The sequence below is a fragment of the Callithrix jacchus genome, chromosome X, assembly GCF_049354715.1.
Source record: "Callithrix jacchus isolate 240 chromosome X, calJac240_pri, whole genome shotgun sequence".
In the NCBI taxonomy this organism is placed as follows: Eukaryota; Metazoa; Chordata; class Mammalia; order Primates; family Cebidae; genus Callithrix; species Callithrix jacchus.
In genome coordinates this window covers 52,199,487-52,271,575 of record NC_133524.1, presented here as the reverse complement: position 1 = coordinate 52,271,575, position 72,089 = coordinate 52,199,487, and the positions used below count along the sequence as shown (strand labels likewise).

General features: G+C 39.2%; 1 pseudogene; it reads left to right on the top strand.

Annotated features, from left to right (window-relative positions):
- The first annotated feature begins 61,443 nt into the window (after positions 1-61,443).
- LOC144581050 (importin-7 pseudogene) lies at positions 61,444-68,597 on the top strand (annotated as a pseudogene).
- The last annotated feature ends 3,492 nt before the right edge of the window (positions 68,598-72,089 follow it).

The window sequence follows — 72,089 nt, the reverse complement described above, 5'->3', positions numbered from 1 at the left end:
ATAAATACTTTTTAAAAAAAAGTAGCAGTAGGATACCTGGCAAGTATCTAGTGATCAATAAATTTTAGCTACCATGAATGTCACTGTTCATGTTACTTGTGACCATTATTTCTCAGGTTATTGCTCCTCCCTTCATCATAGTAACCCAGATGCCAAGAATGCTTCCAATGAGGGCTTATTATTGCAAAGGGGAAAGATGTAGGTGTGTTACAGACTGGTGAAGTTCATCTAGTGATTCTTATGGTTCCCCCACCATGTTTCCCTTCCATTTCCTTTAAGAAGAGTTCAGGATGTGGTTAGCCTTGGTTTGCATTAGATTCTTCAAAGAGATCACCCAAAAGGACATTAATTGCAGGGAATATTGCATTTTGACATTTTTAAAAGCCTCTTGATTTTTCAAGTCTCATAACCACGTGACATTTTAGGTACTGCTGAGTCATAGTCTGATGCTTGGAATAGCAGAATTTTGCTGGGAATGAAGGTGATGTCTTGCAAGATGGATGAACCTGGTGTAAACTCTGTTTCTCACACAATAGTTGGCCAGCTGGTAAGGCTTCATCTTGCCAACTCTATGTTAGGGAGCTTTTTCCATATAACATGTAAAACAGACCTTCTAAGTACACACATGGGATAATGTGTGGACCACAGTACCAAGCTATTCCATATCATGCCAACCATTTGAAGCCAATATTCTTCACACCAGAAAGCTGAAGAATCCCCTTATTTACCAGACAAGAGTTTAAATTCAGCATCTCCATTCCAGGCCCAAGTGAAGGCCCTATGAGAAGTAGAGGCACAGGGGTAACACTGGGAGTAATGGGCGGCGGGGGCTAAGACACATGTCCATTCTTTTTCTGTCTCTTCTTCCTTTGCTCTCTTCTCTAGGATCATATTAAATATTAACATGGGCTGGGTGTGGTGGCTCACGTTTGTAATCCTTGCACTTTGGGAGGCCGAGGTGGGCGGATCACTTGAGGTCAGGAGTTTGAGACCAGCCTGGCCAACATAGTGAAACCCCGTCTCAACTAAAAATACGAAAATTAGCCTGGCATGGTGGCAGGTGCCTGTAATCCCAGCTACTCATGAGGCTGAGGCAGGAGAATTGCTTGAACCTTGGAGTTAGAGATTGCAGTGAGCCAGGATCATGCCACTGCACTCCAACCTGGGCAAGAGTGAAACTCTGACTCAAAAAAATAATAATAATAATTAACATGTAAAATACCTCATTTAATATAATTGTTGTCTATTATCATTTTATTTTATACCATGCAAAAAAGAGGAACCTATTTTCAAAACTACTAAGTATGGAAGATGTTTGTGCATCAAAAATAATCACTAAGAGAAATATGGTGGAAAAAATGCTCTGGGTTCAAATCCTGTCTCCACCATGGGATGTGTGACTTTGAAGAGGTTATTAAACAAGCCTTTTAATTCACAGGGGTCAATGGTGGTAGCTGTGTTGGTCAGGGCATAAGAGGAGAACTTTGAACATTTTTTTAAAACTTTTCTTCTTATTCCAACCATTCAGATATCTTGAAGTCATTTCTATTGCTGTTTTTGTTGATTCTGTTTCACACTTCTTTGTATGTCTGGAAATGTTTTTGTGTGCAGTACGTTGTGAATGATGCATTGTTTGAAATTTGGACTTTAACATCTTCCATAAAGGTTGCTAGGTTTTGTTGTGGCAGGTAGTTGAACTACTGTTGGGCCTCTTGGTCCTGCCAAGATTGCTTCTATTCTTTATTAGGATGGTTAAACATCAGTTTTGAACTTAGTGCAAAATATTTACTCTCAAATATGGTCCTTACTCCTAATGCCTGGAATAGCTGTGGTCTGAATTGAATTCCCATGGTGTTCAGCAAGGTCTCTGTACTTAGCCCCACATCACTTGCTCTGTCATAGGTTTCTTGGACTCTTGCCCTAAACCCTTGACCAGAGCTTCCCTCTCCTCTCCAGATATGATAAGCAATTTCAAGTGCTTCAGTATCCACAAGCTGTTTCTTTAGCTCAGCAAAATCCTCACACTTTGTTTGGACTCCATCTCCTTATGCCACAGTCTGGAACATACCACCTGGCACATTGTGTCCTGTAGAAAACATTGGTTTATCTCATGAGATTTTATTCTCTCAAAGATCACAATTCTGCACTGCCTGTTTTACAATGCCCCAAAACAGTCTCCTAATACATTTTGTACAGTTTCATAGTTGCTTACACTGTAAGCACCTCATGAGCCAGTTACTACGTCATAGTCCAGCTAGTATAACTAGCTTTCCAAATTTCAATCACCATTCTATTGAGAGGAGGAATTTAATGTCAAACTGGATTTAACATACTTTTCATTGCTTTTTACAGAACACAGATTAATTTAGAAACAATACAAGATCTAAAAAATTCTGTCTCAGTCTCTCCCAGGAAAGGGATATCTAACCTCTACTGTCATAGAAACAGTCTTTGAGTACATAGACTGGGATTGTGGGAAGAGAAGGACCATATTCAGTCTTCATTGGCACATAGATAATTTCCTCATGTGAGGGAAAATGAAGGAACCTATCTTTCTGCTTTCCCTGAATCAGTGACTGATTCAGGGAAACCCTTGAATAATAAGCTGGAATAATAATCCATAAGCTGGAACCAGACATTTACCTCTCTGTCTGACCAGAGTTTGCTTAGTAAGTAGTAACTATAAAATTTAAGCATTGCAAAAGGCCTACTGGACATTGACAAGAACCCAGTTTCACTAAAAGCTGCTAACCTTGGTAATGGCAAAGAAGGGTTTATCCTCCAAAATGCCATGGGCTGGTGGTTGAAGAGGCTATGCAGAAGTTTCAGTCAGGAGCTGATCCCCAACCTGGATCAGGTTGCCCACATGCACCCCGCACAAACATTATGGAATTGTAGTAGCCTTACTTGGTTTATATGAGGTGTCAGATTGTTCATGCTTACCTTAGAAATTGAATTAAATACAAATCAATCCTCTCTACTTTGAAAACAGCAAAAAAGGAACCTAAGGCAGCAATACTGTTTGGGGAGTGCTCTTTAAAAATCCATTCTAGCTATCACTTGCTAAGCCCAAACCCTCCTTGCTCTTCCTTCATGCTCTACTGCTCTAATTCTGGGATTAAAACCCCAAGTGTTAGGGGTTTCCAAATGCGGAACAGTAGGCCACCGAAAACAAGGACCTCTAGTATCTCTGGGGCAGCCCTTGTCCCTTTCCTATAATTGGCTTAGGAGAAGAGATAGACGCTTACAATATTCAGGAGGTTGGGCTAAAAGAGGGGAAAGGGTAGGGAAGCAGATTCACTCCTCACTGCTCTCACCTTCTTGGTACCTTGACTTAAACTTTGCCCTAACACCTTCAAAGAGGATTGAAAAGCACAAAAGGAAACATAAAAAATTAGAAACGCAGCATCAACCCGATGGAACCAGGGAAAATTCAATTAGAACAGAAGGGTAAGATTGGGAGGCTTTCGCCTTGGGGAGTTGTTACTAAACTCCTTTGTGAATGGAATGCATCCAGTTTCCCCAATGTGGAATATTTAGAGGCCAGAGATATAATGCTTCTGAAAGGAGTGCAACACCTGGAAATCATGAAAGGTCAATAGACCCAATCCTGCCCAGAGCAGCACCACTGAGTCAATGCGCTGCCTTCTCTTCCTTATGCAATGACACCATTCTTCCCCATAGGTTCCAGGGTGAACAAGCAAGAATCACTGTCAATTTAGGACAAGCAAACACTGAACAGCAGTGCCTATAAGGAGGACAGAGCAGTCATGGAAAAATAAGTTATGATCCCAGGCCCTTATGGAAGAATACATCAATGACTTAGAAAAGAACAGAGTTCTGTGCTGATGTGGGTGTCAGATAAAGGGGGATGGAATAAATCTCAGGTGAATAGAGTGCGAGATAAGCCTGCTAAGGCATTTTGGTGCAAATATAGAAAGTTTTTAAAAGGCACAAGCCAAAGAGTTTTAACTTTATTTTGTAGGTGTTGGTTTAAAGAAGTTTTATCAAGGGTGTGTTTTTGTAAGATTCATATTTGAAAGCACTGTAGGGAACACAAAAAAATGATGAAGGTCTCCTCTCTTACGTAGTGAATAGCATTAACTGTTGCATTTGTCATCACTAAAAAGTTTCTCCTAGGAATTCGTCGAACATTTCACGATGAAGTATCCATGCCCCCATCGGAGACACTGGGATGTTATCTAATCCCCTCTCCTAGAAAAATACTCATACTAGTATTTTAAGGTCATTAGATAAAAATAAATCTACTAAATAGGGAACTTACATTCAGGAGACATGAAAATGTTATTCTCCTGGCACAAGAACATATTATAAACTATGACCACTAAGCACTAAGCTAAGTATTTTTTAAGAGTTATATCTCAAGTTATGCTGTGTTATAATGCACCATGAACAAATATTTTGAATGCCGGCTGATACAGAATCTTTTAGCCAAGATTGTGGGTATTTAGATGAACTCCAATGGAAAGGTGCCTCCCATCCTGACATCATTTTACTCTACTAATGTTAGTTTTTTCATAAGGTGAGAACCAGTCCCCTTTCCTGAATATGTATTAGGAAGTACTTACTTTATGACCATTCCACCAGGGCTCAATTTGAATGATGGCACCATGTGATATGAGTGTGATCTCAGTAGTAGACTTATTTTGGGATGGCAGAGGAATGCAGGCTTGACCACAACCTATGAGAACAGAGAACTGATTCTCCAGTCATGGAGAAAAAGTTGTGGAGCCAGCACCATAGAACAAATTGTAGAGAGTATAGGGAAGATGCAAACTGTTCATGTGGAGGCATATTTGGAAACTGATCACCTAAGAGAAACTTATTTCATGTGAGTTTTGATTCTGAAAAATTAACAATTCACATGGGCCTGAGTGTGAGAATTTTTGTGCAAGGATAATGATATATGTTTATAAGTGGTAGGGATTCTGCAGGACATTTGGGCAGCATCTGAGAAAAAAGGAAAGTTAAAATATACAACTTAGTGATAGCTGAAAGACATTTCTAAAAGGATAGTAATGATATGTGTTATCTCTTTCAAAGCAATTTTATAATGTGAGATAAATAATTAATATTTGGGTGAAGAAAAACTCATAATTAGTTAAATCTGTAGACACAGTTACTGAAGATGGCAGGAAATTTCTCATTTTAAATGAGAAATAGCAGAAGCCAGTGAGTCAGCCATGAGGTATTCGCCAACTTGGACAGTGTAAATTTGAAGGTTAAATTTCTGAGATAAAATGAGGCCTAAATGAAGACAACCTGCCTTCTGTGAGACTTGTTCTAGAACCAGAACACTGGCTTTCTGGTATTTGAGATTGGTGCATGGACCCCAGAGGGAAAAAACAGGTATTGGGAAACCAGTGGGATTCAGGAGGCTTTGACCATCCTCCCATACAAACATTCACCTTATCTTTTTACACATGAAATCTGTCAACCATGCCTGAAAATACCAAGTGCAGAGCTCTGGATGAGGGCATGGCAACACCTGAGGGCATGACTATCTGAATAGGTACATGTGACATTTCAATGTCACGAAGAGACATTGAGTATGTGTGGTCACTGATGAGAACTGGACAGTTTGGGGCTAGTATTTGTCTAGAGGACAGAACATGCTACACATACGACATTTTCTTTCTTCAATGGACTGTCAGTGGACTTAGGTTGTTTCCATTTATTAGCTATTATAAAAACATGGGGTGCAGATATCTCTTTGATTTTATTTCCTTTGGGTATAGACACAGGAGCGGCATTACTGTATCGTATGGTTGGTTGTTCTGTTTTTAATTTTTTGAGAAATCTTCATAATGTTTTCCATAATGACTTTAATAGTTTATATTCCCACTAACAGTGTACCAGGGCTCCAATTTCTCCACATCCTCACCAACAGTTTTTATCTTTTGACTTTTTGACAATAGGCATCCTAACAGGTGTGAAGTGGTATCTTATTTTGGTTTTGATTTGCATTTCCTGATTATTAGTAATGTTAAACATTGTTTCACATACTTTTAGCCATGTGTATATCTTTGGAAAAGTATCTATACAGTTCTTTTACCCATCTTTTTAAATCAGGTTTTCTTTTACTGTTGATTTATAGGAGTTCCTTATATATTTTGGTTATTAACTAACTCCTTATAGGACATACGGCTACAAATATTTCCTCTCAATCCATAGACTGTCTTTTCATTGATTTTTTTTCTTATGCCAGAAAGGAACATTTTAGTTAGATGTAGTTCCACTTGTCTATTTTTGCTTTTGTTACCTGTACTTTTGGAATATTCTTTGTGCATGAAAATGTGATTTATTTTTGTATATTCATTTTGTATCAGGTACTTTATTGAATTTATTAGTTCTAACAGTTTATTTTTGTTAAGTCTTTTGGGTTTAAGTTTAGGGCTTTCTATGTATATGATCATGTCTTCTGGAAATGGAGATAATTTTTCTTCTTCCTTTCTGATTTCAATGATTTTTATTTCTTGTCCTTACCTAGTTGCTCTGGCTAGCACATCCAGTGTCATGTTACAAATAAGTGGCAAGAGTAGGCATCCTTGCTTTGTATGGGATCTTAGCGTGAAAGCTTTTAATTTTTCCTCATTTATTATGATGTTAGCTATGAGATTTTCATATATATCCATTATTGTATTGAGTTGAATTGCTTGTGTACCTATTTTGTTGAGAGTTTTAATTATGAATGGATGTTGAACTTTGTCAAATGAATTTCATGCATCTATTCAGATAATCATGTGGACTTTTCCTCTCATTTTCTTAATGCATTGTATCACAATGAATCACTTGTGTATGTTGAACCATAATCACATCTGAGGAATAAATTCTACTTGGAATTTTTTCAAGTAGGGTATGTTCCTTTTAAAATGTCATTGCATTCAGTTTTCTTGTATTTTATTGAGGAATTTTGCATATACCTCATCAGGTATATTAGACTGTAGTTTTCTTGTAGTGTCTTTATCTGTTTTGGGTATCAGGCTGATGCTGGCCTTTTAGAATGAGTTTGGAAATGTTCCCTCTTCTATCTTGGGGAAGAGTTTTAGAACGATAAGTATTAATTCTTTGACAATTTGATAGAATTCAGCTGTGAATTATTTGGTCCTTGGTTTTGTTTACTGGGAGATTTTGGATTACTGATTAAATTTTCTTATTTGTTATTGTCTTGGGCTTTCTATTTCTTTATAATGTTTCTGGGAATTTACCCATTTCTTTTAGATTATCCCATTTGTTGGCATATAATTGTTCATAATAGTCCCTTATGATCCATTTGGTTTCTGAAGTGTCTTAATCTATTTGTGCTGCTGTAACAAAATATCTGAGACTAGATAATTTACAAAAAACTGAAATTTATTTCTCATAGTTCTGGAAGCTGAGAAATCTGACATCAAGGGACTGGCAGGTTCAGTGTCTGGTAAGGGCTGCTCTCTGCTTCCAAGATGGTGCCTTGTTGCTGCATCCTCCCAGGAGATAAATAATATAGTCTCACATGGCAGAAAAAATAGAAGGGTAAAAAGTCTCAAAAGCTGTGTGAAGCTTTCTATACAGCAGCTTTAATCCCATTCGTGAGAGAGGAGCCTTCATGATATGATAACTTCCTAAAGGCCCCTTCTTAATACTATTCAATTAAAGATTAATTTTCAACATGAACTTTGGAAGGGTATGATGGTTAATGTTAGGTGTCAACTTGATCAATTAGATTGAGAGATGCCTAGATGGCTAGTGAAGCATTACTGATGGGTGTATCTATGAGAATGTTTCCAGAGGAAACTGACATGTGTGTCAGTGGACTGAGAGAGAAATACTCATCCTCAATGTAGGCAGGCATCATCTGACTGACTGGGGGCCCATCTAGGACAAAGCAGGCAGAAATGAAGATATTCAGCTTGCTCTGGATTCTCTCTCTCCTTTCCAGAGTAGAAGGCCTTTTTTCTTCTCCTGTCCTTGGACATCAGACTTCTGGTTCCCCTGTTTTTAGACTCAGAGTTGCACTAGTGACCTTACATGGGCTCGTAGGTCTTTGGCCTCAGACTGCTGATTGCACGGATGGCTTCCCTAATTTTGAGGCTTTCAGACTTGTACTGAGCCAGGCTACTGGCTTCTATGGGAGCCACAAGACCAGCTTCTCTGATCGTCCAGCTTGCAGATGGCTTATTACGGGACTTCACCTCTTCTGATTGTGTGATCCAGTTCCCCTTAATAAATTCTCATTCATGTATATACTATTGTTTCTTCCCCTCTGGAGAAACCTATTACAAGGAGACACAAACATTCAAGCCATAGCATAAGGCATCAGCTGTAATGTCTCCTCTTTCAGTTAGGATTTTTAAAAATTTTAGTCTTTGCTCTCATATTAACTAGTATAGCGAAGGGTTTGTTGAGTTTGTTCATCTTTTCAAAAACAAACTCTTTTCATTGAGTTTTTAATTTTTTAAAATCCCCCACTTGATTTAGTTCAGTTCTATTTCATCTTTCTGCTAACTTTAGACTAGTTTGTTGTTCATTTTCTAGTTCTCTGAGTTGGAAAGTTAGTTTGTATTTTGGGACACTTTCTTCATGTAGGAATTTATTGGTATAAACTGCCCTTTCAGTACTGCTTTAGCTGCATCTCAAAGGTTTTGTTATGTTCTGATTTCATTTTAGTTTGTCTTGAGATACCTTTTGATTTCCTCTTTGGCTCAATTATTGTTTAAGAGCATGTTGTTTAGGCTCCACATATGTAAATTTTCTGGCTTTCTTGCTGTTATTGATTTCTAGATTCGATTGTGACCAAAAAAGATACTTGAAATTATTTTTATTTTCTTCATTTGTTAAGACTTGTTTTGTAACCTAATGTGATCTATTCTGGAGAATGTTCCATGTGCACTTGAAAAAAAATGTGTATTCTTCTGCTGTTGAATGGAAAGTTTGGCTTGTGTCTGTTAGGTACATTTGGTCTATAGTGTTGCTCAAGTTGGTTCTTTCCTTACTGATTTTTCTGACTGGTTATCCATTCAGAAATGGGATATTGAAGTCTCTTACTATTATTTTATTCCTGTGAATTTCTGTCTTCAGATCTGTATATATTTCCTTTATATATTTAGGTGTTCTCATATTGGATGTTTATATATTTACATATGACCTTTTTATCATTCTACAATGATCTTTTGTCTCTGCAAAAAGTTTTAGACTTAAAATCTATTTTGTCTGATACAACTATAGCCACTCCTGCCTATTTCAATTACTGCTTCCATGAAATGTCTTTTTCTATCCTATCACTTTCAGCTCATGAATGTATTTAAATGTAAACTAAAAGTGACTGACACAGATCTCAACCAATTTAAAGGCTTCTTTTGCCAAAGTTGAGGATGTGTCCAGGAAAAAGAAATACAATTATAGCAAGATCTGTGCTTTCTCCAAAGAGGGTTTTGAGCACTTCAATATTTAAAGGGGGAAAGAGTGGGCAGGAGTAAAAGGAAGGGAAACAAAGAAAGAAAAATTGGGGTAGGTGGTGAAGCATGTGTTGCATTCTTGTGAGGCTTTGATTGGTGCTCACTGAATTCACACTTTACATGTGAAAAGAGAGGAGTGAGGGGAGTCAATTATGCATTTGTCTTATGCTGCATAGATCGACAATTTATGTAAAATAAAGTAAGCATTTGAAATTTACAATTGCCTTGGAACAAAAAAGGAAGGCAGTTTTTTGCATGACTCAGTTCCCAAGTTTAACTTTCTCTTTGGCGTAGTGAGTTTTGGTCCTGAGATTTTATTTTCCTTTCACATTTTCCTCATGTTCTTCAAGATCTTTTGGAGAAAGCATTGTAGAAGAAAATGAGTCTCTGGTAATGGGTTTGGTCCGATCCTTCATTGCTAGTATGGTTTATTCCTAGAATGTTAGGTCCCATGTTGTTAGGAAGCCTCATTCTAGAAGGTTGTAGAGAGAAATAGCAGGATGAAGAAAGGAGGAGAAATAAAAGGACCAAAAGAGAGAAATAGCAGGAGGAAAAAAGGAGGAGAGAAAAAAGGGCCAAATCCAGATTATAGCAATAAAAGGAAAAGCAATCCTGGAAAACTGATTTAGGCTATATTACAAAGTTATCATTAGGCAGGCAAAAATTAGTTTATGTATATAAATAATTTGCTCTTACTTCTCCCAAATTTTAAGTTGTCTAGCTTTAGTTTATAGGGCTTTAAGAAAAGCATAGTTTCAATTTATAGTAATTCCAAGTCAGAAAAAAATGGAAGAGGAAAAAAACTGAAAACAGTTTGGAGACTTGTAGCCTGTAAGGAATTCAGAATTCAATCTAGTTAAACCATAGACAAATAATAAAACTGGAAAACAATGGACAAGTCTAGAATCTAATAAGAAGAGTTGTACTGTAGTTTCTTTTGAAACACAATTTTTTCTCTTCAATTCCTCGTTTTTATTAAAGACAAATCATAGTATAATCAATTTGTTTGCAAAATAAGTTGCAGTCTTATTATACTTGGCTTTATTGTTTGCATAAAGTACAGCAAGAATAAGTATTTGCCATTTAGGCTTTCTTTAAATTGGCTTTGCTGGAACTTTTTCAAAAATGAGGAATCTCAGATTTGACTTTTCACAAGCCTCTTGAACCCAACCAAGGATTCATCTGTGTCTGTAGATACCTGAATTAATTGGGTGAATACCTCTCTTCTTATAGTACCAAGATAACTTGGGGGTTCCTGGGTCTGTTGTAAAGTGACATATTTTACTTTCCAAAGGTCAGGAACCCTGTAAAGGAACCACATAGACAAGGTACAAGGCCAGTTTTTCCAAGGTGCTTTTATCAGCTCTATAAGTCAACTTCAATTTTCCAAAGCAGTCTTTTCCATATCTGAAAATACATCAATCCAGTTAAGGCCTTGGTAAAATAACCATTATCTCCAATGATTCCTGTTATAAAAGGAAATAGATTCTTGTTGAATTTATGCAAATAACTGTATTGCCAGGAATTAAGAAGATTCACAAACGGTTTTCAAACTCTGGAGAAACCAAATAGAGAGAAAGAAATATGCTTCAAATGTTGCTCACAAGAGTATACTTTACTCAATTGTCAAAAGCTGTAAGTAGCTCAAAAGAAAGCTAGTCTTTTTGACTCTGAAAAACAACAGAAATAATTAGCAATGTTTCAAAAAAAAAGGTCATAACAATTATTTCAATCTTCTATTCATTCAGTCCCATCTAATTAATTCATGCTACTTGAGACTGGGTTAGCAATATTCATTGACATATCAGACTTTTTTATTTTTTATTGGATTTTAGGTTTTGGGGTACATGAGCAGAGCATGCAAGACAGTTGCGTAGGTACACACATGGCAGTGTGCTTTGCTTCCCTTCTCCCCTTCACCCACATTTGGCATTTCTCCCCTGGTTATCCCTCCCCACCTCCCCCTCCCACTGGCCCTCCCCTTTTCCCCCCAATAGACCCCAGTGTTTAGTACTCCCCTTTCTGTGTCCATGTGTTCTCATTTTTCATCACCCGCCTATGAATGAGAATATGCAGTGTTTCATTTCCTGTTCTTGTGTCAGTTTGCTGAGGATGACGTTCTCCAGATTCATCCATGTCCCTACAAACGACACAAACTCATCATTTCTGATTGCTGCATAATATTCCATGGTGTATATGTGCCACATTTTTCCAATCCAGTCTATTATCAATGGGTATTTGGGTTGATTCCAGGTCTTTGCTATTGTAAACAGTGCTGCAATGAACATTCGTGTACATGTGTCCTTATAGTAGAACATATCAGACTTTTAATTGGAGTCCTGGAAGTTTTTGTTTCTGTTTTATTTGCTAGTAATATGGCACAGTCTTCAAAGTTATCAGAAACCTGCATTCAAGAACACCTGTCCAAGTCTTTTTCATGAGTTCCTCTTAAAAAGCACATTTTGGACTGCAGCTTTTTTTGTAAACAGCTTTTTTTTGAGAAGAATAAAAGTAAAATAATAATTGTGATAACCAAAGTCTTAGGACAGTCATGGTTAAAGACACAATTTACAATGGAAGTTTATTTTTGTTTCTGTGGCATATAACAATTTAACATAATAATTATATCGCTAGTAACATATACTATGACATGTTACTATTGGTAGTAACATATACTAAGACATACCAGAATTACAGGAATCTGATACAGTTTTGGAACATATATTAATTACAAGTTAATATAAATGGAACCCAATGAAAGCTCAACATTGCATATTTGACCATGCTTCCTGTATGATCTTCACCTATCAAATAAGCCAAGTATATATTTTTTGGAATTCAGATGATCTAATATCTAAAAGATAAATACATCAAAAAGACTGATTTACGACTTGATTTTGGAATGTTTATTAAATACCAAACTTATGAAACATTTGATATCACAAAATAGGATCACAGGTCACTGCAAAATATTCCTTTAGCCAAAGTGATAATTTAAATATTTCAAAAAAGGAAAAGCTTTTATTCTTTGATAGAGAGGATACTCAATTTCTCAAATAATGACACCTAAGAAAGACAGTAAAAGGCCAACTAAATCTGTCCCTCTCTCCCTTCTTTTCTGCAGTTTACTCAAAAGGCAAACAAAAACCTTTGCTAGCTCTTAATATTACATGAAAATCTTGTTCAAAAAAGAAAACCAAATTTCATCTTTGCATAGTGTATTAACAGTAAAACTAATTTTAATAAAATTACATAAACAAATTCATCCTTAAAACCTCTAGACAAAATTACTTTCTTTCCCTTTAGCAAAGAACGTATTTCCATGACTTCTTATAACCCCTTTTCCCAAACACATCCTAATTTCCTTATGTACTTTTTATATAGAAATGTTTCTCTTACATTAGTCATTTTAATTATATATAATAATTACTGTGTTACTCTTAGTAACTCCTTTTTGAAAAATCTAGGAGATAAGCAATTTTAATTATGTATCAGATGCAGAACCTCAGACAAAAGACAGAGTTGCAGATAATGTCTAACCTTTTCGAACACAGTGAGGTAGCATAGTTGGGCCAGGGAGAATTTCACATTTCCCCAGGGCTTACTATAAGATAGACAAGTCAAACAATTATTTAAAATGTCACAGAAGCACTTTATGACCTTAAAATGTCTAACAAAGACAGTATCTGACCTGTCTGACCAGTTCAGACCAAATTACTAAATTACATTTTGAAGACATTTTCTTTTTATTTTAGCAATAATTTTAAATCAGCTTCATTTACTAAAGACTATTAAAATCACAAGCGCGAAAAGGTGTTCGAATTAAAGGTTTTGCTTTTCTGATGAATATTTGAGCACTTACTTTCGTCTTTAAGCCTATTAATTAGAGCTTTTTAAATGTATTTTGATAATAAAACATCACAAATACATGACATGTATAAACATATAGACATGCAGATATGTAGACAGAAACAGATTTTATAGATTTATAAGAGTTTTCATTGGGTAGTTTTTAAAGTTCCCCTCCCCGACTTTAGATGCTCAATCTCTTAGTTACCTGTTTCATCCTTCTAGGCAATTGTTGGCCAGAACAGCTTAAATCTGCATTCTAAGCGGACAACTCTTAGGTGAAATATAGAAAATTTACAACTTAAAGTTCAGAAGTAAGAAGCTGGGGCTAAATATTGTATCATTATTTCCTCAAACCAAGGGCAAAAAACAGGGCAAGTACATTTCAGGTATGATAGGAAAATGCTTCAAAGCAATGGTAAAAGGATTTAATGTACACAGGCAGACACCCATACAAACAAAAATTCTTCTTAAAATACAAATTTATTTTACAAAAGGTTTTAAAAAGACTTCAGGCAGCTGAAAAAAAAATTCCCAAATCAGGATCCATTAAAAAAAAAGGCCTAACGGCCTTTAAATATTTAATATATAGCTTCGAAATCAGCTTTTAATTAAACTGACTTTTAACCACAGAGTTCTTTTTATCTTTTCATTTATTTATTTATTTTTATTCTTTTTTATTGAATTTTAGGTTTTGGGGTACATGTAAAGAACATGCAAGATAGTTGCCTAGGTACACACATGGCAGTGTGTTTAGCTGCATTCCTCCCCTTCACCCACATTTGGCATTTCTCCCCAGGCTATCCCTCCACAGCTACCCCCAACACTGTCCCTCCGCTATTCCCCCCAATATACCCCAGTGTGTAGTACTCCCTTCCCTGTGTCCATGTGTTCTCATTTTTGGTCACCCGCCTATGAGTGAGAATATGCGGTATTTCATTTTCTGTTCTTGTGTCAGTTTGCTGAGAATGATGTTCTCCAGATTGATACATGTCCCTACAAGGGACATGAACTCATCATTTTTGATTGCTGCATAATATTCCATGGTGTATATGTGCCACATTTTCCCTGTCCAGTCTATCATCGATGGGCATTTTGGTTGGTTCCAGGTCTTTGCTATTGTAAACAGTGCTGCAATGAACATTCGTGTGCATGTGTCCTTATAGTAGAATGATTTATAGTCCTTTGGATATATACCCAGTCCTTTGGATATATGACCCAATACCATTGCTGGGTCAAATAGTATTTCTATTTCTAGGTCTTTGAGGAATCGCCACACTGTCTTCCACAATGGTTGAACTAATTTACACTCCCACCAGCAGTGTAAAAGTGTTCCTTTTTCTCCACATCCTCTCCAGCATCTGTTGTCTCCAGATTTTTTATGATCGCCATTCTAACAGGCGTGAAATGGTATCTCAATGTAGTTTTGATTTGCATCTCTCTAATGACCAGTGATCATGAGCATTTTTTATATGATTGTTGGCCTCATATATGTCTTCTTTTGTAAAGTCTCTGTTCATATCCTTTGCCCACTTTTGAATGGGCTTGTTTGTGTTTTTCTTGTAAATCTGTTTGAATTCTTTGTACATTCTGGATATCAGCCCTTTGTCAGATGGGTAAACTGCAAAAATTTTTTTTCATTCTGTTGGTTGCTGATTCACTCTAGTGACTGTTTCTTTTCCCGTGCAGAAGCTGTGGATTTTGATTAGGTCCCATTTGTCTATTTTGGCTTTTGTTGCCAATGCTTTTGGTGTTTTGTTCATGAAGTCGTTGCCTACTCCTATGTCCTGGATGGTTTTGCCTAGATTTTCTTCTAGGGTTTTTATGGTGCCAGGTCTTATGTTTAAGTCTTTAATCCATCTGGAGTTAATTTTAGTGTAAGGTGTCAGGAAGGGGTCCAGTTTCTGCTTTCTGCACATGGTTAGCCAGTTTTCCCAGCACCATCTATTAAACAGGAAATCCTTTTCCCATTGCTTGTCTTTGTTAGGCTTATCAAAGATTGTATGGTAGATATGTTGTGTTGCCTCTGATGCCTCTGTTCTGTTCCATTGGTCTATAACTCTGTTTTGGTACCAGTACCATGCTGTTTTGATTACTGTAGCCTTGTAGTATAGTTTGAGGTCTGGTAGTGTGATGCCTCCCACTGTGTTCTTTTTGCTTAGAACTGACTTGGCTATGCGGGCTCTCTTTTGGTTCCATATGAAGTTCCTGCTAGTTTTTTCCAGTTCTGTGAAGAAAGTCAATGCTAGCTTGATGGGGATCACATTGATTCTGTAAATTACTTTGGGCAGTATAGCCATTTTCACGATGTTGATTCTTCGTAACCATGAACATGGAATGTTTCTCCATCTGTTTGTGTCCTCTCTTACTTCGTTGAGCAGTGGTTTGTAGTTTTCCTTGAAGAGGTCCCTTACGTTCCTTGTGAGTTGTATTCCAAGGTATTTTATTCCTTTTGTAGCAATTGTGAATGGCAGTTTGTTCTTGATTTGGCCTTCTTTAAGTCTGTTATTGGTGTATAGGAATGCTTGTGATTTTTGCACATTGATTTTATATCCTGAGACTTTGCTGAAGTTGCTTGTCACTTTCAGGAGTTTTTGGGCTGAGGTGATGGGGTCTTCTAGGTATACTATCATGTCATCTGCAAATAGAGACAGTTTGGCTTCCCCCTTTCCTATTTAAATGCCCTTTATTTCTTTTTCTTGCCTGATTGCTGTGGCTAGAACTTCCAGTACTATATTGAATAGGAGTGGTGAGAGAGGGCATCCTTGTATAGTGCCGAATTTCAAAGGGAATCCTTCAGTTTTTACCCATTCAGTATGATATTGGCTGTTGGTTTGTCATAAATAGCTTTTATTACTTTGAGATACATTCCGTCAATACCGAGTTTATTGATGGTTTTTAGCATAAAGGACTGTTGGATTTTGTCAAAGGCCTTCTCTGCATCAATTGAGATAATCATGTGGTTTTTTTTTTTTGTTCTGTTTATCTGGTGAATTACGTTTATAGACTTCCATATGTTGAACCAGCCTTGCATCCCCGGGATGAATCCTACGTGATCATGATGGATAAATTTTTTGATGTCCTGTTGCAGTCGGCTTGCCAGTATTTTATTGAAGATTTTTGCATCTATGTTTATCATGGATATCGGCCTGAAGATTTCTCTTCTTGTTGAGTCTCTGCCGGGTTTTGGTATCAGGATGATGTTGGTCTCATAAAATGATTTGGGAAGGATTCCCTCTTTTTGGATTATTTGGAATAGTTTCAGAAGGAATGGTACCAGCTCCTCTTTGTGTGTCTGGAAGAATTCGGCTGTGAACCCATCTGAACCTGGGCTTTTTTTGTGTGGTAGGCGCTTAATTGCTGCCTCGACTTCAGACCTTGTTATTGGTCTATTCATAGTTTCGGCTTCCTCCTGGTTTAGAGTTGGGAGGACACAGGTGTCCAGGAATTTATCCATTTCTTCCAGGTTTACTAGTTTATGTGCATAAAGTTGTTTGTAATATTCTCTGATGATGGTTTGAATTTCTGTGGAATCTGTGGTGATTTCCCCTTTATCGATTATTATTGCATCTATTTGGTGGTTCTCTATTTTCTTTTATATCAATCTGGCTAGTGGTCTTTCTATTTTGTTGATCTTTTCAAAAAACCAGTTCTTGGATTTATTTATTTTTTGAAGGGTGTTTTTGTGTCTCTATCTCTTTCAGTTCTGCTCTGATTTTAGTTATTTCTTGTCTTCTGCTAGGTTTTGAGTTTTTTTTATCTTGCTCCTCTAGCTCTTTCAATTTTGACGATAAGGTGTCCATTTTGGATCTCTCCACTCTTCTCATGTGGGCCCTTATTGCTATATATTTTCGTCTGAAGACTGCTTTAAATGTGTCCCAGATATTCTGGTATGTTGTGTCTTCGTTCTCATTGGTTTCGAAGAACTTCTTCATTTCTGCCTTCATTTCATTGTTTATCCAGTCAACATTCAAGAGCCAGTTTTTTAGTTTCCATGAAGCTGTGTGGTTTGGAGTTAGTTTCTGAATTCTGAGTTGTAACTTGATTGCACTATGGTCTGAGAGACTGTTTGTTATGATTTCAGTTGTTTTGCATTTGCTGAGGAGTGCTTTACCTCCAATTATGTGGTCAGAGTTCTTTTTAAAACAACCCATTTAAATCTCTTATTATCAGATTTTACCCAGAATGAACAGCCAATATTTTTGGCTTTTGATCTTCTTTACCAAAGTTATCTTCCCTTACCGAAGATTATGACTTAACCAGAGATGTGTGAGGTGTCTCCAAAGGGGAGCAATATTTTTTTCAAGATCCAGAATCACCCAAAAGATACCTTAGAGAAAGTAAAATTCAAGAAAGGAAATCATAAGTTGTTCATCAAAGGGAAAAGGATCAATAAATGGCAAAAGTCATGCAAATATCAAATGATAAAGGACTCATCCCCTGGCTGAGAATCGAACACAGGCTGCTGTGGTGAAAGGGCAGAACCTTAGCTACTAGACTACAGCTTGGGGCAGCTTTTGATGTTATTCCAAGAAGAAATCTTGAGCAAGCAGTGTTGAGGTTGCAAAGGACTTCAACTTTCTTTTATGTCAAAAATTGATTTTTAAAGGAGATCCAAGATGGCCCTTTTAGGAGCAGCTCAGGATTGCAGCTCCCAGTGAAAATGCAGAGGGTGAGTGGACACCGCCTTTCCAGATGGATCTTTATTGCCCACAGACCAGGAGATTCCTTGGCGAAGGAGTCCTATGGGTCACCAGCACTGCTGTTTTGGCTAACACAGCTGTTTTGCCAGTGCTGTGGCATGGTGGCTCTCTGTATAAAATACACTGGTCTGGAATTGGGATGATGGCGCTGTAGGAGCAATTCAGGATTGCAGCTCTCAGTCAAGGTGCAGAGGGTGAGTGCACACCGCATTTTTAGGTGGACTGTTGTTACCCACAGACTGGGAAATTCCCAAATGTAAGAGCAGCATGGGATGCCAGCGCAGCTGTTTCAGCTGGCACGGCCATTTCAGCCAGCATGGCAGTGCAGTGGCACCCCGCACAAAATGCACTGGTTTGGGTACCCTGTTAAACTGGCAATTTGAGATTTGGGAAAGCAGATTAGCATATTCATCTGATTAAATGGGACTTGGACAGTGAGCCAGGCCAGGAAATTCCCGGGAAGGGATGTTTGAGCCGGGGCAGTGGGACGCTGCACAGGAAATCACACAGATCCTGGTGCCCTTTCAGCAGGTGACTGAAACGCCTGGGAGAGAGTCAACAGTTCAACTTTAAAAAAAAAGGGGCTCTGAGGCAGGGAGCCAGGTGATCAGGCTCGGTGGGTCCCACCCCCAAAGGGACAAACAAAACAACGATTGAAAACGCTCGGGGTTGAGAGTTTTACGGCGGGCACAGCTGAACCCAGGATGGTGCAGCTCAGTGGGGGAGGGGCATCCACAATTACCGAGGCATTACGCCGCTACTGAGGTAATCTCTTATCACTGATGCAACCTGCCATTGCCGAGGCAACCCACCATAACAGAGAGAGTCCGCCAATACAGAGGTGGGCCATCATTACCATGGCAGTCCTAACCACACCCATATAAACAGGACTACAGAGAATTACACGCGGCAGCAGGGCAGAGCCCATGGCAACAGGCTGGAGCCCACAAAAGCAGGGTGGAGCACACGGCAACAGGGCGAAGCCCACGGCCAAAGGGCAGAGCCCACGGCAACAGAGTGGATCCCGCAGCAGCAGGGTGGAGCTTTGGCAGGCAGATAGTGACTAGACTGTCTCCTAACTGGGCAGGACAGTGCAACGGATACTAATATATAAAGCCCCGAGACAGAGCATCTGAGGAAGAAAAGGGGATTTATGAGTTCTGCTGCAGCAGACTTAAACGTACCTGCCTAGCAGCCCTGAATGAACAACGGAGCTCACAGCTCAGCACTTGAGCTCCTATATAGTACAGACTGACTCCTCAAGCAGCTCCATGACCCCCATATATCCAAAGAGTCACATCACAAAAGAATGATCAGACTGACATTGGCAGGCATCATTCTGGGACAAACATAGCAGAAGAAGAAACAAGTAGCATCCCTCACTATTCCGCAGCTGCTACAGGTGTACCCCAGACAAGCAGGGCCTGGAGTAAACCTCAGCACTCTTAGAGCAGAGGGGCTAGAGTGTTAGAAGGATAACTAAGAAACAGAAATACTTCATCATCAACAATCTGGGCATCCACTCAGAGACCCAATCAAAAAGTCAACAACTACTGAGATGAAAGGTAAATAAAACCACAAAGATGGGAAGAAACCAGCGCAAAAAGGAGGAAAACACAAGTACACCTCACCTCCAACAAAAGACCAAAACTCCTCACCAGCAATGAAACAAAGCTGGATGGAGAATGAGTGTGATGAAATGACAGAATCAGATTTCAGAAGGTGGGTAATGACAAATTTCCGTGAGCTAAAAGAACATGGTCTAAATCAATGCAAAGAAACTAAAAACCTTGAAAAAAGATTTGAAGAAATGATAACAAGAATGGACAATGTAGAGAGGAATGTGAATGAATTGAAGGAGATGAAAAACACAACACGAAAACTTCATGAAGCATGCACAAGTTTCAACAGCCAAATTGACCAAGCAGAAGACAGGATAGCAGAAGTCAAAGATCAACTCCATGAAATAAAACGAGAAGCCAAGATTAGAGAAAAAAGCACAAAAAGAAATAAACAGGAGAAAGAGAGATGGCGCTGTGAGAACAACCCAGGATTGGAGCTCTCGTTGAATCCGCGGAGAGGTGAGTCGGAGCTGCATTTCCAGACTGACCTTTGTTGCCCACAGAACGGGGAAATTCCCAAGAATAAAGGAGACACGGGATGCCAGGCAGTACCTCTGCCTGGCGAAGCAGGCAGCCGGGGTGGCGGCGGCCAGCCCTACCCAGCGCTCCCCACAGGGCGCGCTTGTCCGGGTGCCCTGTTGAACCGGCAACCTGAGACTTGAGAGGGCTGGACTTGAGACTGAACGAGACTTGGACAGTGGGCCAGCCCAGGGGATTGCAGGGACAGAGCGTTTGGGGTAGCCCAGTGGGACAAACAAAACCGTGATTTCAAACGCTCCCCGTGCAGACGGTCCGAGACGCTCTGCAGGGGAGGGGCGTCCACCATTACCGAAGCAACCCACCCCAACTGAGATACACGCCCACTGCTGATGCAGCCAGCCGTTGCCGAGGCAACCTGTCCCTACTGAGATACACGCCCACTGCTGATGCAGCCTGCCGTTGCCGAGGCAACCCGCTACAACAGAGAGACTCTGTTGCAGGTCGTGGCAGAGACCACAGCAGGACAGCAGAGCCTGCAGGAACAGGGCAAACCACAAAACAGCAGGGCGGAGCCTCGGCAGGCAAACAGTGGCTAGTCTGCCTCCTAGCTGGGCAGGACACCTCAACAGACATCCAAAAATAAAGCCCGAACCCCCCAACACAGAGCATTGGAGAAAAAAAGGGCTTTTTTAATGAGCTCTGTTGCAGCAGAATCAAACATAGCACCCTAACAGCCCTGAATGAACAACAGAGCTCACATCTCAGCAATTGAGCTCCTATAAAGTACAGACTGTCTCCTCAAGCAGCTCCCTGACCCCTCTATATCCAAAAGACTGACATTTGGCAGGCATCATCCTGGGACAAAGGTAGCAGAAAAAGAAACTGGTAGCATCCCTCACTGTGCCACAGCTGCTATAGGTGCACCCCAGACAAGCAGGGCCTGGAGTGGACCTCAGCAGTCGTACAGCAAAGGGGCTAGACTGGTAGAAGGAAAACCAAGTAACAGAAATACTTCATCATCAACAATCTGGGTGTCCACTCAGAGACCCAATCGAAAAGTCAGCAACTACGCAGACGACAAGCGGATAAATCCACAAAGATGGGAAGAAACCAGCCCCAAAAGGAGGAAAACACCCAAAACCAGAACACCTCACTTCCTAGAAAGGACCAAAACTCCTCACCAGCAAGGGAACAAAGCTGGATGGAGAATGACTGTGACAAAATGATGGAATTAGACTTCAGAAGGTGGATAATGAGAAACTTTTGTGAGGTAAAAGAACATGTTTTAAATCAACGCAAAGAAACTAAGAACCTTAAAAAAAAGATTTGAGGAAATGATAACAAGAATGGATAACTTAGAGAGGAATATGAATGAATTAAAGGAGCTGAAAAACACAATACGAGAACGTCGCGAAACATGCACAAGTTTCAATAGCCGAATGGACCAAGCAGAAGAAAGAATATCAGAAGTCGAGGATCAACTCAATGAAATAAAACGAGAAATCAAGATCAGAGAAAAAAGCGCAAAAAGGAATGAACAAAGTCTACAAGAAATGTGGGACTATGTGAAGAGACCTAACCTACGTTTGATAGGCGTACCAGAAGGGGACGAAGAGAATGAATCCAAGCTGGAAAATAGTCTTCAGGACATTATCCAGGAAAATTTCCCCCACCTAGCAAGACAGGCCAACACTCTATTGCAGGAAATACAGAGAACACCAAAAAGATATTCTGCAAGAAGAGCGACCCCAAGGCACATAATCGTCAGATTCAACAAGGCTGAAATAAAGGAGAAAATACTAAGGGCAGCCAGAGAGAAAGGTCGGGTCACCCACAAAGGGAAGCCCATTAGACTCACAGCAGATCTCTCGGCAGAAACACTACAAGCCAGAAGAGAATGGGGGCCAATATTCAACATCCTGAAAGAAAAGAACTTTCAACCCAGAATTTCATATCCAGCCAAACTGAGCTTCAGAAGCGAAGAAAAAATAAAATCCTTTGCGAACAAGCAAGTACTCAGAGAGTTTGTCACCACCAGGCCTGCTTTACAAGAGCTCCTGAAAGAGGCACTGCACGTAGAAAGGAACAACCAGTACCAGCCATTCAAAAATCACACTAAATGCTAAAGAGCGTCAACATAATGAAGAACCTACAACAACTAACGGGCAATACAGCCAGCTAGCATCAAAAGGGCAGTATCAAATTCACACATAACAATATTAACCCTAAATGTAAATGGACTAAATGCACCAATCAAAAGACACAGACTGGCAAATTGGATAAAAAGCCAAAACCCAGCAGTGTGCTGTATCCAGGAAACCCATCTCACATGCAAGGATACACAAAGGCTCAAAATAAAGGGATGGAGGAAGATTTACCAAGCAAATGGAGAGCAAAAGAAAGCATAAGTTGCAATCCTCATCTCTGATAAAACAGACTTTAAAGCAACAAAGATCAAAAGAGACAAAGAAGGCCATTACCTAATGGTAAAAGGATCAATACAACAAGAAGAGCTAACGATCCTAAACATATATGGACCCAATACAGGAACACCCAGATACATAAGGCAAGTTCTTAACGACTTACAAAGAGACATAGACTCCCACACAATAGTAGTGGGAGACATTAACACTCCACTGTCAATATTAGACAGATCAACTGGACAGAAAATCAACAAAAATATCCAGGGCTTGTACTCAGACCTGGAGCAAGCAAACCTGATAGACATATACAGTACTCTCCACCCCAAATCCATAGAATATACATACGTTTCAGCACCACATCATACCTACTCTAAAATTGACCACATAATTGGAAGTAAAGCACGGCTCAGCAAATGCAAAACAACTGAAATCATAACAAAGAGCCTCTCAGACCATAGTGCAATCAAGTTAGAACTCAGAATTCAGAAACCAACCCAGAACCGCAGAGCTTCATGGAAACTGAACAACTGGCTCCTGAATGTTGACTGGATAAACAACAAAATGACAGCAGAAATAAAGAAGTTCTTCGAAACCAATGAGAATGAAGACACAACATGCCAGAATCTCTGGGACACATTTAAAGCAGTCTCTAGAGGAAAGTATATAGCAATAAGTGCCCATATGAGAAGAATGGAGAGATCCAAAATTGACATCCTATCATCAAAATTGAAAACGCTAAAGGAGCAAGATCAAAAAAACTCAAAACCTAGCAGAAGACAAGAAATAACTAAGATCAGAGCTGAACTGAAGAAGATTGAGACACGAAAAACCCTCCAAAAAAATCAATAAATCCAAGACCTGGTTTTTTGAAAAGATCAACAAAATAGACAGACCACTAGCCAGATTAATTTAAAAGAAAAGAGAGAACAACCAAATAGATGCAATAAAAAGTGAAAAAGGGGAAATCACCACAGATTCAACAGAAATTCAAACCATCATCAGAGAATATCACAAACAACTCTATGCACATAAACTAGTAAACCTGGAAGAAATAGATAAATTCCTGAACTCCTGTGTTGTCCCAAGCCTAAACCAGGAGGAAGCTGAAACTGAATAAACCAATAACAAGGTCAGAAGTCAAGGCAGCAATTAAGAGCCTACCACACAAAAAAAGCCCAGGTCCAGACGGGTTCACAGCCGAATTCTACCAGACACACAAAGAGGAGCTGGTACCATTTCTTCTGAAACTATTCCAAATAATCCAAAAAGAAGGAATCCTACCCAAATCATTCTACGAGACCAATATCATCCTGATACCAAAACCCAGCAGAGACCCAACAAGAAAAGAAAACTTGAGGCCAATATCCATGATGAACACAGATGCAAAAATCTTCAATAAAATATTGGCAAGCCAATTGCAACAGCAAATCAAAAAACTTATTCATCATGATCAAGTAGGATTCATCCCGGGGATGCAAGGCTGGTTCAACATACGCAAGTCTATCAACGTAATTCACCACATAAACAGAACCAAAAACAAAAACCACATGATTATCTCAATTGATGCAGACAAGGCATTTGACAAAATTCAACAGCCCTTTATGCTAAAAACCCTCAATAAACTCGGTATCGATGGAACGTATCTCAAAGTAATAAAAGCTATTTTTGACAAACCAACAGCCAATATCATACTGAATGGGCAAAAACTGGAAGCATTGCCTTTGAAATCCGGCACTAGAAAAGGATGCCCTCTGTCACCACTACTATTCAGTATAGTACTGGAAGTTCTAGCCAGAGCAATCAGGCAAGAAAAAGAAATTAAGGGTATTCAAATAGGAAAAGTGGAAGCCAAATCGTCTCTATTTGCAGACGACATGATAGTATACCTAGAAGACCCCATCGCCTCAGCCCAAAAACTCCTGAAACTGATAAGCAACTTCAGCAAAGTCTCAGGATATAAAATCAATGTGCAAAAATCACAAGCCTTCCTCTACACCAATAACAGACTTAAAGAGAGCCAAATCAAGAACGAACTGCCATTCGCAATTGCTACAAATAGAATAAAATACCTTGGAATACAACTCACAAGGAACGTAAGGAACCTCTTCAAGGAGAATTACAAACCACTGCTCAACGAAATCAGAGAGGACACGAACAGATGGAGAAACATTCCATGTTCATGGTTAGGAAGAATTAATATCGTGAAAATGGCTATACTGCCCAAAGTAATTTACAGAATCAACGCTATCCCCATCAAGCTACCATTGACTTTCTTCACAGAACTGGAAAAAACCACCATGAACTTCATATGGAACCAAAAGAGAGCCCGCATAGCCAAGTCAATTCTAAGCAAAAAGAACACAGCGGGGGACATCACACTACCGGATTTCAAACTATACTACAAGGCTACAGTAATCAAAACAGCATGGTACTGGTACCAAAACAGAGATATAGACCAATGGAACAAAACAGAGGCACCGGAGGCAACACAACATACATACAACTATACAATCTTTGATAAACCTGACAAAAACAAGCAATGGGGCAAGGATTCCATGTTTAACAAATGGTGTTGGAAAAACTGGCTAGCCATGTGCAGAAAGCAGAAACTGGACCCCTTCCTGACACCTTACACTAAAATTAACTCCAGATGGATTAAAGACTTAAACATAAGACCTGGCACCATAAAAACCCTAGAAGGAAATCTAGGCAAAACTATCCAGGACATAGGAGTAAGCAAGGACTTCATGACCAAAACACCAAAAGCATTGGCAACAAAAGCCAAAATAGACAAATGGGACCTAATCAAAATCCACAGCTTCTGCACAGCAAAAACAACAGTCACTAGACTGGATCGGCAACCAACAGAATGGGAAAAAATTTTTGCAGTTTACCCATCTGACAAAGGGCTGATATCCAGAATTTACAAAGAACTCAAACAGATTTACAGGAAAAAAACAAACAAGCCCATTCAAAAGTGGGCAAAGGATATGAACAGACACTTTATGAAAGAACACATATATGAGGCCAACAATCATATGAAAAAATGCTCATCGTCACTGATCATCAGAGAGATGCAAATCAAAACCACATTGAGATACCATCTCACGCCAGTTAGAATGGCGATCATTAAAAAATCTGGAGACAACAGATGCTGGAGAGGATGTGGAGAAAAAGGAACACTTTTACACTGTTGGTGGGAGTGTAAATTAGTTCAACCATTGTGGAAGACAGTGTGGCGATTCCTCAGGGATCTAGAAATAGAAATTCCATTTGACCCAGCAATCCCATTACTGGGTATATATCCAAAGGACTATAAATCGTTCTACTATAAGGACACATGTACACGAATGTTCATTGCAGCACTGTTTACAATAGCAAAGGCCTGGAATCAACCCAAATGCCCATTGATAATAGACTGGATTGGAAAAATGTGGCATATATACACCATGGAATATTATGCAGCAATCAGAAATGATGAGTTTGTGTCGTTTGTAGGGACATGGATGAATCTGGAGAACGTCATCCTCAGCAAACTGACACAAGAACAGAAAATGAAACACCGCATATTCTCACTCATAGGTGGGTGATGAAAAATGAGAACACATGGACACAGAAAGGGGAGTACTAAACACTGGGGTCTATTGGGGGAAAAGGGAAGGGGCAACAGGAGGGGGAGGTGGGACGGTATAGCTGGGGAGAAATGCCAAATGTGGGTGAAGGGGAGAAGGAAAGCAAAGGACACTGCCATGTGTGTACCTACATAACTGTCTTGCATCCTCTGCTCATGTACCCCAAACCTAAAATCCAATAAAAAATTTAAAAAAAAAAGAAAGAAACAAAGTCTCCAAGAAATGTGGGACTATGTGAAGAGACCTACTCTATGTTTGATACGTGTACCTGAATGTGACAAAGAGAATGAACCCAAGCTGGAAAATACTCTTCAGGATATTATCCAGGAAAATTCCCCCAACCTGGCAAGGCAGGCCAATATCCAAGTCCAGGAAATACAGAGAACACCACAAACATATTCCACAAAAAGAGCAACCCCAAGGCACATAATCGTCAGATTCACCAGGGTTGAAATGAAGGAGAAAATGCTAAGGGAAGCCAGAGAGAAAGGTCGGGTCACCCACAAAGAGAAGCCCATCAGACTCACAGCAGATTTCTCGGCAGAAACTCTACAAGCGAGAAGAGAGTGAAGGCCAATATTCAACATCCTTAAAGAAAAGAATTTAAACCCAAAATTTCATATCCAGCCAAACTGAGCTTTATAAGGGAAGGAAAAATCAAATCCTTTGAAACCAAGAAAGTACTCAGAGATTTTGTAACCACCAGGCCTGCTTTACAAGAGCTCCTGAAACAGGCACTACACATAGAAAAAAACAACCAGTACCAGCCATTCCAAAAACATACCAAATGCTAAAAAACATCAACAAAATGAAGAACCTGCATCAACTAATGAGCAAAACAGCCAGCTAGCATCCAAATGTCAGTATCAAATTCACACATAACAATATTAACCCTAAATGTACATGGGCTAAATGCATCAATCAAAATACACAGACTGGAAAATTGAATAAAAAGCCAAAACACATCAGCGTGCTGTATCCAGGAAACCCATCACACATGCAAGGATACACAAAGGTTCAAAGTAAAGGGATGGAGGAAGATTTACTAAGCAAATGGACAGCAAAAAAAAGCAGGAGTTGCAATTCTCATCTCTGATAAAATAGACTTTAAAGCAACAAAGATCAAAACAGACAAAGAAGGACATTACATAATGGTAAAAGGATCGATACAACAAGAAGAGCTAACAAACCTAAATATATATAGACCCAATACAGGAGCACCCAGATATATAAGGCAAGTTCTTAACGACTTACAAAGAGACTTAGACTCCCACACAATAATAGTGGGAGACTTTAACACTCCACTGTCAATATTAGACAGATCAACCAGACAAAAAATTAACAAAGATATTCAGGGCTTGAACTCAGACCTTGAACAAGCAAACCTCATAGACATTTACAGACCTCTCCACCCCAAATCCACAGAATATACATTCTTCGCAGCACCACATCACACTTACTCTAAAATTGACCACATAATTGGAAGTAAAGCACTCCTCAGCAAATGCAAAAGAACCATAATCATAACAAACAGTCTTTCAGGCCATAGTGCAATCAAATTAGAACTCAGAATTCAGAAACTAACTCAGAACCACACAGCTTCATGGAAACTGAACAACTGGCTCTTGAATGTTGACTGGATAAACAATGAAATGAAGGAAGAAATTAAAAAGTTCTTAAAAACCAACGAGAATAAAGACACAACGTACAAGAATCCCTGGGACACATTTAAAGCAGTCTCTAGAGGAAAATATATAGCAATAAGTGCCCACATGAGAAGAGTGGAGAGATCCAAAATGGACACCTTATCGTCAAAATTGAAAGAGCTAGAGGAGCAAGATAAAAAAAGAAACCTCAAAACCTAGCAGAAGACAAGAGATAACTAAGATCAGAGTAGAACTGAAGGAGATAGAGACACAAAATTCCTTCAAAAAATTAATAAATCCAAGAACTGGTTTTTTGAAAAGATCAACAAAATAGACAGACCACTAGCCAGATTGATTAAAAAGAAAAGAGAGAACAACCAAATAGATGCAATAAAAAACGATAAAGGGAAAATCACCACAGATTCCACAGAAATTCAAACCATCATCAGAGAATATTACAAACAAATCTATGCACATAATCTAGTAATCCTGGAAGAAATGGATAAATTCCTGGACACTTGTGTCCTCCCAAGCCTAAACCAGGAGGAAGCCGAAACTATGAACAGACCAATAACAAGGTCTGAAGTCGAGGCAGCAATTAAGAGCCTACCACACAAAAAAAGCCCAGGTTCAGATGGGTTCACAGCCGAATTCTACCAGACACACAAAGAGGAGCTGGTACCATTCCTTCTGACTCTGTTCCAAATAATCTAAAAAGAGGGAATCCTTCCCAAATCATTTTATGAGACCAACATCATCCTGATACTAAAACCCGGCAGAGACTCAACAAGAAAAGAAAGCTTCAAGCCAATATCCATGATGAACATAGACGCAAAAATCTTCAATGAAATACTGGCAAGCCGATTGCAACAGCACATCAAAAAGCTTATCCATCATGATCAAGTAGGATTCATCCCGGGGATGCAAGGCTGGTTCAACATATGCAAGTCTATCAACGTAATTCACCACATAGACAGAACCAAAAACAAAAACCACATGATTATCTCAATTGATGCAGAGAAGGCCTTTGACAAAATCCAACAGCCCTTTATGCTAAAAACCCTCAATAAACTCTGTATTGACGGAATGTATCTCAAAATAATAAAAGCTATTTACGACAAACCAACAGCCAATATCATACTGAATTGGTAAAAACTGGAGCATTCCCTTTGAAATCCGGCACTAGACAAGGATGCCCTCTTTCACCACTCCTATTCAATATAGTACTGGAAGTTCTAGCAAGAGCAATCAGGCAAGAAAAACAATAAAGGGTATTTAAATAGGAAAGGTGGAAACCAAATTGTCTCTATTTGCAGATGACATGATAGTATACCTAGAAGACCCCATCGCCTCAGCCCAAAAACTCCTGAAACTGATAAGCAACTTCAGCAAAGTCTCAGGATACAAAATCAATGTGCAAAAATCACAAGCATTCCTATACACCAATAACAGACTTAAAGAGAGACAAATCAAGAACGAACTGCCATTCACAATTGCTACAAAAAGAATAAAATACCTTGGAATACAACTCACAAGAAACCTAAGGGACCTCTTCAAGGAAAACTACAAACCACTGCTCAACGAAATAAGAGAGGACACAAACAGATGGAGAAACATTCCATGTTCATGGTTAGGAAGAATCAATATCGTGAAAATTGCTATACTGCCCAAAGTAATTTACAGAATCTACGCTATCCCCATCAAGCTACCATTGACTTTCTTCACAGAACTGGAAAAATACACCATGAACTTTATATAGAACCAAAAGGGAGCCCGCATAGCCCAGTCAATTCTAAGCAAAAAGAACACAGCGGGAGGAATCACACTACCAGACTACAAACTATACTACAAGGCTACAGTAATCAAAACACCATGGTACTGGTACCAAAACAGAGATATAGATCAATGGAACAGAACAGAGGCATCAGAGGCAACACAACATGTCTACAACCATACAATCTTTGCTAAACCTGACAAAAACAAGCAATGGGGAAAGGATTCCCTGTTTAGGAAATGGTGTTGGGAAAACTGGCTAGCCATGTACAGAAAGCAGAAACTGGACCCCTTCCTGACACCTTACACTAAAATTAACTCCAGATGGATTAAAGACTTAAACATGGCCGGGCGTGGTGGCTCAAGCCTGTAATCTCAGCACTTTGGGAGGTCGAGGTGGGTGGATCACAAGGTCAAGAGATCAAGACCATCCTGGTCAACACGATGAAACCCCGTCTCTACTAAAGAATATACAAAAAATTAGCTAGGTATGGTGGCGCATGCCTGTAATCCCAGCTACTCAGGAGGCTGAAGCGGGAGAATTGCCTGAACCCAGGAGGCAGAGGTTGCCATGAACCGAGATCGCGCCATTGCACACCAGCCTGGGTAACAAGCGTGTAACTCTGTCTCAAAAAAAAAGACTTAAACATAAGACCTGGCACCATAAAAACCCTAGAAGAGAATCTAGGCAAAACCATTCAGGACATAGGAGTAGGCAAGGACTTCAAGACCAAAATGCCAAAAGCATTGGCAACAAAAGCCAGAATAGACAAATGGGACCTAATCAAACTCCACAGCTTCTGCACGGCAGAAGAAACTGTCACTAGAGTGAATCAGCAACCAACAGAATGGGAAAACATTTTTGCAGTTTACCCATCTGACAAAGGGCTGATATCCAGAATGTACAAAGAACTCAAACAGATTTACAAGAAAAAAACAAGCCCACTCAAAAATGGGCAAAGGATATGAACAGACACTTTACAAAAGAAGACATACATGAGGCCAACAAACATATGAAAAAATGCTCATCATCACTGGTCATTGTGGAGAAATAGGAACACTCTGACACTGCTGGTGGGAGTGTAAATTAGTTCAACCATTGTGGAAGACAATGTGGCGATTCCTCAAGGCCTTAGAAATAGAAATTTCATTTGACCCAGCAATCCCATTTTTAGGTATATATCCAAAGGACTATAAATCGTTCTACTATAAGGACACGTGCACACGAATGTTCATTGCAGCACTGTTTACAATAGCAAAGATCTGGAACCAACCCAAATGCCCATCGATGATAGACTGGACTGGGAAAATGTGGCATATATGCACCATGGAATATTATGCAGCAATCAAAAATGATGAGTTTGTGTCGTTTGTAGGGACATGGATGAATCTGGAGAACATCATCCTCAGCAAGCTTACACAAGAACAGAAAATGAAACACCGCATATTCTCACTCATAGGCGGGTGATGAAAAATGAGAACACATGGACACAGAAAGGGGAGTACTAAACACTGGGGTCTGTTGGGGGGAAAAGGGGAGGGCCAGTGGGAGGGGGAGGTGGGGAGGGATAGCCTGGGGAGAAATGCCAAATGTGGGTGAAGGGGAGACGGAAAGAAAAGCACACTGCCATGTGTGTTCCTACGCAACTGTCTTGCATGCTCTGCTCATGTACCCCAAAACCTAAAATCCAATAAAAAATTTAAAAAAAAAAGAAAGAGCTCAAAGAATGGGAGAAAATATTTGAAAACTACCCGTCTGACAAGGAATTAATAACCAGAATATAAGGCATTCAAACAGCTCTTTAAGCAAAAGTCTAATAAGATCATGTCACCTGCAAACAGATATTCTTACTTCTTCCTTCCCAATTTGAATGTGTTTTATTTCCTTCTCTTGCCTAATTGCTCTAGCTACATCCAGTACTGTGTTAAATAAAAGGGGAGAGACAGCATGGGGAGAAATGCGAGATATAGGTGAAGGGGAGGAAGGCAGCAAATCACACTGCCACGTGTGTACCTATGCAACTATCTTACATGTTCTTCACATGTACCCCCAAACCGAAAATGCAATAAAAAAAAAGAAATGTAAAAAAAAAAAGTGGTAGGAATAGGCATCCTTTTCTTGCCCCATATCTTACAGAAAAAGCTTTTGGTTTTTCATCATTAAATACGATGTTTGAAGTGCATTTTCATATATGGCCTGTATTATTTTAAGTTCCTTTTATACCTAATTTGTTGAGAGTTTTTAGCATGAAAGAGTCTTGAATTTTGTCACATATTTTTGTGCATCTATTACTATGATCATGTGATTTGTACTCTTCATTCCATTAATGTGGTGTATTACATTGATTGATTTGAGTATGTTGAACCACCCTTGCATCATAGGGTTCATGCCCACTGAATTGCTTGGTTTAGGCAGGAAACTTGGTGAATAGAGGCCTGGGACAGGTGAGAAAACATGTCTCTCTATTGTCTTTGTCTTCTTGTGGTGACAGGTTAAGGCAAACAACTGAGACAGGCTATTAGGGAGACCAAAGCTGAATCTAAGTCATGAAAAAAATAACAAGTGAACTTGAGACACAAGTTAGATTAGGGAAGTTCACTCACAGGTGTGCAATTCTGAGCAAATGAGCACGGTGGCTCAGTCTGACTGGAGTAAAAGTAGTTGTGGTTGTTGTATGAGGCTGGAAGGAAAGTAGGACTCAGATTACGGAAAAAGTACATGCATGTTGTGTTTGGGGTGTCTTTTTCATTTAAATATTAGTACATAGCTTTTCTTTTATTATTCATATTTCACATTCTCTTTACACTTTGAACTATGTTAACAATTTACTTATAGCTAACTCTTTTCATTTGAAAATTCCTTTTTAAAATTGAGAAAGTGTATCTCTGAAATCTGTAAGTCTTTGTTGTTTTGAGAAGGGTAACAGATTTGGAACTGTCAAATCCTGAATACCAGAGACAATGATCAGTTGAACAAGTTGCATTTGATTTATTCCAGTTTACAGGTAAGATATGTAGGTAGCTTTGACTGTGGTCTAAACCTCTTGTTGTTTCCAAACCGTAAATAAGTTAGATTTAACTTGTATTAAATGCGTCTCTGTCCCTCCAAAAATCAGTCTGTCCAACCATGACCCTTTGTCCTGTTCCCTTATCTCTATTCCGTCTTTACTCTGGACTTTGACATTGTGGACATATCTAGATTTTACAGACTTCTATTAATCTGCAAATACGGATCATTCTGCTCTTATAAAAATTATTATCCAGCTCTTCTTGCACTTTCCTCCCAAGACACATATATGAATAATGTTTACATGCTAACAGACATAGGTTTTTCTCTGGTGATGTGCCCCATTATCTTTTCTTTCTGAACCCCTGGACTTGATCCCACCCATGTCCCTAAGTCATTTATGGGTAGGCAAAAGACCAACTCAAAATCTCTTTTGTTTACAGGTGTTCACCACAGAAGAATAAATACCGTCCAGAATTCTGTGAAATAGTGTCCTCATCTTTCCTTCTAGGTAGAAACACAACTACTCTAGAAGTGAGAGAATAGAGCTCAGCAAGGAATCGACACACAAGCTTCCTGCAAGGACATCCCACAGCAATTATGAAACTATTGTGCAGAGAGATGACAGTTAGGAGATTCTTCCTACAATGTCATTCATCCACTCCTATTCAACAAATATTTACTTATCTTCTGTGGTGTACCAAGTGCTGTTTTAGATGCTAAAAATATAGTAGTGAATAAGGTAGGTAAAATTACCTGAATTTGTGGAGCTTATATTATAATTGAGGAAGACAGATAAAAATCTAACTAAATAAAATGCATAGAATTTTAATGGTGATAAGCACTAAGGAGAAAGGTAAGGTATGGAAGTGAGCTGGGAAGGCTGAAGGGATTACAGTGTTAGGTAGGGTTGCTGGAGATGGGCTAACTGCGTACGTGATAGCTGAGTAAATAACTGAGGAAGGTAAGGTAGAAAGTCATTTAGATATTGGTCGTAATGGTAATGATGATGGCGGTTGTGGTGGATATTTCAGGCAGAGGAGACATCAACTGCAGTTTTCCAAAGAAAGATTCTTCCTGGCAGTTTTGCTAAGAGCCAGAAGGGTGGTGCAGATGGGGCAATGTGAATGAAGGGGAATGGAATAGGAGATGAGGGCACAGATTTTATGGTAGTTCATATCATCTAGAGCATTGCAGGGTATAGCATGAACTTTGGCTTTAACTCTGAAAGAGATGGAAAATCATTGGAGGGTTTTGAACAGAAAAGTTATATTAAGTAACATGCTTTAATAGAATCCTCTGGCTGCTCTACTGAGAAGGACTGAAGATGGGGAAAGATCGAAGCCAGTTAAGAGACTATTGTGAAAATCTAGTTAAGATTATAGTACTTTAGACGAGAATGATAGCAGTGGTAATTGTGAGATATATTCGGGTTATATTTAGAAATGTAAGTCCTTTCATAGTTTCCTATGGATTAGATGTGGACTGTGGGAGAGTCAAAGATGACTACAAGGTTTTGGGGCTAAGGAAAAAGAAGAATGGATTTGCAATTAACTGGAGTGTGAAAGACTATGCGATTTCAGATTTGGCAGTGACAGAATCAGGAGTTAGATTTTGCACATGTTAAATTTGCAATCTATTGCTTTTCATCAAAATTTTTATTACAGAAAAATTCACAAAACATACAATTAACCATTTCAAAGTCATTTAGAGTCATCTAGCATACTTACAATGTTGTACAACTAGGCCTTGACCTGGTTCTGAAATATTTTCATCACTCCAAAAGGAAACCCTGAACCCGTTAAGAATTTGCTGGCCATTTCCTTCTCCCTCAGTCCCTGACAACCACTAACCACTTTCTGTCTGTATGTATTTAACTGTTCTGGATATTTCATACAAATGGAGTCATACAATACTTGGCATTTTGTGTGTGGTTTCATTGATTTAGCACATTTTTGAGGTACATCTGTGTTGCATCATGCATTTGTATTATATTCCTCTTTATGACTCAATAATATTTCTTTAAATTTTTTAAATTTTTTAATCTTTACCTATTTATTTGGAGACCAAGTTATGATACTGGCTAATTTTTGTATTTTGGGTAGATGTGGGTTTTTGCCATGTTGCCCAGGCTGGTCTTAAATTCCTGGCCTCAAACAATCTGCCCACCTCGGCCTCCCAAAGTTCTGGGATTACAGGCATGAGCCATTGAGGCCAGCCATCAATAATATTTCACTGTTTAGGTATACCACAATTGTGTGTCTGTTCATCAGTTGATCAAAATTTCATTGATTCCATACTTTGGCTATTGTGACTACTACTGCTATGAACATTGGTGTACAAGTTTTTAGGATTTTTTAATATCTTTTTTCAATTATATTGGACATACAATTACAACTAACCCAAGTCCACTTTCAAATGACACTATACCACTTTGCAGGCAGTGTGAATACCTCATAATAACAAAATAACCTTAATTTCTCTCTCCCATTCCTCATGTCAATGACACCATTCATTTCACTTATATATAAGCATGCATAAGCATATATATGATATATATATTCACCTACATAATCGATTATATTGCTATTATTTTGAACAAACTGTTATCTGTTAGATCAACTAAAAATTTTGAAATAAAATTTTTTATTTTACCTTGACTTATTCCTTCATGGTTTTACTTTATTCATGTAGATCAGAGTTTCTGTCTTTTAAAATTTTCCTGCTCTCTAACGAACTTCTAACATTACTTGCAAGGTAGGTCTACTGACAATAAATTCCCTCAATTTTTGTTTGTCTAAGAAGGTCTTTGTCCTGAGTTCATGTCCTTTGCAGGGACATGGATGAAGCTGGAAACCATCATTCTCAGCAAAGTAGCACAAGAACAGAAAATCAAACACCACATGTTCTCACTCATAAGTGGGTGCTGAACAATGAGAACACATGGACACAGGGAGGGGAACATCACACACCAGGGCCTGTCAGAGGGTGTTGGGGTTAGGGGAGGGATAACCAGGGGTGAGAGCATTGGGGAGGGATAACATTAAAAGAAATACCTAATGTAGATGACGGGGGATGGATGCAGTAAACCACCATACTATGTGTATACCTATGTAACAATCCTGCATGATCTGCACATGTAGCCCAGAACTTAAAATATAATTTTAAAAATCTTCATCTAAAAAAAGAAAGTCTTTATCCTTTGCTTTTGAAGGATAATTTTGCAATTCTAGGTTGGTGGGCTTTTTCCTCAACACTTTGACTATTTCACTCCACTATCTTCTTGTTAGCAAGGTTTTTGAAGAGCAGTTGGATGTAATTCTTATCTTTGTTACTCTATAGGTAAGATTCCCCCCACCTCTTTGGCTTATTCCAGGATTTTTTTTCCTTTGATTTTCTGCAGTTTGAAAATGATATGCTTAGGTATCACTTTTTGGCATTTATCCTGCTTGGTGTTCTCTGAACTGAGAATCTCCCCAGATAATGCCAGACACCAAACCACTTGGATCTGTGGTTTGGTGTCTGGCCTTATTTAGGAAAACTCTCAGTCATTATTGACTCAAATATTTCTTCTATTTCTTTCTTTCTTTCTTTCTCTTTCTTGTATTCCCATTATGCATATGTTGTACCCTTGTAGTTTTCCCACGAGTTTTAGTCTGTTCTGTTGTTTTAGTTCAGTTTTTGTTCTCTTTGCTTTTTAGTTTTTGAAGTTTCTATTGATACATCCTCAAGCTCAGAGATCCTTTACTCAGTTGTATCTAGTCTACTAATAAACCCATCAAAGGCATTCTTTATTTCTATATCAATGTTTTTGATCTCGAGCATTTCTTTTTGGTTCTTTCTTAGAATTTCCATTTCTCTGCTTACACTGCCCATCTCTTCTTGCATACTGCCTACTTCATCCTTTAGAACCCTCAGCATATAAACTGTGTAGGTTGTTTAAATTCCAGGTCTGATAATTTCAACACCCTGTCATATCTGGTTCTGTTGCTTACCCTAATGTTTTGAAATTGTGGAGTTTTTTTCCTTTTGATATGCCTTGCAATTTTTTCTTAATAGTGAGACATGATGTACAATGTAAAATGAACTTCGGCAAATAGTCCTTTAGTAATGTGGTAGTAAGGTGTGGGAAAGAAGAAGCATTCTGTGGTTCCTATGATTAAGTCTCAATCTTTATGTACTCTGAGTACTTTGGTGTATTTCAAAATGGTTCCTTTTTCCTTACCACTCCTGAAAACATGAGAAGATTTTTCTCCAATATTTACTATGGCAACATGGTTGTGCTCCTGGGGGTAAAAATCTCATAATACTGTAAAAACCCCTCTATCACTTGGTCCTCCTGAAGTTTTTATTTCTTAGATTTGCCTGCACTGAACCTTCAGCAATTATTTAATTACAGGTTAGATTTTCCTACCCTAGTACTGGTTCCTGTGGCAGTTTCTGCTTATGAGTCACGACTCTGTATTTACCTGTCTCTCTAAACTTGGAAGCAGGAGTTTTCCTGTGTCCTCCCCTATCTTACAGATCAAAGAAGAGTTGTTGACTTTTTCAATCTATTCAGCTTTGTAGTTGCTAGGAGTGCATGGATTTCCAAGCTCCTTACATGCAAAGCCACAAACCAGAAGTCCATACCTAGCTTTAAAAAAAAAAATGAAAAGAAACACCATAGAAGCAAGAAGGAAAATACTCTGAAGGGACATATCAATTATCAGAATCAGACTTAGATATGAAATGGGGAGAATGTTTTAGACAACTAATTTAAAACAACTGTGATTAATGTATTTAGGCTTTAATGTAAAAGCAGGCAACATGCATGACCAGAAAGGTGGCAATTTTAAGAAAGAATCAAAAGGACATGTTACAAATAAAAAAAATACAGCAACAGAAATGAAGAATGCCTTTAACAAGTTTGTGAGTAGAATGGACACAGCTGGCCAGGTGCGGTGGGTCACGCCTGTAATCACAGCACTTTGGGAGGCCAAGGCAGGTGGATCACCTAAGGTCAGGAGATTGAGACCAGGCTGACCAAATTGGAGAAACCCCATCTCTACTAAAAATACAAAATTAGCTGGGTGTGGTGGCACATGCCTGTAATCCCAGCTACTTGGGAAGCTGAGGCAAAAGAATCGCTTGAACCTGGGAGGTGGAGGTTGCAATGAGCCAAGATCGTGCCATTGCACTCCAGCCTGGGCAACAAGAGCACAATTCCGTCTCAAAAAAAAAAAATGGACACACCCATGAATAGAATCAGTTAACTTGATGATAGGCCAATAGAATCTTTCCAAACTAAAACACAAAGATAAAAAAGAATTACAGAAAAATAAAACAGAGTAGAACATACAAGGGCTGTGGAACAATAGCAACAACTGTAACATACACATAATTATAATACCAGAAGGAGAAGAAAGGAAAAACATCACAGAAGAAATATTTGAATAAACAGTAGACAAGAACTTTCCAAATTAATGACAGATACTAAACCACACATTCAAGAAGCTTAAAAAGCACCAAACAGTATTAACATGTGCAAACATGCACTACACACACACATACACACACACACATTATATCTAGACATATCACATTAAAAGAGAAAAAGATCAAAGACAAAATTTCAATTCATTTATCAAAGTGTCTACAGTTTCTGAATGTAGATATATGAAATGATAATAAATTTGCAGAGGAAGTTTTTTTAAAAAGCAGCCCATAACATTGGTAAAGCCAATGTGCAGGTAAGATTATTTTAATATCAAAGGAACACATAATGATAAAGAAAGGTTTTGAACACAAAAAGAGGAGGCAGGAGGACAGTTTTGGAGGTGATGGATGTGTTCATTACCTTGATTGTGATGATGGCTTAAAAATGTATGCCTATCTCCAAATTCATCAATTTGTATATACTAAATATGTCCATGTTTTTGTATATCATTTATACCTCAACAAAGCTGTGAAGAAAGAAAGAGAAAGAAGAAAGAAAAAGAAAGCATGAAAGGAAGGAAGGGTTTGAATTGAATGATAGATTCCTCCTACCAGAATTTGTCCTACCATTTAAAACATAGAAGACATTTGAGTTTTGCAAGATTTGCATGAAATGCACATAGAGCAGTTCTACTGTCTCTGTTCTCCAGCAACTTTGCATCACTGTCTCTGTGGAGATGGCCTACTGCTTCCTTGATCCTGTTCACAGCTGTGAGAGTTTACAAAGCCACTAAGGAGTTTTGTCATATATTCACTAAATTATTTTTCCCTCCAACTGTAAAGGAAATTTGTTTCATATATAAACACTTTGGAATACAGGGAGAGCATAAAGAATCCATCCACTCATTGATAACCATTGCAATATCTTTTGGATACTCTTATAAACACTTAAGAAAACCACTGCACACAAGATAATATATTATCCAGTATAGAATCTATTTTAGCCCGTTTAGTGTTGCTATAAAAAAATATCTGAGGCTGTGTAATTTATAAAGAAGAGGAGTTTATTTGGCTCATGGTTCCACAGACTACACAAGAAGACACCAGCATCTGCTTCTGGTGAGGGCTCCAGACTGCTTCCATGCATGGCAGAAGGTGAGTGAAGATGACATGTGCAGAGATCACATGGCAAAAGAGAAAGCAAGAGAGGAGTGGGAGGTGCCAGGCCCCTTTTAACAACCAGCTCTCTTGGAAACTATCAGAGTGAAAAATCACCCATTACAGTGAGGAGAGCACCAAACCATTCGTGAGGGACCTGCCCCAATGACCCAAACACCTCTCATTAGCCCCACCTTCAACACTGAAGATCAAATTTCAACATGAGGTTTGAGGGGGCAAACATCCAAGCTATAGCAGAATCCTAAATATTTCTTTGCTACACATTATAAAATGGGGGCTTTCCCCTTTACTATACAAGTTATTTCTAAACACCATTTAATGATTGATTGCCCAAAACTAGAGGGTAAGAATAGTCATATGTTGCCTAACAATTTCTTTATTGCCTTTTATTTCATTTAAATAATGCAACATTGGACTTTTTGCATATTTGGCCAAACTTAACACATATTGCTAAATTCCTTTCACTAAGAACATATAATGGAGCCATGCACTGTATTCATTATAACATTGAATAATTTTTAACTGTTGATAATTTGGTAGCTGAAAAATATCTCATTGTTTTGACTTAAATAATATTTATTTGATCATATGTAAGTGCATATCTAATTATATGTACTTTATATTTAATAGTTTGGTAACTATTTTAAAATTTGCTTTGAGAATGTATGTGATTTACACAATGTATAATTAATATTTGAAAAGAATTAAGACAAAGAGGAAATGGGTAGAAAAAAATAAAATTAATATGAAGAAGTTAAAACACAGAAGGAATACCCTTAAGTGAACCACAAATATGACGCTAAGCATTCTAGCAGACAATTTAAAGAGGAAAACATAAGAAGATAAAGTGTAGATTGGTGGTGGCCGGAGGCCAGCAAGAAGTCCAATGTTGCATTTTTTTTCGTAAGAAGTTTAACATTGTATTATTTAAATAAAATACAAGGCAATATAGAAATTGTTAGGTAACATATTCTTACCCTCTAGTATTGGGCAATCAATCATTAAATGGTGTTTACAAAGAGACTAAATCATTAAATAGTGTTTACAAAGAGAGGTTGATTAAAGGGTACAAATATACAGTTTGATAGAAGAAAAAAGACCTTGTGTTTGATAGGTCAGTAGGGTAACTATCCAATCTATTGTGCATTTCAAAATAGCTAAAAGAATACTTCCAATCTCATTGGGTATTGTGAATAAAATTGCTATAAAAATGTGTGTGCAAATATCTCTTCCAGACCCTGCTTTCAATTCTTTTAGATGTATATGCATGTATCAAATCTTTCCAGCATAAAGACAAATATTTGAGGTCATGTATATCCCAGTTACAGTGACTTGACCTTTACAAATTATGTGAATTTATTAAATTATCATATGTACCCCACATGTTTGAACTTTGGACATTTAGATAATCTTGATTCATATCTTCTCAATTTTTCAATAATTTCTAGAACTACAGGAGAACTCTGTCCATTCTCTGGATTTTGCACACAAAAAAATTCCTCTGCTTTTATCCCTTTTTTTGTATTGTGGTGAAAATATAGTGTTTATGTTTTTAATTTAAAAATTTTAAAAAAACAGTATGATGTTTTGATATAAATAAACAGTAAACTGATTATTACAGTCAAACTGATTAAAATATCTATCTATTCACATAGTTATATTTTTTATGGTGAGAATACTCAAGATCTAACTTTTCAGCAAATTTCAAATATCTACATATGTGTTAACTATAGTTCCCATGCTGTACATTAGATCGCTAGAAATTATTCATCCTACATCATTGAAACTTTGTATCCTTTGGCCACCATCTCCCATTCTTCCCCTCCTCCTATAACTACCATTCTACTCTCTGCTTCTATGAATTCAACTTTTTAAGATTCCACATGTAAATAAGATCACATAGTAATTTTCTTTCTGTGTCTAGGTTAATTCATGTAGCATAATGTCTTCCAGATTCAACCATATTGTCACAGATAGCAGGATTTTCTTCTTTTCTAGGGCTGAAAAACATCCCCTTGTACATACATTGTTAAGTAAGTTGACCAAAACCATGTAACCAGTAGTGGAAGAAAGAGATGATAAACCCAGGACCAACACCTGAGCAAAGCACTCTTAAGCACTATAAAATAGTGTAGCTAACATTTATTGAGTGTGTACTATATGCCAAGTGGTACTTTCTTTAAGTATGTCATTTATTTTAGTTCATACGACAAACCTGTAAGTTAGATTGGTACAAAAGCCATGTTTTACTGATAAGCAAATCACTGTTATTAAGAATGTTATTTACCATCAAAACAAAGGAATTGCTCATTAGCAGGAACAGTTGTATCTCTCATAAGCAATTGGTTTGTTATGGCTTTATGATCACTGGAGACGATAAAAAATATTCACTAAGTGCCTTCTATGTGCCAGGTCCTTATTTAAGATTCTTCAGAAACATAAAACAAAACACCCACATATTTCTTCCCTTTTTAATATTATATGCTAGTGGAAGAAATATTCTGTAAATAATCATATAGTGCATTACAAAATAAGAGTTGTGTAGAAGACAAAAATAGAGCATAGCAAAGAGGATCAGAATATTCTTGGGGTGCTCACTTGAGCTAATGCTTCACTATGAGGGAATTAGTCATGCAGCTGTATTATAGAAGAGTATTTCTGTCAATGGAAACAGCTGAGAAAATACCTAAACTGGGAGAGAAAGCCTGTTGTATTTAAGGATCTGGAAGGAAGCCAATGTGGCTGCAGTGGAGTGGAAGAGAGGGTGAGGCAGTGAGGTCATAGAGGTGATAAATGAATACATTTAGACCTTATAAACCACTGTAACAACTTTAATTTTACTTTGAGTTTGGTAATAAATATGGAAAAATTTTGAGCAGAGAAGTGACATGAGACGTCACAGAATCCCTCCAGATGCTGTGTGGAGAGGAGACTGCAGGAGACAGGGTCAAAGCAGGGAGACCAGTTGTATTAGTCCATTTTCCAACTGCTATAAAGAACTACCTGAAACTGGGTAATTTCTGAAAAAGAAGGCTTGATTGACTCACAGTTCCACATGGCTGGGAGGCCTCAGGAAACTTACAATCATGGTGCAAGGTGAAGGTGAAGCAAGGACCTTCTTCACATGCCTACAGGAGAGAGAGAGCAAGGGGGAACTGCCAAACACTTTTAAACCATTAGATCTCATGACAACTCACTCAATAACATGAGAACAGCATGGAGGAAACTGCCTCTGTGATCCAGTCACCTCCCACCAGGTCTCTCCCTCAACAGGAGGGGATTACAGTTCAAGATGAGATTTGCATGCAGACACAGAGCCAAACCATATCACCAGTGAAAAGGCTGTTGTAATGGTCTGCATGAGCAATGATGGTGGTTGGAACCAGAATGATAACAATAGAACTGGTAATAAGTGGTCAAATTTTAAATATATTTTGAAGATAAAACAAAAATATTTTCCTGACAGGTTGGTTGGATATTGAATGTGAAGAGAGAGAAGAAGTCAATGATAATTAAATTAACAACTAAATGTAAACAAAATATTTAAAATAATAACAGTAGTTATATTAGTGTAAGATTAGAGACTTTAGAGAACGATCCAAGATGGCTGATCACTAACATCTCGGGATTACAGCTCCCAGTGAAAGCACAGAGAATGAGAGGATGCCACACTTTCAGAAAAATTTTTGTCACTCACGGAGCAGAAGATTCCCAGTGGAGGAGCCGCACTGGTCGCCAGCACGACTCTTGTGGCTGGTGCAGCAGTTTTGCCAGCACCTCAGTGCGGCAGCTCTTGGTGCAGAGTAAACGGGACTGGTTCCCCTTCTGGCTGATGTTTGGAGCTCTGGGAAGGCAGAGTTGCCTATTACAGACTCAAGAAGGAAGCCAGACTGGAGATTCCCAGGCAGAAAAGCACTATCAGTCTTAACGCTGCTGTTTTGGCCGGTGCAGTGGGTTACTCATATTTCAGCCCTGGGAATTAACAACTTGGACGTCCACTCAGAGACCTAATTTGAAAGTTGGAAATTACAAAGATGACAGCTGGATAAATTTACAATGATGGGAAGAAACCAGTGTAAAAAGGCTGAGAATACTCAAAATCAGAATGCCTCTCCCTCTAAAGAGGATCACAGTTCCTCATCAAAAAGAAAGCAAGGCTTGATGGAGAACAAGCGCATCCCATTAACAGAATCAGGCTTCAGAAGATGGATAATAAGAAATTTCTGTGAGTTAAAAGAACATGTTCTAACCGAATGTAAAGAAACTAAGAACTTCAAAAAAAGGTTTGATGAAATCCTAATGAGAATAGACAACTTAGAGAGAAATATAAGTGAATTAATGGAACTGAAGAATACAATAAGGGAACTCCGAGAAGTATGCACAGGTTTAAACACTTGAATTGTTCAAGCAGAAGAAAGGATATCAGAGGTCAAAGTCCAACTTAATGAAATAAAATGAGAAGACAAGATTAGAGAAAAAGGGATAAAAAGGAATGAGCAAAGTCTCCAAGAAATGTGGGACTATGTGAAAAGACCAAATTTACATTTGATAGGTGTACCTTAATGTGACAGAGAGAATGAATCCAAGCTGGAAAATATTCTTCAGGATATTATTCAGGAAAATTTTCCTAAACTAGCAAAGCAGGACAATATTCAACCCCAGGTAATACAGAGAACACCACAAAGATATTCCTCAAAAAGAGCAACCCCAAGGCACATAATCGTTAGATTCACCAGGGTTGAAATGAAGGAGAAAATACTAAGGGCAGCCAGAGAGAAAGGTCAGGCTACCCACGAAGGGAAGCCTATCAGACTTACAACACATCTATCAGCAGAAACTCTACAAGCCAGAAGAGAGTGGGGGCCAATATTCAACATCCTCAAAGAACAGAACTTTTAGCCCAGAATTTCATATCCAGCCAAACTAAGCTTTGCAACTGAAGGAAAAATAAAATCTTTTATGAACAAGCAAGTACTCAGAGATTTTATTACCACCAGGCCTGCTTTACAAGAGCTTCTGAAAGAAGCATTACACATAGAATGAAACAACCAGTATTAGCCTTTCTAAAAATATACCAAAAAGTACAGAGCATCAACATAAAGAAGAATTTACATCAACAAATGGATAAAACAGCCAGTTAACATCAAATGGCAGTAATCCTAAATTTAAATAGACTAAATCCCCCAATCAAAAGATACAGCCAAAACCCAATGGTATGCTACATCCAGACCCATTTCACATGCAAGGATACACAAAGACTCAAAACAAAGGGATGGAGAAAGATTTACCAACCAAATGGAGAGCAAAAATAAATAAATAAATAAAAAGCAGGAGTTGCAATTCTCGTATCTGATAAAATAGATTTTAAAGCAACAAAGATATAGTGGTAAAAGGATCAATGCAACAATAAGAGCTAACGATCCTAACACCCAGATACATAGAGACTTAGACTCAATGAGACAGAAAATTAATAAGGATATCCAAGACTTGAGCTCAGATCCGGAACAGGTAAACTTAATAAATATTTATAGAGCTCTCCACTTTAAATACACAAAATATACATTCTTGTCAATACCACATTACACCTACTCATAGGTTTAAATGAAATATTGATTGGCCGTTATTAATACCCATTTTTTTAGAATAAAGCAACATTTGCATTCTCTCTCACTCTTTTTCTTCCTCTTTCTTCCTCTCCTTCACTCCTTTTTTTTCTTTCCTTCTCTCAAAAAAAAAAAGAAAGAAAGAAAAAGAAATCAACTTGTAGACCTCTAGATCCAGATCGGCAATGTCTCTCTCACTGCCTGATTTCCTTCCTTCCCTTCTCTCCCTCCCTCCCTCCCTCCCTCCCTTCCTTCCTCTTTCCCTCCCTCCCTCCCTTCCTTTTTTTCTTTCTTCCTGCCTTCCTCCCTTCCTCCCCAAAAGAAAAAAGATTACAGACTTAATTTTGTTCTTCATTCTCTTATATATTTTCCAGTTTCCTAGAATAAATATAAATGGTTTCTATAACTAGAAGAGAATAAATATATTTTTTAAATAAAACAATACTAAATCACTTATTTTTCAAATATGAGATTGGTGGCCAAGTGTGGTGGCTCATATTTGTAATCCCAGCACTTTAGGAGGCCAAGACAGGCATATCACTTGAGGCCAGAAGTTCGAGACCAGCTTGGCTAACATGACAAAACCCTGTCTCTACTAAAAATACAAAAAAAATTAGCCAGATGTGGTGGTGCACGTCTGTAATCTCAGCTACTTGGGAAGCTAATGTTTTAAAATCGCTTTAACCCAAGAGTCACAGGTTTCAGTGAGCCAAGATTGCGCCACTGCACTCCAGCCTGGGCAACAGAGTAAGACTCTGTCTCAAAAAAAATATGAGATTGGCAAGTATTTAGAGAATAGTGGCCAGTGTTGGTGACAGTGTAGCAGAACTGGCATTCACACATAGCTGTAGCATTATGAATTCGTACAGCTATTCTGGAGAGAAATGTATACATGCAAGCTTTAGAAATGTTCATATAGTCACATATCAATGATTCCAGCTTTAGGAATTAACTGCAAGAAAATGATCAGAGATATACTTTAATATTTAAAAGCAAAAGTATTCATGTTTTTTATATGCAATTGTAAAAATTGGGAAACACCTGAGTGTCCAACAATATGAAATTCTTTAATTATATTACATAGAATTTAAATACACAGTTAGCATACTTTTCTGCTGTCATTAAAAAACACATCTTTTTGGATAATATTTTCATGGCATTAGGAAAGAGTGAGGAGAAACACAATTTAAGAAATAAAATTAAGCATCTTTAAGATTAATCCTAGTATTTGTAGATGTGGGAAGCCTGGGGACACTCCTCCCACCAGTGGCCATATTCTCAGATGCCATCTCTCACTAGTCAGAATGGCTATTACTTGAAAGCCAAAAAATAACAGATGATGGCAAGGCTGCAGAGAAAAAGAAATATTTATACACCGCTGGTGGGAATGTAAATTGGTCCAGCCACCGTGAAAGCAGTCTGGTGATTTCTCAAAGAACTTAAAACAGGGCTACCATTCAACCCAGCAATTCCAGCACATACCCAAAAGAAAATAGATAATTATTTTTTCTAATTTCCAACTTTTATTTTAAGTTCAGGGGTACATATGAAGGATATGCAGGTTTGTTACCTAGGTAAACGTATGCCATGGTGGTTTACTGCACAGATCATCCCGAAGACCCCAGTGTGTTATTCCCTCCCCTACGTGTCCATGTGTTCTCCTCATGTAGCTCCAACTTATAAGTGAGAACATGTGGTATTTGGTTTTCTGTTCCTGTATTAGTTTGCTAAAGATAATGACATCCAGCTTCACCCATGTCCTTGCAATGGACATTATCTCACTTCTTTTTGTGGCTGCATAGTATTCCATGGTGTATATATGACATTATCTTTATCTACTGTATCGCTGATGTGCATTTTGGTTGATTTCATGTCTTTGCTATTGTGAATAGTGCAGCAATGAATGTACACATGCATATATATTTATGATAGAATGATTTATATTCCTTTGGGTATATATCTAATAATGAGATTGCTGGGTCAAATGGTAGTTCTGCCTCTAAGTCTCTGAGGATTCACCACACTGTCTTCCACAATATTTATGGTATTAGGGCTTATGCTTAAGTCTTTAATTAACCTGGAGTTAATTTTATTGTAAGGTGTCAGGAAGGGGTCCAGTTTCTGCTTTCTGCACATGACTAGCCAGTTTTCCCAACACCATTTATTAAACAGGGAATCCTTTCCCCATTGCTTGTTTTTCTCAGGTTTGTCAAAGATCAGATGGTTGTAGATCGTGATGTTGCCTCTGAGACCTCTGTTCTTTTCCATTGATCTGTGTCTCTGTTTTGGTACCAGTACCATGCGGTTTTGATTATTGTGGCTTTGTAGTATAGTTTGAAGTCAGGCAGCATGATGCCTTCATCTTTGCTCTTTGTGCTTAGGATTGTTTTGGCTACGCAGTCTCTCTTTTGGTTCCATATAAAGTTTGAAGTGGTTTTTTCCAGTTCTGTGAAGAAGGTCATTGGTAGCTTGATGAGGATAGCGTTGAATCTGTAAATTGCTTTGGGCAGTATGGCCATTTTCACGATATGGATTCTTCCCAACCATGAGCATGGAATGTTTTTCCATCTGTTTGTGTCCTCTCTTATTTCATTGAGCAGTGGTTTGTAGTTCTTCTTGAAGAGGTCCTTTACATCCTTTGTAGTTGTATTCCTAGGTATTTTATTCTCTTTGTAGCAATTGTGAATGGCAGTTCATTCTTGATTTGGCTTTCTTTAAGTCTGTTATTGGCATATAGGTATGCTTGTGATTTTTGCACATTGATTTTATATCCTGAGACTTTGCTGAAGTTTCTCATCAGTTTCAGGAGATTTTGGGCTGAGACAGTGGGGTCTTCTAAATATGTAATCATGTCATCTGCAAATAGAGACAATTTGACTTCCTCCTTTCCTTATTGAATACCCTTTATTTCTTTTTTTTGTCTGATTGTTTTGGCTAGAACTTCCAATACTATATTGAATAGGAGTGCTGAAAGAGAGCATTCTTGTCTAGTTCCAGATTTCAAAGGGAGTGCTTCCGGTTTTTGTCCATTCAGTATGATATTGGCTATGGGTTTTTCATAAATATCTTTTATTATTTTGACATACATTCCGTTGATACCGAGTTTATTGAGAGTTTTTAGCATAAAGCGCTGTTGAATTTTGTCAAAGACCTTCTCTGCATCTATTGAGATAATCATGTGATTTTTGACTTTGGTTCTGTTTATGTGGTGAATTACATTTATAGACTTGCACATGTTCAACCAGCCTTGCATCCCCAGATTGAAGCCTACTTGATCATGATGGATAGGCTTTTTCATGTGCTGTTGCAATCAGTTCGCCAGCATTTTATTGAAGATTTTTGCATCTATGTTCATCATGGATATTGGCCTGAAGTTTTCTTTTCTTGTTGAGTCTCTGCCAGGTTTTGATATCAGGATGATGTTGGTCTCATAAAATGATTTGGGAAGAATTTCCTCCTTCTGGATTCTTTGGAATAGCTTCAGAAGGAGTGGTACCAGTTCCTCTTTGTATGTCTGGTAGAATTCAGCTGTGAACCCATCTGGACCTGGGCTTTCTTTGGTTGGTAGGCTATTAATTGCTGCCTCAACTTCTGCCCTTGTTATTGGTCTACTCAGGGTTTCTACTTCTTCCTGGTTTAGGCTTGGGAGGGTGTAAGTGTCCAGGAATTTATCCATTTCTTCCAGGTTTACTAGTTTATGTGCATAGAGTTATTTGTAGTAATCTCTGACAGTGGTTTATATTTCTGTGGAATCTGTGGTGATATCCCCTTTATCATTTTTTATTGCATCTATTTGGTTGTGCTCTCTTTTCTTTTTAATCAATCTGGCTAGTGGTCTGTCTATTTTGTTGATCTTTTCAAAAAACCAGCTCCTGGATTTATTGATTTTTTTGGAGGGTTGTGTGTGTGTGTGTGTGTGTGTGTCTATCTCCTTCAGTTCTGCTCTGATCATAGTTATTTCTTGTCTTCTGCTAGCTTTTGAGGTTTTTTTGATCTTGTTCCTCTAGCTCTTTCAATTGTGACGATAGGGTGTCGATTTTAGATCTTTCCTGGCTTCTTATGTGGGCATTTATCGCTGTCAATTTTCCTCTAGACACTGCTTTAAATGTGTCCTCGAGATTCTGGTACTTTGTGTCTTCATTCTCATTGGTTTCAAAGAACATGTTTATTTCTGCCTTCATTTCATTGTGTATCCAGTCAACATTTAAGAGCCAGTTGTTCAATTTCCATGAAGTTGTGTAGTTCTGAGTTAGCTTCTAAATTCTGAGTTCTAATTTGATTGCCCTGTGGTCTGAGAGACTCTTTGTTATGATTTCCGTTCTTTTGCATTTGCTGAGGAGTGATTTACTTCCAATTGTGTCATTAGTTTTAGAGTAGGTGTGATGTGGTGCTTAGAAGAATGTGTATTCTGTGGATTTGGGGTGCAGAGTTCTGTAAATATCTGTTAGGTTTTCTTGGTCCAGGTCTGAGTTCAACTCCTGGATATTTTTGTTAATTTTCTGTCTGGTTGATCCGTCTAATATTGAGTGGAGTTTTAAAGTCTCCCACTACTACTGTGTGGGAGTCTAAGTCTCTTTGTAGGTCATTAAGAACTTGCCTTATGTATCTCAGTACTCCTGTATTGTGTGCGTATATATTTAGGATCGTTCTCTCTTCTTGTTGCATTTATCCTTTTACCATTATGTAATGTCCTTCTTCGTCTCTTTTGATCTTTGTTGGTTTAAAGTCTATTTTATCAGAGACTAGGGTTGCAACTCCTGCTCTTTTTTGCTCACCATTTGCTTGGTAGATCTTCCTCCATCCCTTTATTTTGAATCTGTATATCCTTGCATGTGAGATGGGTTTCCTGGATACAGCACACTGATGAGTTTTGACTTTTTATCCAATTTGCCAGTCTTTGTCTTTTGATTGGGGCATTTAGCCTATTTATATTTAAGGTTAATATTGTTACGTGTGAATTTGATCCTGCCATTTTGATACTAGCTGGTTGTTTTGCCCATTAGTTGACACAGTTTCTTCATTGTGTCGATGCTCTTTACCATTTGTTACGTTTTGGGAGTGGTTGGTCCTGGTTGTTCCTTTCTATGTTTAGTGCGTCTTTCAGGAGCTCCTGTAAAGCAGGCCTGGTGGTGATGAAATCTCTGAGCAATTGCTTGTTCATAAAAGATTTTATTTTTTCTTCACTTATGAAGCTTAGTTTGGCTGGATATGAAATTCTAGGTCCAAAGTTCTTTTCTTTAAGGATGTTGAATATTGTCCCCCACTCTCTTCTGGCTTGTAGGTGTTTGTTCGTTTTTTATTTGAGACAGTGTTTTGCTCTGTCACCCAGGCTGAAGTGCAGTGGCAAAATCACAGCTCAGCATAGCCACCATCTCCTGGGCTCAAGAGATTCTTCCATTTCAGCTGCCTGAGTAGCTGGAACCACAGGTGTTTACCACCATACCCAGCTAATTTTTTTGGTTTTTGTAGAGACAGGGTTTCACCATGTCACCCAGGCTAGTCTTGAACTGCTGGGCCCATGCAATCTGCCCTCCTCAGCCTCCCAAAGTGTGGGAATTATAGGCATGAGTCATAATGTCTGGCTGACACTTCTAAAAAGAAGACATACAAGTGGCCAACAAACATAAAAAAAAAAATGCTCGATCAGGGCAGGGAACGATCCAAGGTGGCCGATCGCTAACATCCCAAGATTGCAGCTCTCAGGGAAGGCGTAGAGAACTAGAGGATGCCACACTTTCAGACAAAGTCTGGTTGCTCACGGAGCAGAAGATCACCCAGTGGAGGAAACACACGGGTCGCCAGCGTGACTCTTGTGGCCAGTGCAGCGGTTCCGCCCGCACCTCGGCGCGGCAGCTCTCGGAGCAGAGTAAACACATTTGGAGGACCTGCATGGGCCCCCAGCACAATACCAGAGCCCGGCGCAGCAGCAGTGACGGCACCTCGGTGAGGCAGCGCTCGGCGCAGAGAAAACGGGACAGGTTCCCCTTCTGACCGAGGTTTGGAGTCCTGGGAAGGCAGAGTCGCCTACTACAGACACAAGAAGGAAGCCAGACAGGAGAATCCTGGGCAGAAAAGCACCATCAGTTTTAACGCCGCTGCTCTGGCCCTGGGAACTAACAACCTGGACGTCCACTCAAGAGACCTAATCTAAAAGTTGGTAATTTCAAAGACGACAGGAGGATAAATTTACAATGATGGGAAGAAACCAGCATAAAAAAGCTGAGAATACTCAAAGTCAGAACGCCTCTCCCTCTAAAGATGATAACAGTTCCACATCAACAATGGAACAAGGCTTGATGGAGAACGAGCGCCTCCTGATGACAGAATCACTCTTCAAGGAATGGATAATAACAAACTTCGGTGAGTTAAAAGAACATGTTGTAGCCCAACGTAAAGAAACTAGGAACTTTGAAAAAAGGTTTGATGAAATCCTATTGAGAATAGACAACTTAGAGAGGAGTATGAGTGAATTAATGGAACTGAAGAATACAATACAGGAACTCTGAGAAGTATGCACAGGTTTAAACACTCGAATTGTTCAAGCAGAAGAAGAGATATCAGAGGTCAAAGTTCAACTTAATGAAATAAAACGTGAAGAAAAGATGAGAGAAAAAAGGATAAAAAGGAATGAGCAAAGTCTCCAAGAAATGTGGGACTATGTGAAAAGACCAAATTTACGTTTGATAGGTGTACCTGAATGCGACGGAGAGAATGAATCCAAGCTGGAAAATACCCTTCAGGATATTATTCAGGAAAATTTTCCTAAACTAGCAAAGCAGGTCAACATTCAACCCCAGGTAATACAGAGAACACCACAAAGATATTCCTCAAGAAGAGCAACCCCAAGGCACATAATCGTTAGATTCACCAGGGTTGAAATGAAGGAGAAAATACTAAGGGCAGCCAGAGAGAAAGGTCATGTTACCCACAAAGGCAAGCCTATCAGACTTACAGCAGATCTTTCGGCAGAAACTCTACAAGCCAGAAGAGAGTGGGGGCCAATATTCAACATCCTCAAATAACAGAACCTTCAGCCCAGAATTTCATATCCAGCCAAACTAAGCTTCACAACTGAAGGAAAAATAAAATCTTTTATGAACAAGCAAGTACTCAGAGATTTTATTACCACCAGGCCTGCTTTACAAGAGCTTCTGAAAGAAGCATTACACACAGAAAGAAACAACCAGTATTAGCCTTTCTAAAAATACACCATAAATTAAAGAGCACCAACATAAAGAAGAATTTATACCAACGAATGGATAAAACAGCCAGTCAACATCAAATGGCAGTAACCCTAAATTTAAATAGACTAAATCCCCCAATCAAAAGACACAGCCAAAACCCAATGGCATGTTACATCCAGACCTGTTTCACATGCAAGGATACACAAAGACTCAAAACAAAGGGATGGAGAAAGATTTACCAACCAAATGGAGAGCAAAAATAAATAATAAATAAATAAAAAGCGGGAGTTGCAATTCTCGTATCGGATAAAATAGATTTTAAAGCAACAAAGATACAGTGGTAAAAGGATCAATGCAACAACAAGAGCTAACGATCCTAACACCCAGATACGAGACTTAGATTCAATGAGACAGAAAATTAATAAGGATATCAAGGACTCGAACTCAGATCCGGAAAAAGTAAACTTAATAAATATTTATAGAGATCTCCACTTTAAATACACAAAATATACATTCTTGTCAATACCACATCACACCTACCCATAAGTTTAAATGAAACATTGATTGGCCATTATTAATACCCAATTCTTTTCAAAATAAAGCAATATTTCCATTTACTCTCCCTCTTTTTCTTCCTCTTTCTTCCTCTCCTTTACTTATTTTTTTTTTCTTTCCTTCTCTCAAAAAAAAAAGAAATCAACTTGTAAACCTCTAGATCCAGGTCGGCAATGTCTCTCTCATTGCTTGATTTCCTTCCTTCCCTTCCCTCCCTCCCTCCCTCCATGCTGTTTCCCTTCCTTCCTTCCTTCATCCCTTCCTTCCTCCCTACCGTCCTTCTTCCCTCCCTTCCTGCCTTCCTCCCCCCCCAAATAAATGCTCAACATCACTATTAGTAGAGAAACACAAATCAAAATCACAGTGAGATGCCATCTAACACCACTTAAAATGCCTGTTATTAAAAAGTTTTTAAAAAACAGAAGCTGAGAATGCTGCAGAGAAAAGAGAATGCTATTCTACACTATTGGTGGGAATGTGAATTAGTCCAGCTACTAAGGAAAGCAGTCTAGGCATTTCTCAAAAGACTTAAAACAAACAGAGCTGGACATTTCTCAAAGACCTTAAAACAGAGCTACAATTCAACCTAGCAATCCCATCACTGGCTATACACCGAAAAAAACAGATCATTATACCAGAAAGAAACGTGCACTCATATGTTTATTACCATGCTGTTTACAATAGCAAAGACATGAAACCAACCCAGGTGCCCATCAGTGGTGGACTGGATAAAGAAAATGTGGCACATATACACCATAGAATACAACACAGCCACAACAAAAGAATGAAATCATGTCCTTTTCAGGAATATGGATGCAACTGGAGGCCATTATCCTAAGTGAATTAATGCAGGAACAGAAAATCAAATGTCTCATGTTCTCACGTATTAGTGGGAGCTAAGCATTGGGTACACATTGAAGTAAGGATGGTAACAATACACATTGTGGACTACTAGAGGGTGGAAAAAGGGAGTGGGGCAAGGGCTGAAAAACTACCTATTTGGTACTACGCTCATTACCTGAGTGACAGGATCATTCATATTCCAAATCTCAGCATCACACAATATACCCATTTAACAAACTTGTACATTTACCGCCTGAATCTAAAATAAATCTTGAAATTATAAAAAGAATACCAAAACAGAGATATAGACCAATGGAACAAAACAGAGGCACCGGAGGCAACACAACATATCTACAACTATACAATCTTTGATAAACCTGACAAAAACAAGCAAGGGGGAAAGGATTCCCTGTTCAACAAATGGTGTTGGGAAAACTGGCTAGCCATGTGCAGAAAGCAGAAACTGGACCCCTTCCTGACACCTTACACTAAAATTAACTCCAGATGGATTAAAGACTTAAACATAAGACCTGGCACCATAAAAACCCTAGAAGGAAATCTAGGCAAAACTATCCAGGACATAGGAGTAGGCAAGGACTTCATGAACAAAACACCAAAAGCATTGGCAACAAAAGCCAAAATAGACAAATGGGACCTAATGAAACTCCACAGCTTCTGCACGGCAAAAGAAACAGTCACTAGAGTGGATCGGCAACCAACAGAATGGGAAAAAATTTTCGCAGTTTACCCATCTGACAAAGGGCTGATATCCAGAATTTACAAAGAACTCAAACGGATTTACAGGAAAAAAACAAACAAGCCCATTCAAAAGTGGGCAAAGGATATGAACAGACACTTTACGAAAGAACACATATATGAGGCCAACAATCATATGAAAAAATGCTCATCGTCACTGGTCATCAGAGAGATGCAAATCAAAACCACATTGAGATACCATCTCACGCCAGTTAGAATGGCGATCATTAAAAAATCTGGAGACAACAGATGCTGGAGAGGATGTGGAGAAAAAGCAACACTTTTACACTGTTGGTGGGAGTGTAAATTAGTTCAACCATTGTGGAAGACAGTGTGGCGATTCCTCAAGGCCTTAGAAATAGAAATTCCATTTGACCCAGCAATCCCATTACTGGGTATATATCCAAAAGACTATAAATCGTTCTACTATAAGGACACATGCACAGGAATGTTCATTGCAGCACTGTTCACAATAGCAAAGACCTGGAATCAACCAAAATGCCCATTGATAATAGACTGGATTGGAAAAATGTGGCACATATACACCATGGAATATTATGCAGCAATCAGAAATAATGAGTTTGTGTCGTTTGTAGGGACATGGATGAATCTGGAGAACGTCATCCTCAGCAAACTGACACAAGAACAGAAAATGAAACACCGCATATTCTCACTCATAGGCGGGTGATGAAAAAGGAGAACATATGGACACAGAAAGGGGAGTACTAAACACTGGGGTCTATTGGGGGGAAAAGGGGAGGGCCAGTGGGAGGGGGAGGTGGGGAGGGATAGCCTGGGGAGAAATGCCAAATGTGGGTGAAGGGGAGAAGGAAAGAAAAGCACACTGCCATGTGTGTTCCTACGCAACTGTCTTGCATGCTCTGCTCATGTACTCCAAAACCTAAAATCCAATAAAAAATTAAAAAAAAAAAAAAAAGAAATTATAAAAAGAAGTTTGAGCCTGGGTCTCTCTAACTCCAAAGTTCACATTCTGCTCGTGCTGATCTGGGGACCAAGGCACCCTTCCCATTTGAGTGACAGATGTCTTCCCCTGCAGCATTTATTCCAAACAAGCAAGGTTTGTGTTCTAGGAGGCCCAAGCTCATGCTCTGCTTTCAGGAGGAAATGAGCAGAGGCTTTCAACCTTATCCCTGTGGGTCCATCCAGATGTGGGAATTGCTCTTGGTGTCCAGTCTGTGCCCAGAACATCAGGCTGTTTCCTTATCAGTGACATAATCAAAATGTCCCTGAGGCCTTCCTGGTGCTCACTGGAGCAGTCAGGACAATCAGACCTATGTGTCTGAGCCATGGCAAGCCCTGGTTCCTTTCAGGGCTGAGGCCTAAACAGCTGTGGTCTTATGGAGAAAAACTGGGCTGGGCTTCAGAATTCCAGGGATGGAGTGCCCAGCCTGTCTGTCTCGACCCTGCTCAGGCCACTCAATTCTCTGAGCCTGGTTTCTCAATGTGCAAAGTTGAATGCACAGTAAGTGAATCCTACCAAAAGGTGCACATGTTACTATGCTTCCAGAATGACTGGAGAAACTCAAAAAGGCAGAAAATTAAATACAGATGTGAGGTGACTCAAATTAAACTGATACTTTTCCAAAATTCAAGACAGATCTTTGTGCAGTTAACATTTGTTCTGGCATCAACTCATGCCAGAAGCCTGCATATGAAAGGAAGCTAATGGTAGGAAGGACTGCAGCATTTGGTCCCCAAAGGCCAACATCAATTCTTCCTGGCTGGATGAGTTTCCTCATCTGTTGCATAGCAACCTCCCCTGTCAGGTGCATGCTTTTCTTCAGCACTTCCTCTGTAATGTATCTATAGTAAAAAGTAAACAGATTCAGGAAAAGAAGTTTAAAACAGCATTTTATATGTTTCCTGCTCCCAAATCTGTATCTCCAGTACTAACTTGGCCTATGATTTTTAGCCCCATAATCCAACTACTTATCTCCATTCTGCAATTGGAAATCTCTCAGTACTTTCAAGTTTAACATGTCTCAAATTGATATCTTATAATATATCCTTCTCAAAAACATCATGTATTCTTTCACATGACTTTTTCAACTCTGAATACCACCAACATACATCCAGATTCTCAAACCAGAAACTTATGAGTATTCCATCACTACTTCCTTTACCTGATCTCTTATCCTGTACTAAAAAATCACAAAATACTTAATATTCTACCTCATATATATATATATATATATATATATATATATATATATATATATTAGCTTCTCTCTCTATCATCCTAATTGAGGCCACTGGCATATTAAAAGAGTCTCTGAAGTTACTTCCCTGTTTCAAATCCTTCCCCTTTCTACAATCAGTTACCCACAGAGTATCTAGAGTAATTGCTTTAAAATATAAATTATATTTACTAAGCAAATGGAAAGCAAAAAAAGCAGGAGTTGCAATCTTGGCCTCTGATAAAACAGAGTTTAAACCAAAAAAGACCAAAAGAGACAAAAAGGGCATTACATAATGGTAAAGGGATTAATGCAACAAATCCTAAATGTATATGCACCCAATACGGGAGCACCCAGATTCATAAAACAAGTTCTTAGAGATTTACAAAGAGACCTAGACTTCCACGCAATAATAATAGGAGACTTTAACACCCCACTGTCAATATTAGACAGATCAATGAGACAGAAAATTAACAAAAATATTCAGGACTTGAATTCAGGTCTGAACCAAGCTGACCTAGTAGATATCTGTAAAACTCTCCACCCCAAATTAAAAGAATTTTCTCAGCACCACTTAGCACTTATTTTAAATTTGACTACATAATTGGAAGTAAAACACTCCTCAGCCAATACAACAGAACAGAAATCATAAGAAACAGACTCTCAAACCACAGTGCAATCAAATTAGAAATCAGTATTAAAAAACTCACTCAAAACCACGCAACTACGTGGAAACTGAACAACCTGTTCCTGAATGACTACGACATAAATAACGAAATTAAGGCAGAAATAAAGAAGTTTTTTGAAATCAATGAGAACAAAGAGACAATGTATCAGAATCTCTGGGACACAGCTAAAGCAGTGTTACAAGGGAAATTTATAGCGCTAAATGCCCACATCAGAAAGTGTGAAAGATCTAAAATCAATATCCTAACATCACAATTAAAGAACTAGAGAAGCAAGAGCAAAGAAATGGTGAATGCGAAGGTGGAGGTCCTGCAGAACAGCAGGGAGCACAATTTGCAGTCAACATCAGCGCCGCCATGTTTCTTCCTCTATTACCTTTTTTTTTTTTTGAGACGGAGTTTAGCTCTTGTTACCTAGGCTGGAGTGCGATGGCGCGATCTCGGCTCACCGCAACCTCCGCCTCCTGGGTTCAGGCAATTCTCCTGCCTCAGACTCCCCAGTAGCTGGGATTGCAGGTACGTGCCACCATGCCCAGCTAATTTTTTGTATTTTGTTTTTAGTAGAGACGGGGTTTCACCATGTTGACCAGGATAGCCTCGATCTCTCGAACTCGTGATCCACCCGTCTCGGCCTCCCAAAGTGCTGGGATTACAGGCTTGAGCCACCGCACCTGGCCCCTCTATTGCCTTCTTAATAATAAATTTTGGTATTAATTTTAGGGGTTGCACTTTAACTTATCACAGGCTATCAGCGTTAATATTTACCACTTTACATTAAGCACAATACATTTACAATAGTAAAAATTCATTCACTTCTCTCAATTGTGTAGTTGTGGACATATGTTTTATTTCTACATTCATTATAGACTCCACAATAGAAATTTTTTTGCCTTAAATAGTTTTCCTTTTTATAATTAAGAGAAAATAAAATGTAATACTTTATGCTTACCTACATATTTACCATTTCTGGTGCTCTTTACTCCTGACTATAGAACAAAATTTCCATTGAATCTCATTTTCCTTCAACCTAAAGAACTTCATTTAACATTGCTTGTAGTACTATTCTGCTGGTAACACCTCTCTTAGTCTTCACTTTTCAAAAGAGATTTGTATTTCAAATTCATTCTTTAAGTATGTATATAACATATATGTGATATAAAATGTTGGTGCAATAGATAACTTTTTCATTTTGCATTTTACATATATTGAAGAAAACTAAGGCAGCAGTATTGTTTTGGAGTAATGTAAAAATCCTGTTCTAGAGGCCTCGGAGGCAACACAACACATCTACAACCATCCGATCTTTGACAAACCTGACAAAAACAAGCAATGGGGAAAGGATTCACTGTTTAATAAATGATGTTGGGAAAACTGGCTAGCCATGTGCCGAAAGCAGAAACTGGACCCCTTCCTGACACCTTACACGAAAATTAACTCCAGATGGATTAAAGACTTAAACATAAGACCTAACACCATAAAAACCCTAGAAGATAATCTAGGCAAAATCATTCAGGACATAGGAGTAGGCAAGGACTTCATGACCAAAACACCAAAAGCATTGGCAACAAAAGCCAAAATAGACAAATGGGACCTAATCAAACTCCACAGCTTCTGCACAGCAAAAGAAACAGTCATTAGAGTGAGTCGGCAACCAACAGAATGGGAAAAAGTCTTTGCAGTTTACCCATCTGACAAAGGGCTGATATCCAGAATCTACAAAGAACTAAAACAGATTTACAAGAAAAAAAACAAACAAACCCATTCAAAAGTGGGCAAAGGATATGAACAAACACTTTACAAAAGAAGACATACATGAGGCCAACAAACATATGAAAAAATGCTCATCATCACTAATCATTAGAGAAATGCAAATCAAAACTATGCTGAGATACCATCTCACGCCAGTTAGAATGGCGATCATTTAAAAATCTGGAGACAACAGATGCTGGAAAGGATGTGGAGAAATAGGAACAGTTTTACACTGCTGGTGGGAGTGTAAATTAGTTCAATCATTGTGGCAGACTGTGTGGCGATTCCTCAAGGACCTAGAAATAGAAATTCCATTTGACCCAGCAATCTCATTACTAGGTATATATCCTAAGGACTATAAATCATTCTACTATAAGGACACATGCACACGAATGTTCATTGCAGCACAGTTTACAATCACAAAGACCTGGAACCAACCCAAATGCCCATCGATAATAGACTGGACAAGGAAAATGTGGCACATATACACCATGGAATACTATGCAGCAATCAAAAATGATGAGTTCGTGTCCTTTGTAGAAACATGGATGAACCTGGAAACCATCATTCTCAGCAAACTGACTCAAGAACAGAAAATGAAATACCACATGTTCTCACTCATAGGCGGGTGATGAACAATGAGAATACATGGGCACAGGAAGGGGAGCACTACACACTGGGGTCTGTTGGGAGGAAATAGGGGAGGGACAGTGCGGGGTGGGGAGTTGGGGAGAGATAACATGGGGAGAAATGCCAGATATAGGTGATAGGGGAAAGGCAGCAAATCACACTGCCACGTGTGTACCTATGCAACAATCTTGCATGTTCTTGACATGTACCCCAAAACCTAAAATGCAATTTAAAAAATTCTGTTCTAGCTCTTGATTGCTAAATATAAACCCTCATTCCTCTTCTTTCATGTTTTTCTGACTTTGTACTAGGGCTAAAAACCTAAGCATTAGTGCTTTGCAGATGCACAACAATAGGCCACAAAAAACCAAGGGTCTCTAGTATCCATGAGGTAACACTGGCACCTCTCTTGTCATCCAGTTAGGAGATAAGAAAGTAGCTTAGACTATCCAGGAGGCAGATGCAGAGAGGAGAAAGGGATGGGGAAGGGAACTCAGCCCTCAGCTATTACACACGTTGTTCTGCAGGGAACCGATATCACCTGCCTGGGACTTGACTTAACATTTCTTTGTACCTTCACATCTTTCACAGAGGGTTGAGGAACCCTAAGGAAATACAGTTTCAACTGTATTGGAAACACAGTGACATTGGAAAAGATTGGAGACACAGTGTCAACCCTGCAGGACGAAGAGAAGCTCACGTTAGAATAGAAAGAGCAGACCGGGAGGCTTTCAACTAGGGAAGTTCCTTGGTAAAGTTCTCCATGGTAGAAGTGTTGAGATGCATCCAGTTTTCCCAATTTGAGAATATTTAGAGACCATAGATATGTTTCTGAAGAGAGACCTCACACCATACAGGGAAATAAGTGAAAGAGCCGTTGCTCTGCCTCCAACCCTACCCAGAGCAGCACTAGCTAGTCAGAGGGCAGCCTTTCTTTCCTGACCCAAGCATAACAACATCATGCCCCACAGATAGTCAAGGAGCACTGACAAGTTAGAATAGGCAAACACCAAACTGGAACAGCCTCAAGGAAGACAGAGAAGAATCACCAAAAATAAGGCACTGCCCAGGACGTTTAGGAGAGAATACATCAGAGAATTAGAAAAGGAGAGAGAGGCCAGGTGCAGTGGCTCACGCCTGTAATCTCAGCACTTTGGGACATGGAGGCAGGTGGATCACTTGATGTCAGGAGTTTGAGACCAGTCTGACCAACATGGACAAACCCATCTCTACTTAAAAAACATACAAAAAGTAGCCAGACGTAGTGGCGGGCACCTGTAATCCCAGCTGGCTGGGAGGAAGAGGCAGAAGAATCACTTGAACCCAAAAGGCGGAAGCTGCAGTGAGCCAAGACTGTGCCATTGCACTCTAGCCTGTGAGACAGGGTGAGACTCCGTCTCAAAAAAAAAAAAAAGAAAAAAAAAGCCTTTCCCGTCGAGTCCATGTGCGCAGTTGGTGGCGCTATTCCTGGCCAGTAGCACCCGAGCCCTGGTTTTGACCGAGTCCGTGCTGCGATGGACCCCAATACACAAGTCTGAATTTTATCTCAACACTGCTTCAGATTAGTACGGTGGAACAGCTGGATTTACCTGTGAGACAGGCAGGTGTTATCTGTTTGAAAAACATAGCACAGTATTGGCCTGATCGAGAAAGAGGACCAGGAGTCCTCTTATACTATTCCAGAAGAAGATAACCACCGTATTTGAGAAAATACTGTAGAAGCCATTATCTATTCTCCTGAGGTCATCAGGGTACAGCTTACTACATGCATACATCACATAATGAAGCATGATTATACAAGCTGCTGGACTGCCATTTTGCACAAAACTGGCTTTTATCTTCAGTCTGACAACAGTGCTTGTTGGCTACGAATTCTTGTTTGCCTTTTTCAGCTTGTGAAAAATTATGAGTATAAAAAACCAGAGGAGCAGAGTCCATTGGTAGCAGCAATGCAGCATTTTCTGCCAGGTCTAAAAAATCGTTTTATCCAGCTTCTTTCTGACCAGTCTGATCAGTTTGTCCTCATCCAGAAACAAATATTCAAGATCTTCTATGCTCTCGTTCAGCATATTTAATGGATTAAAAACAGCATACACCTTCAATGCAGAACACGAGAATGACAGTGATGATGATGATGAAGCTGAAGATGATGAAATCAAAGAACCGGGGAGTGATGAAGATGATATTGGTGGGAGAGAAGACGAAGATGGCGCTATAGGAGTAACTCAGGATTGCAGCTCTCAGTGAAGGCCCAGAGGGTGAGTGCATGCCGCATTTCTAGACAGCTCTTTGTTGCCCACAGACCAGGAGATTCCCAGGTTTAGGAGCGACACGGGATACCAGCGCAGCTGTTTTGGCTGGCACGGTCGTTTCGGCCAGCACTGCGGCGCAGTGGCACTCCACATAAAATACACTGGTCTGGGTGCCCTGTTAAACCAGCAATTTGAGATTTGGGAAGGCAGATTAGCATATTCATCTGATTAAATGGAACTTAAACAGTAAACCATGCCAGGAGATTCCCAGGAAGTGACGTTTGAGCTGGTGCAGTGGGTCGCTGCACGGGAAATCACACAGATCCCGGTGCCCTTTCAGCAGGCAACTGAAAAACCTGGGAGAGAGTCAACCGTTCAACTTAAAAAAAAAAACAAAAGGGCTCTGAGGCAGGGAGCCAGGTGATCAAGCTCGGTGGGTCCAACCCCCACAAAAACAAACAAAAGAGCAATTGGAAACGCTCGGGGTTGAGAGTTTCACGGCACACACAGCTGAACCCAAGATGGTGCAGCTTGGTGGGGGAAGGGCGTCCGCCATTACTGAGACATTCCGCCCCTACTGAGGTACTCTCCCATTGCTGATGCAGCCTGCGGTTGCTGAGGCAACCCACCATAACAGAGAGAGTCTGCCAATACAGAGGTGGGCCACCATCACCACGGCAGTTCTAACCACACCCATATAAACAGGACTACAGGGAATTACACTCGGCAGCAGGGAAGAGCCCACAGCAACAGGGCAGAGCACACGACAGAAGGGCAGAGCCCACAGCAACAGGGTGGACCCCACGGCAGCAGGGCAGAGCCCATGGCAAAAGGATGGACCCCATGGCAGCAGGGCGGAGCCTCGGCAGGCAGATAGTGACTAGACTGCCTCCTAGCTGGGCAGGACAGTGCAATGGATAATCATAAATAAAGTCCTAACTCCCTGAGACAGAGCACCTGAGAAAAAAAAGGAGCTTTATGAGTTCTGCTGCAGCAGACTTAACGTACCTGCCGAGCAACATTGAATAAACAATGGAGCTCAGAGATCAGCACTTGAGCTCCTATAAAGTACAGACCATCTCCTCAAGCAGCTCCCTGATACCCATATATCCAAAGAGTCACCTCACAAAGGACTGATCACACTGACATTTGACGGGCATCATTCTGGGACAAAGATAGCAAAAGAAAAAACTGGTAGCATCCCTCACTCTTCCTCAGCTGGTACAGGTGTACCCCAGACAAGCAGGGCCTGGAGTGGACCTCAGCAGTCTTACAGCAGAGGGGATAGACTGTTAGAAGGAAAACTAAGAAAAAGAAATACTTCATCATCAACAATCTGGGCATCCACTCAGAGACCCAATGAAAAAGTCAGCAACTACTCAGACGACAGGTAGATAAATCCACAAAGATGGGAAGAAAACAGCGTAAAAAGGTGAAAAACGCCTGAAAACATAACACCTCACCTCCTACAAACGACCAAAACTCCTCACCAGCTAAAGAACAAAACTGGACAGAGAATGAGTGTGACAAAATGACAGAATCAGACTTCAGAAGGTGGATAATGAGAAACTTCCATGAGCTAAAAGAACATGTTCTAAATCATGGCAAAAAAACTAAGAACCTCGAAAAAAGATTTGAAAAAAGATTTGAGGAAATGATAACAAGAATGGACAACTTAGAGAGGAATATGAATGAATTGAAGAAGCTGAAAAACACAACACAAGAACTTCGTGAAGCATGCATAAGTTTCAACAGCCGAACTGACCAAGCAAAAGAAAGAATATCAGAAGGCGAAGATCAACTCAATGAAATAAAAGGAGAAGCCAAGATTAAAGAAAAAAGAACAAAAAGGAATGAGCAAAGTTTCCAACAAATGTGGGACTATGTGAAGAGGCCTAACCTATGTTTGATAGGTGTACCTGAATGCGATGAAGAGAATGAATCCAAGCTGGAAAATACTCTTCAGGATATTATGCAGGAAAATTTCCCCAACCTAGCAAGGAAGGCCAACACTCAAATCCAGGAAATACAGAAAACACCACAAAGATATTCTGCAAGAAGAGCAACCCCAAGGCACATAATTGTCAGATTCACCAGGGTTGAAATGAAGGAGAAAATGCTAAGGGCAGCCAGAAAAAAAGGTCAGGTCACCCACAAAGGGAAGCCCATCAGACTCACAGCAGATCTCTCAGCAGAAACTCTACAAGCCAGAAGAGAGTGGGGGCCAATATTCAACATCCCTAAAGAAAAGAACTTTCAACCCAGAATTTCATATCCAGCCAAACTGAGCTTCATACATGAAGAAAAAATATAATTCTTTGCAAACAAGCAAGTACTCAGATATTTTGTCACCACCAGGCCTGGTTTACAAGAGCTCCTGAAAGAGGCACTCTACATAGAAAGAAACAACCAGTACCAGCCATTCCAATAACATACCAAATGCTAAAGAGCAGCAACAAAATAAAGAATCCGCATCAACTAATCGGCAAAACAGCCGGCTAGCATCAAAATGGCAGTACCAAATTCACACATAGCAATATTAATCCTAAATGTAAATGGACTAAATGCACCAATCAAAAGACACAGACTGGAAAATTGGATAAAAAACCAAAACCCATCAGTGTGCAGTATCCAGGAAACCTACCTCACATCCAAGGATACACAAAGGTTCAAAATAGAGGGATGGAGGAAGATTTACCAAGCAAATAAAGAGGAAAAAGAAGCAGGAGTGGCAATTCTCATCTTTGATAAAACAGACTTTAAAGCAACAAAGATCAAAAAAGACAAAGAAGGACATTACATAATGATAAAAAGATCAATACAACAAGAAGAGCTAATGATCCTGAATATATATGGACCCAATACAGGAGCACCCGGATATATAAGGCAAGTTCTTAATGACTTACAAAGAGATTTAGACTCCCACACAATAATAGTTGGAGACTTTAACACTCCACTGTCAATATTAGATAGATCAACCAGACAGAAAATTTACAAGGATATCCAGGGCTTGAACTAGGACCTGGAACAAGCAAACCTGATAGACATCTACAGAACTCTCCACCCCAAATCCACAAAATATACATTCCTCTCAGCACCACATCACACCTACTCTAAAATTGACCACATAATTGGAAGTAAAGCACTCCTCAGCAAATGCAAAACAACTGAAATCATAACAAACAGTCTCTCAGACCATAGTGCAATCAAGTTAGAACTCAGAATTCAGAAACTAACTCAGAACCATACAGCTTCATGAAAACTGAACAACTAGCTCTTGAATGTTGATTGGATAAACAATGAAATGAAGGCAGAAATAAAGAAGTTCTTCGAAACCAACGAGAATGAAGACACAACATACCAGAATCTCTGGGACACATTTAAAGCAGTCTCTAGAGGAAAATATATAGCAATAAGTTCCCACATGAGAAGGGTGGAGAGATCCAAAATTGACACCCTATCACCAGAATTGAAAGAGCTAGAGGAGCAAGATCAAAAAAACTCAAAACCTAGCAGAAGACAAGAAATAACTAAGACTGAACTGAAGGAGATAGAAACACGAAAACCCATTCAAAAAATCAATAAATCCAAGAGCTGGTTTTTTGAAAAGATCAACAAAATAGGCACACCAGTAGCCAGACTGATACAAAAGTAAAGAGAGAACAACCAAATAGATGCAATAAGAAATGATAAAGAGGAAATCACCACAGATTCCACAGAAATTCAAACCATCATCAGAGAATATTACAAACCCTATGCACATAAACTAGTAAACCTGGAAGAAATGGATAAATTCCTGGACACCTGTGTCCTCCCAAGCCTAAACCAGGAGGAAGCCGAAACTATGAACAGACCAATAACAAGGTCTGAAGTCGAGGCAGCAATTGAGAGCCTACCACACAGAAAAAGCCCAGGTTCAGATGGGTTCACAGCCGAATTCTACCAGACACAAAGAGGAGCTGGTACCATTCCTTCTGAAACTATTCCAAATTATACAAAAAGAGGGAATCCTTACCAAATCATTTTATGAGACCAACATCATCCTGACACCAAAACCCGGCAGAGACTCACAAGAAAAGAAAACTTCAGGCCAATATCCATGATGAACATAGATGCAAAAATCTTCAATAAAATACTGGCAAGCAGATTGCAACAGCACAACAAAAAGATTATAGATCATGATCAAGTAGGATTCATCCCGGGGATGCAAGGCTGGTTCAACATACGCAAGTCTATAAATGTAATTCACCACATAAACAGAACCAAAAGCAAAAACCACATGATTATCTCAATTGACGCAGAGAAGGCATTTTACAAAATTCAACAGCCCTTTATGCTAAAAACCCTCAATAAACTCGGTATTGATGGAATGTATCTCAAAATAATAAAAGCTATTTACGACAAATCAACAGCCAATATCATACTAAATGGTCAAAAACTGGAAGCATTCCCTTTGAAATCCAGCACTAGACAAGGATGCCCTCTCTCACCACTCCTATTCAATATAGTACTGGAAGTTCTAGCCAGAGCAATCAGGCAAGAAAAAGAAACAAAGGGTATTCAAATAGGAACAAAAAGCCAAATTGTCTTTATTTGCAGACGACATGATAGTATACCTAGAGGACCCCATTGTCTCAGCCCAAAAACTTCTGAAACTGATTAGCAACTTCAGCAAAGTCTCAGGATATAAAATCAATGTGCAAAAATCACAAGCATTCTTATACGCCAATAACAGACGTAAAGAGAGCCAAATCAAGAATGAACTGCCATTCACAATTGCTACAAAAAGAATTAAATACCTAGGAATACAACTTACAAGGAACGTAAGGAACCTCTTCAAGAAAAACTACAAACCACTGCTCAACGAAATAAGAGAGGACACAAACAGATGGAGAAACATTCCATGTTCATGGTTAGGAAGAATCAATATCGTGAAAATGGCTATACTGCCCAAAGTAATTTACAGAATCAATGCTATCCCCATCAAGCTACCATTGACTTTCTTCACAGAACTGGAAAAAACCACCATGAACTTCATATGGAACCAAAAGAGAGCCCACATAGCCAAGTCCATTCTAAGCAAAAAGAACACGGTGGGGGCATCACACTGCCGGATTTCAAACTATACTACAAGGCTACAGTAATCAAAACAGCATGGTACTGGTACCAAAACAGAGATATAGACCAAGGGAACAGAACAGAGGCATCGGAAGCAACACAACATACCTACTATCATACAATTTTTGATAAACCTGACAAAAACAAGCAATGGGGAAAGGACTCCCTATTTAATAAATGGTGTTGGGAAAACTGGCTAGCCATGTGCCGAAAGCAGAAACTGGACCCCTTCCTGACACCTTACACGAAAATTAACTCCAGATGGATTAAAGGCTTAAGCATAAGACCTGGCACCATAAAAACCCTAGAAGATAATCTAGGTAAAACCATTCAGGACATAGGAGTAGGCAAGGACTTCATGACCAAAACACTAAAAGCATTGGCAACAAAAGCCAAAATAGACAAATGGGACCTAATCAAACTCCACGGCTCTTGTACAGCAAAAGAAACAGTCACTAGAGTGAATCAGCAACCAACAGAATGGGAAAACATTTTTGCAGTTTAGCCATCTGACAAAGGGCTGATATCCAGAATTTACAAAGAACTCAAACAGATTTACATGAAAAAAAACAAGCAAGCCCATTCAAAAATGGGCAAAGGGTATCAACAGACACTTTACAAAAGAAGACATACATGAAGCCAACAAACATATGAAAAAATGCTCATCATCACTGGTCATTAGAGAGATGCAAATCAAAACTACATTGAGATACCATCTCACGCCAGTTAGAATGGTGATCATTAAAAAATCTGGAGACAACAGATGCTAGAGAGGGTGTGGAGAAATAGGAACACTTTTACACGGCCGGTGGGAGTGTAAATTAGTTCAACCATTGTGGAAGGCAGTGTGGTGATTCCTCAAGGACTTAGAAATAGAAATTCCATTTGACCCAGCAATCCCATTACTGGGTATATATCCAAAGGACTATAAATCACTCTACTATAAGGACACATGCACACGAATGTTCATTGCAGCACTGTTTACAATAGCAAAGACCTGGAACCAACCCAAATGCCCATCGATGATAGACTGGACTGGGAAAATGTGGAACATATACACCATGGAATATTATGCAGCCATCAAAAATGATGAGTCGTGTCCCTTGTAGGGATATGTATCAATCTGGAGAACATCATTCTCAGCGAACTGTCACAAGAACAGAAAATGAAATACCGCATATTCTCGCTCATAGGCGGGTGATGAACAATGAGAACACATGGACACAGGGAAGGGAGCACTACACACTGGGGTCTATTGGGGGGAATAGGGGAGGGACAGCGGGGGGCAGGGAGCTGTGGAGGGATAGCATGGGGAGAAATTCCAAATGTGGGTGAAGGGGAGGAAGGCAGCAAAACACACTGCCACATGTGTACCTATGCAACTATTTTGCATGTTCTGCACATGTACCCCAAAACCTAAAATGTAATAAAAAAAGATGATATTGGTGAAGATGGACAAGAATATTTGTAGATTCTGGCTAAGCAGGCAGGTGAAGATGGAGATGATGAAGTTTGGAAAAATATGATGCTGAAGAGACTGCTCTGGAAGGCTATTCCGCAATCACTGATGATGAAGATAACCCTGTTGATGAGTATCAGATATTTAAAGCTATTTTTCAAACTATTCAAAAATGTAGTCCTGTGTGGTATCAGGCTCTGACTCAGGGTCTTAATGAAGAACACAGAAAACAGTTACAGGACATAATAACTTTGGCTGATCAAAGAAGAGAAGCCCATGAATCCAAAATGATTGAGAAGCGTGTAGGATACAAATTCAGTGCTCCAGTTGTACCAGATTCTTTCAGTTTTGGAGGCCCAGACTCAGGGAATAATTGAATTAGCTCTTTCTTCCCTACTGTGTGATTGTAGTAAAGAGCTTGTGTTCCTCCCAGTAGTGGTTCCAGAACTGGTTCATGTTATCTATTCTAAACTAATGATCAATAGATGGACAAAAGAAAAAAAAAACAACCACCACCCCAGGAGATGGCACCTGATCATACAACCAGGCACTGGAAAAGAAACCAGCAGGATTTCAGGGGTGGGTGGGATGGAGAGGTACCTTAGGGGGCATATTTTATTTATTTTTTGAAGAAAGTTAGATCTTGACTCTGAAGCTTCAAAGTGACGCTGTGGAAATCTGAAACAAGAGGGGATGTCATAAAGGCAGCTTTTCTTTTTCTGAGGAAAGAATAGGCATGGACTACAGAACTTTTTTAAATGTCTCATTTACAGTATGAACCTCAAAGGTCGATGTAATTTTTACTCCTTCGGGTGTTTGTCCAATTTCTGTCTCTTCCTCACCACTGGGTATCTATTCTTTATATGTAAATAAGGTAATATGATAGCCTTATTCAATCTTCATCTTTTTCATTCATCATTGTTCCTATGTAAATGATTGGACATTTATTGTAGCACTACATAATTAATTATAAAAACCTGTTAATGAACTAGCACTTTCTTGTTGAAACAAACCTGCTAGCCTGTGAATAAAATAGCAAAATGTTTTCTCTTTATAAAAAGATGTACTGGGGTGGGGGGCAAGGGTAATTTCGAGTTATTAATTTCAAAAAGATTAGTAATTTTGTACCTGGTAACTTTGTGGTGCATTCACCTCTGATAGTGACTTGAATTCGGTATGTAAAAAGGGGTTAGTGGTATTTCATTGCTGCTAAAAATGACAACTCCCTCTGTGTCCTGTTTTCCTTAAAACTGTCAGTGTACAAGTGGGTATTGAATACCAGATCTTACTGTAAAAACTAAGGTTGTATCTAGAGCATGTAAATTGGATGTAAAGTTCTACTCTTTGGTTTTGTTTTGAGACGGAGTTTTGCTCTTGTTACCCAGGCTGGAGTGCGATGGCGCGATCTCGGCTCACGCAACCTCCACCTCCTGGGTTCAGGCAATTCCCCTGCCTCAGCCTCCTGAGTATCTGGGATTACAGGCACACGCCACCGTGCCCAGCTAATTTTTTTGCATTTTTAGTAGAGACGGGGTTTCACCATGTTGACTACGATGATCTCCATGTCTTGATCTCATGATCCGCCCGCCTCGGCCTCCCAAAGTGCTGGGATTACAGGCGTGAGCCACCGCGCCTGGCCCATAAAATTCTACTCTTAAAGAGTTATCTGGCCGGGCGCGGTGGCTCACGCCTGTAATCCCAGCACTTTGGGAGGCCGAGGCGGGCAGATCACGAGGTCAAGAGATGGAAACCATGCTGGTCAACATGGTGAAACCCCGTCTCTATTAGAAATACAAAAAATTAGCTGGGCACGGTGGTGCGTGCCTGTAATCCCAGCTACTCAGGAGGCTGAGGCAGGGGAATTGCCTGAACCCAGGAGGTGGAGGTTGCGTGAGCCGAGATCGCGCCATCGCACTCCAGCCTGGGTAACAAGAGCAAAACTCCGTCTCAAAAAAAAAAAAAAAAAAAAAAAAAGAGTATGGCTAAGCATCTATATATGCAGTCTATTAAAAGAAGTTAATTCAGCTATTATGTCTTGATTTAATTGCAGTTTCTTTCCTAATATAACCATTTTTACTTCATTGGTCAGTTTATAATCCTGTACCTAGAAAGAGTACAAAATGCACACTTAAAAATTAATGTTTAACACTTACCTACTACCCCTTCCCCATCTCTTCTACCCATGTTGTTGATTGTGGTATCTGATCTAGCTAGATAGGCTGAAGGCACATGGTTCCCTCTAAAAACCACTACTGATAGCAGTGCAAAAACAGGCCAGCAAAAAGACAGTGTGGAGAGGTTGGCTTGCTTCCCTCTCTTCCTAACTGCATATTGAAAAATAAGCCTTTATTGATCTTAAACATCTGTCAGATGAGTCATACATTGGACTACTTTTTATATACATGTATACACAAAACATTTCAAATTGAAAGCAACATCTTAATGGATTCAAAACTATTACAAGCTGTTGCCTAAAACAGATGAGAAAAATTATAACTGTAAAAACAAATGCACGTATTGCTATTTAAAATGCATAATTAAGAAAACCCATTGATGTTGTGTTTTTCTTTTATATCAATAATTAAGCCACTGCTGTTGGCACTGTTTGGTTTTCTATTTTTTTATTTTTTTTTAATTTTTTATTGCATTTTAGGTTTTGGGGTACATGTGCAGAACATGCAAGATAGTTGCATAGGTACACACATGGCAGTGTGTTTTGCTTCCTTTCTACCGTTCACCCACATTTGGCATTTCTCCCCAGGCTATCACTCCCCAGCTCCCCCCCACCGCTGGCCCTCCCCTTTTCTGCCCAATAGACCCCAGTGTTTAGTACTCCCCTCCCTGTGTCCATGTGTTCTCATTTTTCATCACCCGCCTATGAGTGAGAATATGCGGTATTTCATTTTCTGTTCTTGTGTCAGTTTGCTGAGAATTATGTTCTCCAGATTCATCCATGTCCCTACAAACGACACAAACTCATCATTTCTGATTGCTGCATAATATTCCATGGTGTATATGTGCCACATTTTCCCAATCCAGTCTATCAACGATGGGCATTTGGGTTGATTCCAGGTCTTTGCTATTGTAAACAGTGCTGCAATGAACATTCGTGTGCATGTGTCCTTATAGTAGAACGATTTATAGTCTTTTGGATATATACCCAGTAATGGGATTGCTGGGTCAAATGGAATTTCTATTTCTAAGGCCTTGAGGAATCGCCACACTGTCTTCCACAATGGTTGAACTAATTTACACTCCCACCAACAGTGTAAAAGTGTTCCTTTTTCTCCACATCCTCTCCAGCATCTGTTGTCTCCAGATTTTTTAATGATCGCCATTCTAACTGGCGAGAGATGGTATCTCAATGTGGTTTTGATTTGCATCTCTCTGATGACCAGTGATGAGCATTTTTTCATGTGATTGTTGGCCTCATATATGTCTTCTTTTGTAAAGTGTCTGTTTATATCCTTTGCCCATTTTTGAATGGGCTTGTTTGTTTTTTCCTGTAAATCTGTTTGAGTTCTTTGTAAATTCTGGATATCAGCCCTTTGTCAGATGGGTAAACTGCAAAAATGTTTTCCCATTCTGTTGGTTGCCGATTCACTCTAGTGACTGTTTCTTTTGTCGTGCAGAGCTGTGGAGTTTGATTAGATCCCATTTGTCTATTTTGGCTTTTGTTGCCAATGCTTTTGGTGTTTTGGTCATGAAGTCCTTGCCTACTTCTATGTCCTGGATGGTTTTACCTAGATTATCTTCTCGGGTTTTTATGGTGCCAGGTCTTATGTTTAAGTCTTTAATCCATCTGGAGTTAATTTTCGTGTCAGGAAGGGGTCCAGTTTCTGCTGTCGGCACATGGCTAGCCAGTTTTC